This window comes from Oncorhynchus gorbuscha, linkage group LG03 (assembly GCF_021184085.1).
Source record: "Oncorhynchus gorbuscha isolate QuinsamMale2020 ecotype Even-year linkage group LG03, OgorEven_v1.0, whole genome shotgun sequence".
Lineage (NCBI taxonomy): Eukaryota > Metazoa > Chordata > Actinopteri > Salmoniformes > Salmonidae > Oncorhynchus > Oncorhynchus gorbuscha.
In genome coordinates this window covers 93,530,432-93,591,379 of record NC_060175.1, presented here as the reverse complement: position 1 = coordinate 93,591,379, position 60,948 = coordinate 93,530,432, and the positions used below count along the sequence as shown (strand labels likewise).

At 46.3% G+C, this 60,948-nt stretch overlaps 2 protein-coding genes across 3 annotated transcripts; both read right to left on the bottom strand.

The window, feature by feature from the left end:
- Window positions 1–1,279: 1,279 nt before the first annotated feature.
- LOC124032261 (molybdate-anion transporter-like) lies at window positions 1,280–11,452 on the bottom strand. Of its 2 annotated transcripts, none has more exons than XM_046344521.1 (3): window positions 11,315–11,452; window positions 4,812–5,203; window positions 1,280–3,321 (listed from the first exon to the last, which is right to left on the bottom strand). In XM_046344521.1, exons 2-3 carry the CDS (start codon window positions 5,121–5,123, stop codon window positions 2,182–2,184), a joined length of 1,452 nt encoding a protein of 483 aa, XP_046200477.1. In that variant the 5' UTR covers window positions 5,124–5,203; window positions 11,315–11,452; the 3' UTR covers window positions 1,280–2,181. The 2 variants fall into 2 exon arrangements, with proteins under 2 accessions (XP_046200477.1, XP_046200478.1); XM_046344522.1 differs by lacking the exon at window positions 11,315–11,452 and adding an exon at window positions 11,195–11,301.
- Window positions 11,453–24,951: 13,499 nt separating this feature from the next.
- LOC124032259 (nuclear receptor subfamily 1 group D member 1-like) lies at window positions 24,952–53,884 on the bottom strand. Its single transcript, XM_046344517.1, has 8 exons — window positions 53,199–53,884; window positions 36,729–37,040; window positions 36,435–36,523; window positions 36,168–36,312; window positions 27,461–28,056; window positions 27,042–27,227; window positions 26,656–26,866; window positions 24,952–26,425 (listed from the first exon to the last, which is right to left on the bottom strand). The coding sequence occupies exons 1-8, from the start codon at window positions 53,212–53,214 to the stop codon at window positions 26,226–26,228; spliced, it is 1,755 nt and encodes a 584-aa protein (XP_046200473.1). The 5' UTR covers window positions 53,215–53,884; the 3' UTR covers window positions 24,952–26,225.
- Between the last annotated feature and the right edge of the window lie 7,064 nt (window positions 53,885–60,948).

Genomic DNA, 60,948 nt, shown 5'->3' with positions numbered 1-60,948 from the left:
CGCTAGTGATGGAAGCCTTGTTCTACCCTGGCTGAGAGGTACACCCTGAACAACGCTAGTGATGGAAGCCTTGTTCTGCCCTGGCTGAGAGGTACACCCTGAACAACGCTAGTGATGGAAGCCTTGTTCTGCCCTGGCTGAGAGGTACACCCTGAACAACGCTAGTGATGGAAGCCTTGTTCTGCCCTGGCTGAGAGGTACACCCTGAACAACGCTAGTGATGGAAGCCTTGTTCTGCCCTGGCTGAGAGGTACACCCTGAACAACGCTAGTGATGGAAGCCTTGTTCTGCCCTGGCTGAGAGGTACACCCTGAACAACGCTAGTGATGGAAGCCTTGTTCTGCCCTGGCTGAGAGGTACACCCTGAACAACGCTAGTGATGGAAGCCTTGTTCTGCCCTGGCTGAGAGGTACACCCTGAACAACGCTAGTGATGGAAGCCTTGTTCTACCCTGGCTGAGAGGTACACCCTGAACAACGCTAGTGATGGAAGCCTTGTTCTGCCCTGGCTGAGAGGTACACCCTGAACAACGCTAGTGATGGAAGCCTTGTTCTGCCCTGGCTGAGAGGTACACCCTGAACAACGCTAGTGATGGAAGCCTTGTTCTGCCCTGGCTGAGAGGTACACCCTGAACAACGCTAGTGATGGAAGCCTTGTTCTGCCCTGGCTGAGAGGTACACCCTGAACAACGCTAGTGATGGAAGCCTTGTTCTGCCCTGGCTGAGAGGTACACCCTGAACAACGCTAGTGATGGAAGCCTTGTTCTGCCCTGGCTGAGAGGTACACCCTGAACAACGCTAGTGATGGAAGCCTTGTTCTGCCCTGGCTGAGAGGTACACCCTGAACAACGCTAGTGATGGAAGCCTTGTTCTGCCCTGGCTGAGAGGTACACCCTGAACAACGCTAGTGATGGAAGCCTTGTTCTGCCCTGGCTGAGAGGTACACCCTGAACAACGCTAGTGATGGAAGCCTTGTTCTGCCCTGGCTGAGAGGTACACCCTGAACAACGCTAGTGATGGAAGCCTTGTTCTGCCCTGGCTGAGAGGTACACCCTGAACAACGCTAGTGATGGAAGCCTTGTTCTGCCCTGGCTGATGGAGGTACACCCTGAACAACGCTAGTGATGGAAGCCTTGTTCTGCCCTGGCTGAGAGGTACACCCTGAACAACGCTAGTGATGGAAGCCTTGTTCTGCCCTGGCTGAGAGGTACACCCTGAACAACGCTAGTGATGGAAGCCTTGTTCTGCCCTGGCTGTACACCCTGGCTAGTGATGGAAGCCTTGTTCTGCCCTGGCTGAGAGGTACACCCTGAACAACGCTAGTGATGGAAGCCTTGTTCTGCCCTGGCTGAGAGGTACACCCTGAACAACGCTAGTGATGGAAGCCTTGTTCTGCCCTGGCTGAGAGGTACACCCTGAACAACGCTAGTGATGGAAGCCTTGTTCTGCCCTGGCTGAGAGGTACACCCTGAACAACGCTAGTGATGGAAGCCTTGTTCTGCCCTGGCTGAGAGGTACACCCTGAACAACGCTAGTGATGGAAGCCTTGTTCTGCCCTGGCTGAGAGGTACACCCTGAACAACGCTAGTGATGGAAGCCTTGTTCTGCCCTGGCTGAGAGGTACACCCTGAACAATGCAGTTGATAAACCCTACAACGTGGTCAGGCTGAGATATAAATAACATCCTGGAGCTACCAACTGTTGCAACATTAATACACAAGCAAGTGTGTCACAGTGTGTGTGTGTTTGTGTGTGTGTGTGTTTAAAGAAATAAGTAAGTTGCACAACTGAATGCATTCAACCAAAGTGTATCTTCTGCATTTAACCCAACCCCTTGAGAAGATGCAGACCGCCACATAGTAAATCCAAATAAAAACACATTTTCTTCATATACTCAACAATCTAACAAGATATTTGCTAGTCTTAACAAAATTAAAACAAATAAATATCAGGAAATCTTGCAACAAAGAATATATACCTTACCAACACCAGACTATTTTAAATCATTGTCTTATATTTGCAACTCCTATGTTGATTAAGATTCAGTTTTCAGTCATACAAAAGTTGTTTAGTTCCCAAACAAGTCTTAATTGCTGTAAACAAAGCAGTAAGTGTATTCCTAGTCCTCCTCCTCCATGGCATTGCCCAATGTTGGGACAGTTCAGTTTTCTGAATCCAAATGTCAATTATCTCCCTCTCCTTTGGGCCCATCCAGTCTGAGATCCACATCGTTCCTTCCCAGTGTAAAGAGACTGACCACAGCCAAGAGTGCAGCTAGCATCAAAACAGCACAACCACCAAACATATGCCTGGTTCCACTACCGCCCTCGCCCCCTCCGGTCCCCGACACCTCCCTGTGGAGCGCCAGTAGCCCCAGACAGGCCAGAAGGTGCAGAGGCAGCCTGAACCAGACCAGCACCCCAGCCCTCTTCTCCTCTGGGATCACCCTCCCATGGAGGAAGCTGACAGCAGGGAAGTAGAGGCCACTGGCCAGCTCCAGCAGCAGGAAGGCCAGCAGGGACTCGCGGGATCTGGGCTGGCCCGGTGCAGTGGAGAAGATGAGCATGAAGGAGGAGAAAAAGGCAAGCAGCATGGAGAAGCAGAGCAGGTGCCCAGGCTGAAGGCGGTAGCGGGTGGAGGTGGCCAGGCGGTAGAGCAGGGACCCCGCCATACTGGCTGCCATCATACAGGAGAAGACCATGCCCAGCGGAGGGCCATAGGGGTCCAGGACAGGGGTCCACAGGAAGATGAATATATAGAGGACACTCTCAAATAGAGCCTGGACTCCTCCTAGAAGTATCACCCGTCTGTCTGATAAGAGACAGCGGAGCCCTTCCTGACAGCCGCGCCAGAACCGGGCCCGTGCAGAAGCCCGGGCCAGAGGTGCTGAACTAGAAGGACCGAGCAAGGGCTTCTTGTTGTCCCCTTCCAGGCTTCCATCCTTCTCCTCCAGGCCCCAATCAGTCAGCACCACCCAGCCACAGGCCCCAAGGCAGGGCACGGCCAGGAGGAAGGGCGCCACAGGCCCCAAGTGGAGCCACTCAGCCAACATGTTAGCCACCAGCCCAGCCCCCATCGCTAGCCCGTGGTTCCAGCTAGCAGCCTTGGTGAAGGTACTGGGGATCCATTCTTTAGGGAAGTCGTGGACGTCAACATGTCGGTGCACGTACCAGGCATGGAAGGCTGTGGAGAGCAAAGAGGTGGACAGGCCTCCTAGCACGCGACCCAGGATCAGGACAAAGTAGTCACGGGACAGCTTGGTGAGGCAACAGGCTGAGTAGGCCACGCAGAAGAGCAGGCAGGTCCGTCTCCGCCCCAGGACCTGAATTAATTAATACACATTTTAAATAAATAGTTACCTCAGTCGTAGCAGTTCAACAACATATACATTGTAAAAAGTCTAACGCAGTATTTCCCAATCCTGGTCCTGGGGACCCAAAGGGGTTCACATTATGGTTTTTGCCCTCATCATCATCATGGTTTCTGCTCATCAAGTCTTTGATTATTTGAATCAGGTGTGTTAGTGCCAGGGCAAAAACAATACTGCGTACCCAGGACCAGGACCAGGAAACAATGGACTTATTTTTATTGGCTCTCTGATCATCGGTTCTCGGACTAACAGGCTCTGAGACAGCTTCTACCCCCAGGCCATCAAACTGCTGAACGGCTAACGCTAGCTGTCTACCTGCTCAGACATGCATCTTAAAGACTATTTACATGGACTCTCCACACAGTCAACCCTGACACACAAGCGCACAAACAGTCAACCCTGACACACAAGCGCACAAACAGTCAACCCTGACACACAAGCGCACAAACAGTCAACCCTGTTCAACCTTCCCAAGTTCTCTACGTCACCCCCCTCCTCCGTTCTCTCCACTGGCTTCCCCACACAAGCGCACAAACAGTCAACCCTGACACACAAGCGCACAAACAGTCAACCCTGACACACAAGCGCACAAACAGTCAACCCTGACACACAAGCGCACAAACAGTCAACCCTGACACACAAGCGCACAAACAGTCAACCCTGACACACAAGCGCACAAACAGTCAACCCTGACACACAAGCGCACAAACAGTCAACCCTGACACACAAGCGCACAAACAGTCAACCCTGACACACAAGCGCACAAACAGTCAACCCTGACACACAAGCGCACAAACAGTCAACCCTGACACACAAGCGCACAAACAGTCAACCCTGACACACAAGCGCACAAACAGTCAACCCTGACACACAAGCGCACAAACAGTCAACCCTGACACACAAGCGCACAAACAGTCAACCCTGACACACAAGCGCACAAACAGTCAACCCTGACACACAAGCGCACAAACAGTCAACCCTGACACACAAGCGCACAAACAGTCAACCCTGACACACAAGCTCTCACAGACAACCCTGACACACAAGCACACAAACAGTCAACCCTGACACACAAGCACACACAGTCAACCCTGACACACAAGCACACACAGTCAACTCTGCTGTTCTATTTATATACTATTTTACTCAATTGCCCACCCAAGACACCATTGACTTCATATTTCTAAAGTCACACTTGACATAGCACATTCATAATTTATACTGTATCAGTTTTATTACTAAAATGCATACCACTTTCTTCTACTACTTGTTATTTTTTTAAATTTAAATTTGTATTATATTGATACTGCACTGTTGAGGGAGCTTGCAAGTAGGCATTACAATGCATCATTTATACCTGCAGTAAACGGTGTACTTGATGAATAAACTTATTAGATCATTTTAATTTTATTTATTTACATTGTGGTCCTGGTTATTGTTACCTGAGGAAGCCAGCTAGCCACAGGGGCAAACAGCACACAGGAGGCCAGGCCAACGACATACAGGATGGCTATCTGGGACTCCAGGAAGCTGTAATGGCGGTAGAGCTTGTAGAGGTATGGCCCCTGCAGCCAGTCAGCCGACAAGGCTAAGAGGTAGCCTCGGAGGAACACGGTCTGGAACCTACGGAAGGCAGGGTTGGTGCCCATGGCAGAGGGGGTGGGTTGAGGTGGGGTGAGGCGACGTGCCGTTAGCTCCAGTCCGACACATAGCACTAGTAGGACCACCATGGCCAGGTAGGCTGTCACCAACATGATGGGTTTGTCCAAGTGTGACTGTTAGGGGCGGGGAGGTCTCTTCACTCTTGTCTTATCCGTTGTGGCTCAGTCAAAGGCTGTGGAGACAGAGACTCTATTACTAACGGCACCATAAAGACAGTTATTGTGAATATCTACCAGCATAAATAACTTAAAGCCAAGTTCTGTAAACGTGGCGTCCATACTAGCTATCTAAAGAAGATGTTTGTTTAGGGTTGTCATCTCATCTGGATACTGCTGCATGAGAGGACTACAAATCAAATCAAAGTTTATTGGTCGTGTACACAGATTTCCAGGTGTTATGCCACCATTAGGTCATGTCGGAAACTCGGGACCTCGGAGTTCAAATGAATGTAAGTTATTTGCGTAGAGCTTCCCATTGGTTGATTCTGATACCACTCTCCCGCCAAGGTTAGCAAGTCAGAGATGTCAGAGTTTCCGACATGACGTGAACGAGGCAGCAAAATACTTCCCTGGTTTGAGAGTTTCAAAGGCTTCAAATTAAACTAAAGATCTGGCAGGTAGCAACCTTCTTCAATGTACATTTTGTAAGTTTGCTTCCAAAAGATAGCTAAACAGCTAGCATAAGCTTGGCAGATAACATTAGTAGCTCTGGTCCAGGCCAATATGTCCGGATGATTTTCTTCAACAGCCTGCATCTTTCCATTCATCCCACGGAGGAATTTGTTACTAGAGTGCTGACTAAAAGCCGATTTATGCTTGTTCCGCAAAATATGGTCCAGAGGCTCCTTACGGAGGGTGTGACAATTGCGGAGCCAGGGGCACACTCGGATAGCCAGGAGCACACCACAACATCATTTACAAATGAAGCATGCGTGTTTAGTGAGTACACCAAATCAGAAGCAGTAGGGATAACCAGGGATGTTCTCTGTTTAGTGAATCCACCAAATCAGAGGCAGTAGGGATGACCAGGGATGTTCTCTGTTTAGTGAGTCCACCAGACCAGAGGCAGTGACCAGGGAGGGATGACCAGAGGCAGTAGGGATGACCAGGGATGTTCTCTGTTTAGTGAGTCCACCAGACCCAGTAGGGATGACCAGGGATGTTCTCTGTTTAGTGAGTCCACCAGACCAGAGGCAGTAGGGATAACCAGGGATGTTCTCTGTTTAGTGAATCCACCAAATCAGAGGCAGTAGGGATGACCAGGGATGTTCTCTGTTTAGTGAGTCCACCAGACCAGAGGCAGTAGGGATGACCAGGGATGTTCTCTGTTTAGTGAATCCACCAAATCAGAGGCAGTAGGGATGACCAGGGATGTTCTCTGTTTAGTGAATCCACCAAATCAGAGGCAGTAGGGATAACCAGGGATGTTCTCTGTTTAGTGAGTCCACCAGACCAGAGGCAGTAGGGATGACCAGGGATGTTCTCTGTTTAGTGAGTCCACCAAATCAGAGGCAGTAGGGATGACCAGGGATGTTCTCTGTTTAGTGAGTCCACCAGACCAGAGGCAGTAGGGATGACCAGGGATGTTCTCTGTTTAGTGAATCCACCAAATCAGAGGCAGTAGGGATGACCAGGGATGTTCTCTGTTTAGTGAGTCCACCAGACCAGAGGCAGTAGGGATGACCAGGGATGTTCTCTGTTTAGTGAGTCCACCAGACCAGAGGCAGTAGGGATGACCAGGGATGTTCTCTGTTTAGTGAGTCCACCAGACCAGAGGCAGTAGGGATGACCAGGGATGTTCTCTTGAGAAGTGTGAATATTGGACACTTTTCCTGTCTTGCTAAGAATTCACAATGTAACGAGTACTTTTGGGTGTCACGAAAAAGTTGAGTAAAAAGTACATTATTTTCTTTAGGAATGTAAAAGTAAAAGTTCTGAAAAATATAAATAATTAAGTACAGATACTACTTAAGTAGTACGTTAAAGTATTTTTTACTGAAGTACTTGACACCAATGGCCCTGAATCACTATGACAGCGCCCTGAAGTGCAAGAAGTTTGAACGGTCTGACTTCTGCGGCGACCGCGTCGCTGTAAATTCTAGATGTTGGATTGACCATGAAATCGGCTAGAACATTTCTCTGTCTGTGCAAACTGTTGTTTCTCCAAAATGAAAAAAATAATAGAGTTGAGCGTTGGATCTGCACCACGAGATGCAGCAATGAATGTCTATTCCATTCTGGATGCATCCACGTGCATTTAGCATCTGACGGATGTGTGAACTACAGCTATTCTGGCGACATACAGAGAAAAGTTAGTCAGCACTCCAGCAACATCTTTACTTTGGTGAGAAACAAAAGTATATTGAAGTCTGTTAACTAAACAAAATGGTGGAGAAAAAAGGTGAATAGGGTTCGTCAACTTGTAGTCTTAAAACCCCCAAATGAGTTACCTCTGGTTCGTCATCAGTATGAAGTGCTGAGTGATTAATAACAAAAAACAACAACTCAATGTTGGTTAAACAACTAATTGACCGACATCAGTTCAAGTACTCCATTTAGTTTTTTTTTTGTGTGTGAGCCCAACGTGCCATTTCTCTAGAGAGAAATCTAATAATTGACAGAAATCAAGTCAATAACTATGTGGGACTCTGGGCTGAAGGGAGTTGTAAGTTTCATTAAGCAAATATTCAACCTAGTTCAGCACAGAAACGTAGTAATTAACTACAATGACCATAATCCATTGCACCTGTTTTTCCAGGCTCAGACTGAGATGGATGGTGAGATACACACAGACCACATAAGATAGACATGTTCACAACGACAAGAGAGAGGGATAGAGACTGTTCGTGAATGTAGATTTAGATTATTCTTATTTTGTCAGACATCTTTGCAGCATGCTTGGGCAGGCAAGCCTAGCTAAATAGAATGACTAAAGGCAGTACAGTATGGAAAACACAGAACGTTGTCTGGCTTCTACTGCCTGAGCAGAGATGATGACTTTAAGGAATTCTAAATAATAAAGTCATCAAATAAAACTAAGTAAGATACACATCTGAAATATGATTATTTCGGTACAGTATGAAGCACGGCTCATCATAATGTCTGGAACGGCATCAAACCATGTGTTTGATACCATTCCACTGATTCTGCTGCAGCCATTACCACAAGCCCATCCTCCCCAATTAAGGTACCACCTACCTCCTGTGGTTTGAAGATAAGCTAAAACTGCTTCTCCAATATGGTGACGTTGGCTAGCTAAGCTCATGTGTAGAAACACGTCGTCTCACGCTGAACTGCGCATGTGCAGGCGGTCAAATCAAAGACACTCCTTCAATATAGTTATTTTTGACGAAAATGAAAACATGTCAGTTTGTCACCTTCACGAGTTTGGAGTAACTGACTCATTGTCATCGAACAATGAGTCAGATCGATATCTGTCTCCAAGAACACTAAGGTAACATGTCTAAATCACTACCCCGTAGCACTCACATCTGTAGCCATGAAGTGCTTTGAAAGGCTGGTCATGGCTCAAATCAACACCATGATCCCAGAAACCCTAGACCCACTCCAATTTGCATACCGCCCCAACAGATGATGCAATCATTATTGCACTCCACAATGTCCTTTCCCACCTGGACAAAAGGAACACCTATGTCAGAATGCTATTCATTGACCACAGCTCATCGTTCAACATCATAGCGCACTCAAAGCTCATCACTAAGCTTAGGACCCTGGGACTAAACACCCCCCTCTGCAACTGGATCCTGGACTTCATGACGGGCCGCCCCCAGGTGGTACGGGTAGGTAATAACACATCCGCCACGCTGATCCTCAACACAGGGGCCCCTCAGGGGTGCGTGCTCAGTCCCCTCCTGCACTCCCTGTTCACTCATGACTGCACAGCCAGGCACAACTCCAACACCATCATTAAGTTTGCCGATGACAACAGTGGTAGTCCTTACCGACCAAGACGAGACAGCCTATAGGGAGGAGGTCAGAGATCTGGCCGTGTGGTGCCAGGACAACAACCTCTCCCTCAACATGATCACTGACAAAAGAGATGAGTGTGGACTACAGGAAAAAGAGGACCGAGCACACCCCCATTCTCATCGACGAGGCTGCAGTGGAGCAGGTTGAGAGCTTCAAGTTCCTTGATGTCCACATCACCAACAAACTAACATGGTCCAAGCACACCAAGACAGTCATGAAGAGGGAAATACAAAGGAGACTGAAAATATTTAGCATGGGTCCTCTGATCCTCAAACGGTTCTACAGCTGCACCATCGAGAGCATCCTGACTGGTTGCATCACTGCCTGGTATGGCAACTGCTATGCCTCCGACCACAAGGCACTACAGAGAGTAGTGCGAACAGCCCAGTACATCACTCGGGCCAAGCTTCCTGCCATCCAGGACCTCTATACTAGGCGGTGTCAGAGGAAGGCCCCAAAAAATTGCCAAAGACTCTAGCCACCCTAGTCATAAACCGTTCTCTCTGCTATCGCACGGCAAGTGGTATAGGAGCGCCAAGTCTAGGTCCAAGAGGCTTCTAAACAGCTTCTACCCCAAAGCCATAAGACTGAACACCTAATCAAATGGCTACCCAGACTATTTGCATGCCCCCCTCCCTTTACACCACTGCTACTCTGTTGTTATCATCTATGCAAAGTCACTTTAAGAACTATCTACATGTACATATTACCTCAACTAACCGGTGCCCCCCGCACATTGACACTGTACCAGTACCCTGGTTGCCCCCCTTGTCCTGCCCACTATGACTCATTTGTGGTGCAAGACTCCAGGATGTTTGGATTCGACTCCAAATCCGACTCCTGTGATTGGAGTCGACTCCCAAAACACACAAACGGATGCGCACAAACATACACACCATCTCATTATTGCAATCCTATTAGGAAGACTACATTTGCATTCTAGAGGACTGATATGAGCATGAGGCTGCCCATTTTGTTTGAATATATAAGGTGATGTGTAGAAACTGGAATATTTCCGCTGTGTGCAGCCTTGGCGGATCCCATGTCATGCGGCACACACTATTCTGATAAACCTATTCTTTGCCATGTTACAGCCCTATTGGACGGATATTACTACTAGGCATTGGCTTTCTAACTATTTTCCAAGCATGTGCGTTATTCCAGAGGCCAATTCACACAGGATTAATATTTACAAACTGCCTCCCTGTAATTATTATTATTATTTCAAATGGACTCTTATGACGGGAGCCTGGAGGCGTTTATTGTAGACCTGCAGATATTTCGTTAATTTCAACGTCATGTCCACACGATAATACGCTACACTGATAACTCGTGCTTGGCTGCCAAATGTATAGGTCTCCCCATAATATGTAAATGTATAAAGTGTTATCATAAACATGATTTTAGCGATCCATCCATGATAGACGTTATTCCCAATAACAATGTACCACATCCTGCTGATTTGAGCTACTGAACCGTATTTCCACTTGACTGTGTTTACGGATGAGAAAGTGAACTTGCCATTTCCAAAATGTTTAGCGGGGATGCTATTTTGCGATCTACTGCCTAGGTAGGACAGGGCTCTTACAACCCTGTTCGTAGAGAGCTACCATCATGTAGGGTTTCACTTCAAAACGAATCGAGCGCATCTGATCTAATAATTAGCTGGTTTATAAACTTAATCGGGGTAGTTACAACTGGCGTTGGAGGAGAAGCCTACATGAAAGAACAGGGTTGGAGAGCCTTGACCTAGGACATCGATAGCTAGACATGGTTTCATTAAATAAGATCATTTAGCCAAATGCATCAGTTGAATTGGGCCTATGTTTGGCTAACTTCAATTCACCTGTTCCCCTTCGCTGGCACTATTAAGAATAGCTTAGCCATACTCATTTATAGCCTAATATATAGCCTTACTTGAATATACTTTTGGTGAATTTAGAAGTCATTGATTGATAGATGACCAAGATACAGACTATGAGCACGGTTCTGACTTTCTCTCTGCCTGCTCCAATCCTCTTTCTCTCTGCCTGTTCCCCTTTCTCTTCTCCATGAAAAACGCTAGTGTGTCTTTGGTCTATTGCGTGTAGAATATCTCAGCCTTTTCATTGATAACCCCTACTTTAGTGAATTTGCGCGAGACATTACAAAGCCAGTAAATTGCGATAGCCTACCGTACATCTTTTGATAACCGATGCACGGTTCTGCCAGGTGGCAGACAGGCCAGGCTGTGCCCCTCCCACCTCTCTCCCTTTCTTTGCTGTGAAAGATTCGACAGTTTGTGATATGCTTACCATCTTGTTTGATACATACTCCATGACACTTTAAAATTAATGTAGGGGTTAAAAGTTATTTAACTACGAGTAAGAAGAGGAGATAGCTCCGACAAACCGTGTCCTACAACGTCCTAATTTCACCACCTATTTCCGGGTTCTGATTTCAGTTTCACCACTTGGGGGCAGCCTTTCTTTTTCTATCCCGATTGTGCATGACCCATCTCTGCACTTGCAGTTGAGTCGTCATTAGTTACCCCAGTCACAAAGTCGTAAACCTTTAAACAATTTATCTTCTTAAAATGTGATATTTAAACCTAATCTTAACCACACTACTAACCTTATGGCTAACCCCCTATCCTTAAATTAAGTGTTAAAAGCACATTTCTTTTCATGAATTTTCACGAGCAATTTTGACTTTATGGCTTTGGTAACTACTGGAAACCTTGCAGTTTCCCAATATTGGATTTAAGGAGCCTAACGTTACACCTTCCAAGGACTTTCTTATATGTTCTGTTTAAAGGGTGAATTGTCTCTGGAAGCCAAAACAGCCAAATACTCCATCTAAACGTGAATCGATTATCAATTGCAGTACAGTTATAAAAACATAAATCCCTTTACTTTCATATCAAATCACAATCTTTTCACGAATGCAAAATACAATTTTACTGGACACTGTTTTAACTGGTTTTACCACAGTTGCAGCCAATGGTATTTTTCAGTGACATCAAGTTTGTGGCATCTGTCAGTGTTCAGAGAAGCAGATAGCTAATTTGCATAGGCAGTCTACTCTGCAGTCTGTTTTCCGTGAACAAGCTCTGTAGTAACATGGACATATGGCTGTGTGGGAACCCTATAAAGTTGTGTATCAATTAAATCAATTATTTATTGCTGTTATGAAATATAAGGTCCTTATGCATAACTGCGGAAAGTGGGGGTGCTGTAGCACCCCCTGAAAAATCAGATTGCAAAAAATATATAGGTGTAACACTGGGCATTTATTCGTATTAGCAGACCGATATAGACTTCTCTAGCAGAGGCCATTTTTTTGCAGCATCTCTGCTTTTGCTAAAAAAGGTAGTAGTATAATTAAGAAAAGTATCTTGCAGGATTCAATAGTTGGAATTGTAAGAGTTGTTGTCCCTGTCTCTTTCTCTGTGATCAGCATTCTAAATGGAATCCAGAAAGAACCAAACCCTGTCTCTTTCTCTGTGATCAGCATTCTAATGGAATCCAGAAAGAACCAAACCCTGTCCCTTTCTCTGTGATGACATTCTAATGGAATCCAGAAAGAACCAAACCCTGTCTCTTTCTCTGTGATGTCATTATAATGGAATCCAGATAGAACCAATCCCTGTCTCTTTCTCTGTGATCAGCATTCTAATGGAATCCAGAAAGAACCAAACCCTGTCTTTTTCTCTGTGATGTCATTATAATGGAATCCAGAAAGAACCAAACCCTGTCTCTTTCTCTGTGATGTCATTCTAATGGAATCCAGAAAGAACCAAACCCTGTCTCTTTCTCTGTGATGTCATTCTAATGGAATCCAGAAAGAACCAAACCCTGTCTCTTTCTCTGTGATGTCATTCTAATGGAATCCAGAAAGAACCAAACCCTGTCTCTTTCTCTGTGATGTCATTCTAATGGAATCCAGAAAGAACCAAACCCTGTCTTTTTCTCTGTGATCATCATTCTAATGGAATCCAGAAAGAACCAAACCCTGTCTCTTTCTCTGTGATGTCATTCTAATGGAATCCAGAAAGAACCAAACCCTGTCTTTTTCTCTGTGATCATCATTCTAATGGAATCCAGAAAGAACCAAACCCTGTCTCTTTCTCTGTGATGTCATTCTAATGGAATCCAGAAAGAACCAAACCCTGTCTTTTTCTCTGTGATGTCATTCTAATGGAATCCAGATAGAACCAAACCCTGTCTCTTTCTCTGTGATGTCATTCTAATGGAATCCAGATAGAACCAAACCCTGTCACTTTCTCTGTGATGTCATTCTAATGGAATCCAGAAAGAACCAAACCCTGTCTCTTTATCTGTGATCATCATTCTAATGACATCCAGAAAGAACCAAACCCTGTCTATTTCTCTGTGATCATCATTCTAATGGAATCCAGAAAGAACCAAACCCTGTCTATTTCTCTGTGATCATCATTCTAATGGAATCCAGAAAGAACCAAACCCTGTCTCTTTCTCTGTGATGTCATTCTAATGGAATCCAGAAAGAACCTAACCCTGTCTCTTTCTCTGTGATGTCATTCTAATGGAATCCAGAAAGAACCAAACCCTGTCTCTTTCTCTGTGATGTCATTCTAATGGAATCCAGAAAGAACCAAACCCTGTCTTTTTCTCTGTGATCATCATTCTAATGGAATCCAGAAAGAACCAAACCCTGTCTCTTTCTCTGTGATCAGCATTCTAAATGGAATCCAGAAAGAACCAAACCCTGTCTCTTTCTCTGTGATCAGCATTCTAATGGAATCCAGAAAGAACCAAACCCTGTCCCTTTCTCTGTGATGACATTCTAATAGAATCCAGAAAGAACCAAACCCTGTCTCTTTCTCTGTGATGTCATTATAATGGAATCCAGATAGAACCAATCCCTGTCTCTTTCTCTGTGATCAGCGTTCTAATGGAATCCAGAAAGAACCAAACCCTGTCTCCTTCTCTGTGATGTCATTATAATGGAATCCAGATAGAACCAAACCCTGTCTCTTTCTCTGTGATGTCATTCTAATGGAATCCAGATAGAACCAAACCCTGTCCCTTTCTCTGTGATGTCATTCTAATGGAATCCAGAAAGAACCAAACCCTGTCTCTTTATCTGTGATCATCATTCTAATGACATCCAGAAAGAACCAAACCCTGTCTATTTCTCTGTGATCATCATTCTAATGGAATCCAGAAAGAACCAAACCCTGTCTCTTTCTCTGTGATGTCATTCTAATGGAATCCAGAAAGAACCAAACCCTGTCTTTTTCTCTGTGATGTCATTCTAATGGAATCCAGATAGAACCAAACCCTGTCTCTTTCTCTGTGATGTCATTCTAATTGAATCCAGAAAGAACCAAACCCTGTCTCTTTATCTGTGATCATCATTCTAATGACATCCAGAAAGAACCAAACCCTGTCTATTTCTCTGTGATCATCATTCTAATGGAATCCAGAAAGAACCAAACCCTGTCTATTTCTCTGTGATCATCATTCTAATGGAATCCAGAAAGAACCAAACCATGTCTCTTTCTCTGTGATGTCATTCTAATGGAATCCAGAAAGAACCTAACCCCGTCTCTTTCTCTGTGATCATCATTCTAATGGCATCCAGAAAGAACCAAACCCTGTCTCTTTCTCTGTGATGTCATTCTAATGGAATCCAGAAAGAACCAAACCCTGTCTCTTTCTCTGTGATGTCATTCTAATGGAATCCAGAAAGAACCAAACCCTGTCTTTTTCTCTGTGATCATCATTCTAATGGAATCCAGAAAGAACCAAACCCTGTCTCTTTCTCTGTGATGTCATTCTAATGGAATCCAGAAAGAACCAAACCCTGTCTTTTTCTCTGTGATCATCATTCTAATGGAATCCAGAAAGAACCAAACCCTGTCTCTTTCTCTGTGATGTCATTCTAATGGAATCCAGAAAGAACCAAACCCTGTCTTTTTCTCTGTGATGTCATTCTAATGGAATCCAGATAGAACCAAACCCTGTCTCTTTCTCTGTGATGTCATTCTAATGGAATCCAGATAGAACCAAACCCTGTCACTTTCTCTGTGATGTCATTCTAATGGAATCCAGAAAGAACCAAACCCTGTCTCTTTATCTGTGATCATCATTCTAATGACATCCAGAAAGAACCAAACCCTGTCTCTTTATCTGTGATCATCATTCTAATGACATCCAGAAAGAACCAAACCCTGTCTATTTCTCTGTGATCATCATTCTAATGGAATCCAGAAAGAACCAAACCCTGTCTATTTCTCTGTGATCATCATTCTAATGGAATCCAGAAAGAACCAAACCCTGTCTCTTTCTCTGTGATGTCATTCTAATGGAATCCAGAAAGAACCTAACCCTGTCTCTTTCTCTGTGATCATCATTCTAATGGCATCCAGAAAGAACCAAACCCTGTCTCTTTCTCTGTGATGTCATTCTAATGGAATCCAGAAAGAACCAAACCCTGTCTCTTTCTCTGTGATGTCATTCTAATGGAATCCAGAAAGAACCAAACCCTGTCTTTTTCTCTGTGATCATCATTCTAATGGAATCCAGAAAGAACCAAACCCTGTCTCTTTCTCTGTGATCATCATTCTAATGGCATCCAGAAAGAACCAAACCCTGTCTATTTCTCTGTGATCATCATTCTAATGGAATCCAGAAAGAACCAAACCCTGTCTATTTCTCTGTGATCATCATTCTAATGGAATCCAGATAGAACCAAACCCTGTCTCTTTCTCTGTGATGTCATTCTAATGGAATCCAGAAAGAACCAAACCCTGTCTCTTTATCTGTGATCATCATTCTAATGACATCCAGAAAGAACCAAACCCTGTCTATTTCTCTGTGATCATCATTCTAATGGAATCCAGAAAGAACCAAACCCTGTCTATTTCTCTGTGATCATCATTCTAATGGAATCCAGAAAGAACCAAACCCTGTCTCTTTCTCTGTGATGTCATTCTAATGGAATCCAGAAAGAACCAAACCCTGTCTCTTTCTCTGTGATCATCATTCTAATGGCATCCAGAAAGAACCAAACCCTGTCTCTTTATCTGTGATCATCATTCTAATGACATCCAGAAAGAACCAAACCCTGTCTATTTCTCTGTGATCATCATTCTAATGGAATCCAGAAAGAACCAAACCCTGTCTATTTCTCTGTGATCATCATTCTACTGGAATCCAGAAAGAACCAAACCCTGTCTTTTTCTCTGTGATGTCATTCTAATGGAATCCAGAAAGAACCAAACCCTGTCTCTTTCTCTGTGATCATCATTCTAATGGGATCCAGAAAGAACCAAACCCTGTCTCTTTCTCTGTGATGTCATTCTAATGGAATCCAGAAAGAACCAAACCCTGTCTCTTTCTCTGTGATGTCATTCTAATGGAATCCAGAAAGAACCAAACCCTGTCTTTTTCTCTGTGATCATCATTCTAATGGAATCCAGAAAGAACCAAACCCTGTCTCTTTCTCTGTGATCATCATTCTAATGGCATCCAGAAAGAACCAAACCCTGTCTATTTCTCTGTGATGTCATTCTAATGGAATCCAGAAAGAACCAAACCCTGTCTTTTTTCTCTGTGATGTCATTCTAATGGAATCCAGATAGAACCAAACCCTGTCTCTTTCTCTGTGATGTCATTCTAATGGAATCCAGATATAACCAAACCCTGTCTCTTTCTCTGTGATGTCATTCTAATGGAATCCAGAAAGAACCAAACCCTGTCTCTTTATCTGTGATCATCATTCTAATGACATCCAGAAAGAACCAAACCCTGTCTATTTCTCTGTGATCATCATTCTAATGGAATCCAGAAAGAACCAAACCCTGTCTATTTCTCTGTGATCATCATTCTAATGGAATCCAGAAAGAACCAAACCCTGTCTCTTTCTCTGTGATGTCATTCTAATGGAATCCAGAAAGTGTCATGTTTTGTCATTGATTATCATGTCTTGTCCCTGTGCTTCCCCTTCTATTCGTTTCCCTCTGCTGGTCTTATTAGGTTCTTTCCCTCTTTCTATCCCTCTCTCTCCCCCTCCCTCTCTCACTCTCTCGCTCTCTCTTCTCTCTATCGTTCCGTTCCTGCTCCCAGCTGTTCCTATTCCCCTAATCAATCATTTAGTCTTCCCACACCTGTTCCCGATCCTTTTCCCTGATTAGAGTCCCTATTTCTCTCCTTGTTTTCCGTTCCTGCCCTGTCGGATCCTTGTCTATTATTCACCGTGCTGTGTCTATGTATTGCCCTGTCGTGTCGTGTTTCCCTCAGATGCTGCGTGGTGAGCAGGTGTCTGAGTCTGCTACGTTCAAGTGCCTTCCCGAGGCAACCTGCAGTTCTTGATCAAGTCTCCAGTCTGTTCTCGTCATTACGAGTAGTATTATGCCTTTTGTTTGTAAAGTAACTTTACTGGATTAAAAACTCTGTTTTCGCCAAGTCGCTTTTGGGTCCTCATTCACCTGCATAACAGAAGGATCCGACCAAGGAATGGACCCAGCGACTACAGATGCTCGTAACACTGCCGTCGAGATCCAAGGAGCCATGCTCGGCAGACACGAGCAGGAATTGTCTGCTGCTCGCCATGCCGTGGAGAACCTGGCCGCTCAGGTTTCCGACCTCTCTGGACAGTTCCAGAGTCTTCGTCTCGTGCCACCTGTGACTTCCTGGCCTGCCGAGCCTCCGGAACCTAGGGTTAATAACCCACCTTGCTACTCCGGGCAGCCCACGGAGTGCCGCTCCTTTCTCACCCAGTGTGATATTGTGTTCTCTCTCCAACCCAACACATACTCTAGCGAGAGAGCTCGGGTTGCTTACGTCATTTCACTCCTTACTGGCCGGGCTCGAGAGTGGGGCACAGCTATCTGGGAGGCAAGGGCTGATTGTTCTAACAATTACCAGAACTTTAAAGAGGAGATGATTCGGGTTTTTGACCGTTCAGTTTTTGGTGGGGAGGCTTCTAGGGCCCTGGCTTCCCTATGCCAAGGTGATCGATCCATAACGGATTACTCTATAGAGTTTCGCACTCTTGCTGCCTCTAGTGACTGGAACGAGCCGGCGCTGCTCGCTCGTTTTCTGGAGGGACTCCACGCAGTGGTCAAAGATGAGATTCTCTCTCGGGAGGTTCCTTCCAGTGTGGATTCTTTGATTGCTCTCGCCATCCGCATAGAACGACGGGTAGATCTTCGTCACCAAGCTCGTGGAAGAGAGCTCGCGTCAACGGTGTTTCCCTGCTCCGCATCGCAACCATCTCCCTCCTCTGGCTCAGAGACTGAGCCCATGCAGCTGGGAGGTATTCGCATCTCGACCAAGGAGAGGGAACGGAGGATCACCAACCGCCTGTGCCTCTATTGCGGATTTGATGGACATTTTGTCAATTCATGTCCAGTAAAAGGCCAGAGCTCATCAGTAAGCGGAGGGCTACTGGTGAGCGCTACTACTCAGGTCTCTTCATCTAGATCCTGTACTACTATGTCCATCTACGCTGGACCGGTTCGGGTGCTACATGCAGTGCCTTGATTGACTCTGGGGCTGAGGGTTGTTTCATGGACGAAGCATGGGCTCGGAAACATGACATTCCTTTCAGACAGTTAGACAAGCCTACGCCCATGTTTGCCTTAGATGGTAGTCATCTTCCTAGTATCAGATTTGAGACACTACCTTTAACTCTCACAGTATCTGGTAACCACAGTGAGACTATTTCTTTTTTGATTTTTCGTTCACCTTTTACACCTGTTGTTTTGGGTCATCCCTGGCTAGTATGTCATAATCCTTCTATTAATTGGTCTAGTAATTCTATCCTATCCTGGAACGTTTCTTGTCATGTGAAGTGTTTAATGTCTGCCATCCCTCCCATTTCTTCTGTCCCCACTTCTCAGGAGGAACCTGGCGATTTGACAGGAGTGCCGGAGGAATATCATGATCTGCGCACGGTCTTCAGTCGGTCCCGAGCCAACTCCCTTCCTCCTCACCGGTCGTATGATTGTAGTATTGATCTCCTTCCGGGGACCACTCCTCCTCGGGGTAGACTATACTCTCTGTCGGCTCCCGAACGTTAGGCTCTCGAGGATTATTTATCTGTGTCTCTTGACGCCGGTACCATAGTGCCTTCTTCCTCTCCGGCCGGGCGGGGTTCTTTTTGTTAAGAAGAAGGACGGTACTCTGCGCCCCTGCGTGGATTATCGAGGGCTGAATGACATAACGGTTAAGAATCGTTATCCGCTTCCCCTTATGTCATCAGCCTTCGAGATTCTGCAGGGAGCCAGGTGCTTTACTAAGTTGGACCTTCGTAACGCTTACCATCTCGTGCGCATCAGAGAGGGGGACGAGTGGAAAACGGCGTTTAACACTCCGTTAGGGCATTTTGAGTACCGGGTTCTGCCGTTTGGTCTCGCCAATGCGCCAGCTGTTTTTCAGGCATTAGTTAATGATGTTCTGAGAGACATGCTGAACATCTTTGTTTTTGTCTATCTTGACGATATCCTGATTTTTTCACCGTCACTCGAGATTCATGTTCAGCACGTTCGACGTGTTCTACAGCGCCTTTTAGAGAATTGTCTCTACGTAAAGGCTGAGAAGTGCTCTTTTCATGTCTCCTCCGTTACTTTTCTCGGTTCCGTTATTTCCGCTGAAGGCATTCAGATGGATTCCGCTAAGGTCCAAGCTGTCAGTGATTGGCCCGTTCCAAGGTCACGTGTCGAGTTGCAGCGCTTTTTAGGTTTCGCTAATTTCTATCGGCGTTTCATTCGTAATTTCGGTCAAGTTGCTGCCCCTCTCACAGCTCTTACTTCTGTCAAGACGTGTTTTAAGTGGTCCGGTTCCGCCCAGGGAGCTTTTGATCTTCTAAAAGAACGTTTTACGTCCGCTCCTATCCTCGTTACTCCTGACGTCACTAGACAATTCATTGTCGAGGTTGACGCTTCAGAGGTAGGCGTGGGAGCCATTCTATCCCAGCGCTTCCAGTCTGACGATAAGGTTCATCCTTGCGCTTATTTTTCTCATCGCCTGTCGCCATCTGAGCGCAACTATGATGTGGGTAACCGTGAACTGCTCGCCATCCGCTTAGCCCTAGGCGAATGGCGACAGTGGTTGGAGGGGGCGACCGTTCCTTTTGTCGTTTGGACAGACCATAAGAACCTTGAGTACATCCGTTCTGCCAAACGACTTAATGCCCGTCAAGCTCGTTGGGCGTTGTTTTTCGCTCGTTTCGAGTTTGTGATTTCTTACCGTCCGGGTAGCAAAAACACCAAGCCTGATGCCTTATCCCGTCTGTTTAGTTCTTCTGTGGCTTCTACTGATCCCGAGGGATTCTTCCTTATGGGCGTGTTGTCGGGTTGACAGTCTGGGGAATTGAAAGACAGGTTAAGCAAGCACTCACGCACACTGCGTCGCCGCGCGCTTGTCCTAGTAACCTCCTTTTCGTTCCTGTTTCCACTCGTCTGGCTGTTCTTCAGTGGGCTCACTCTGCCAAGTTAGCTGGTCATCCCGGTGTTCGAGGCACTCTTGCGTCTATTCGCCAGCGCTTTTGGTGGCCGACTCAGGAGCGTGACACGCGCCGTTTCGTGGCTGCTTGTTCGGACTGCGCGCAGACTAAGTCGGGTAACTCTCCTCCTGCCGGTCGTCTCAGACCGCTCCCCATTCCTTCTCGACCATGGTCTCACATCGCCCTAGACTTCATTACCGGTCTGCCTTTGTCTGCGGGGAAGACTGTGATTCTTACGGTTGTCGATAGGTTCTCTAAGGCGGCACATTTCATTCCCCTCGCTAAACTTCCTTCCGCTAAGGAGACGGCACAAATCATTATCGAGAATGTGTTCAGAATTCATGGCCTCCCGTTAGACGCCGTTTCAGACAGAGGCCCGCAATTCACGTCACAGTTTTGGAGGGAGTTCTGTCGTTTGATTGGTGCGTCCGTCAGTCTCTCTTCCGGGTTTCATCCCCAGTCTAACGGTCAAGCAGAGAGGGCCAATCAGACGATTGGTCGCATACTACGCAGCCTTTCTTTCAGAAACCCTGCGTCTTGGGCAGAACAGCTCCCCTGGGCAGAATACGCTCACAACTCGCTTCCTTCGTCTGCTACCGGGTTATCTCCGTTTCAGAGTAGTCTGGGTTACCAGCCTCCTCTGTTCTCATCCCAGCTTGCCGAGTCCAGCGTTCCCTCCGCTCAAGCGTTTGTCCAACGTTGTGAGCGCACCTGGAGGAGGGTGAGGTCTGCACTTTGCCGTTACAGGGCACAGACTGTGAGAGCCGCCAATAAACGCAGGATTAAGAGTCCAAGGTATTGTTGCGGCCAGAGAGTGTGGCTTTCCACTCGCAACCTTCCTCTTACGACAGCTTCTCGTAAGTTGACTCCGCGGTTCATTGGTCCGTTCCGTGTCTCCCAGGTCGTCAATCCTGTCGCTGTGCGACTGCTTCTTCCGCGACATCTTCGTCGCGTCCATCCTGTCTTCCATGTCTCCTGTGTCAAGCCCTTTCTTCGCACCCCCGTTCGTCTTCCCTCCCCCCTCCCGTCCTTGTCGAGAGCGCACCTATTTACAAGGTACGTAAGATCATGGACATGCGTTCTCGGGGACGGGGTCACCAATACTTAGTGGATTGGGAGGGTTACGGTCCTGAGGAGAGGAGTTGGGTTCCGTCTCGGGACGTGCTGGACCGTTCACTTATTGATGATTTCCTCCGTTGCCGCCAGGATTCCTCCTCGAGTGCGCCAGAGGCGCTCGGTGAGTGGGGGTACTGTCATGTTTTGTCATTGATTATCATGTCTTGTCCCTGTGCTTCCCCTTCTATTCGTTTCCCTCTGCTGGTCTTATTAGGTTCTTTCCCTCTTTCTATCCCTCTCTCTCCCCCTCCCTCTCTCACTCTCTCGCTCTCTCTTCTCTCTATCGTTCCGTTCCTGCTCCCAGCTGTTCCTATTCCCCTAATCAATCATTTAGTCTTCCCACACCTGTTCCCGATCCTTTTCCCTGATTAGAGTCCCTATTTCTCTCCTTGTTTTCCGTTCCTGCCCTGTCGGATCCTTGTCTATTATTCACCGTGCTGTGTCTATGTATTGCCCTGTCGTGTCGTGTTTCCCTCAGATGCTGCGTGGTGAGCAGGTGTCTGAGTCTGCTACGTTCAAGTGCCTTACCGAGGCAACCTGCAGTTCTTGATCAAGTCTCCAGTCTGTTCTCGTCATTACGAGTAGTATTATGCCTTTTGTTTGTAAAGTAACTTTACTGGATTAAAAACTCTGTTTTCGCCAAGTCGCTTTTGGGTCCTCATTCACCTGCATAACAGAAAGAACCTAACCCTGTCTCTTTCTCTGTGATCATCATTCTAATGGCATCCAGAAAGAACCAAACCCTGTCTCTTTCTCTGTCATGTCATTCTAATGGAATCCAGAAAGAACCAAACCCTGTCTCTTTCTCTGTGATGTCATTCTAATGGAATCCAGAAAGAACCAAACCCTGTCTTTTTCTCTGTGATCATCATTCTAATGGAATCCAGAAAGAACCAAACCCTGTCTCTTTCTCTGTGATCATCATTCTAATGGCATCCAGAAAGAAACAAACCCTGTCTATTTCTCTGTGATCATCATTCTAATGGAATCCAGAAAGAACCAAACCCTGTCTCTTTCTCTGTGATGTCATTCTAATGGAATCCAGAAAGAACCAAACCCTGTCTCTTTCTCTGTGATGTCATTCTAATGGAATCCAGAAAGAACCAAACCCTGTCTCTTTCTCTGTGATCATCATTCTAATGGCATCCAGAAAGAACCAAACCCTGTCTCTTTCTCTGTGATGTCATTCTAATGGAATCCAGAAAGAACCAAACCCTGTCTCTTTCTCTGTGATGTCATTCTAATGGAATCCAGAAAGAACCAAACCCTGTCTTTTTCTCTGTGATCATCATTCTAATGGAATCCAGAAAGAACCAAACCCTGTCTCTTTCTCTGTGATCATCATTCTAATGGCATCCAGAAAGAACCAAACCCTGTCCTCAAACATTTACATCAAAAGGTGCAAAGTTATGGGCAAAGACACAAAACAACCACATCAAATTAAATATTGTTCTTGATCAAATAACATAGAAAACAACCACTTTTCATGCAGCATTAATTGACCATCCTTACAAACCACTTAATGTACATTACTGTACTGTACATAGGCTGGTAATCTAGGTTTATACCTGTAGACTTTCTATCACCATGAAGAAAAACAATGACCACTACAGTAATTGAGTACATTGAGACATCAAGTGGTTTGTGATGATGTGATGTGATGATGTGCTGTGGTAAAGCATGGTGCTTGCAATGCTAAGGTTGTGGGTTTGATTCCCACGGGGGACCAGTACAAAAAAGTATGAAAATGTAAGAGTGTCTACTTAATTGGAAAAGCAATGAATAGACTATTTACATTTTCACATAGAAATAACTTGCATTTTCAAAGTACTTGAAGAAACTGGTAAACATACACTACCATTCTAAAGTTTGGGGTCACTTAGAAATATCCTTGTTTTTTAAAGAAAAGCAAATTTATTGTCCATTAAAAAAACATAAAATTGATGAGAAATACAGTGTAGACATTGTTAATGTTGTTAATGTTGTAAATTACTATTGTAGCTGTAAACGGCTCATTTTTAATGGAATATCTACATAGGCGCACAGAGGCCCATTATCAGCAACCATCACTCCTGTTAGCTAATCCAAGTTTATACTTTTAAAAGGCTAATTGATCATTAGAAAAACCTTTTGCAATTATGTTAGCACAGGTGAAAACAGTTGTTCGGATTAAAGAAGCAATAAGACATCAGCCGTTGTGGGTTCGATTACAGGCTCAAAATGGACAGAAACAAAGAACTTCCTGCTGAAACTCATCAGTCTATTCTTGTTCATGTGAGAAATTGCCAAGTAACTGAAGATCTCGTACAATGCTGTGTACTACTCCCTTCACAGAACAGTGCAAACTGGCTCTAACCAGACTAGAAAGAGGAGTGGGAGGCCCCAGTGCACAACTGAGCAAGAGGACAAGTACATTAGAGTGTCTAGTTTGAGGAACAGACGCCTAACAAGTCCTCAACTTTAAATAGTACCCTCAAAACACCAGTCTCAACATCAACAGTGAAGAGGCAACTCCGGGATGCTGGCCTTCTAGGCAGAGTTGCAAGGAAATAGCCATATTTCAGACTGACCAATAAAAAGAAAAGTTTAAGGTGGGCAAAATAACAGACACCGGACAGAGGAACTCTGCCTAGAAGGCCAGTATCCAGAGTCGCCTCTTCACTGTTGACATTGAGACTGGTGTTTGCAGGTCCTATTTAATGAAGCTGTCAGTTGAGGACTTGTGAGGCATTTTTTATGTCCGCAAACAAATCACAGCACCCCTACCCCCAAACTACTTCTCGCGGCTATGTCCTTATGCTTCCAAAACCGTACTGCAAGTGATGCATGTTCATTTTCAGACTGATTTTCGCGGCTCTTAACAAAACTCCCCCCTACAGAAGAGGCCTTCCTTCAATGACTCTTATGTGTAATATAATGGAACTGAGTCAAGACCAGGAGGTACACTTGCAGAACATCCAGAATATATATTTTTGCATAATAATCTATTCAGAAATGATTATGCCATGATGATTCATGCATAACATTATTGTTTATTCCAAAAATCTGAAATGCATGCACGTATGTATAATTGTAACCTACTACTGAGAATCAGTTTGTCTCTCTTTAACAATTTGAAAGGCAGTAAGTGGTATAGGCACTAGTCGGTGTTATTTAGGACTTGATTTTTACTGCAGTATTTTCATGGATTAAGTACTAAATTGGGTCAGTGTGTTGTACGGCATTAGTGAAGCAGAATTTTTGTGGAAACCTGCATATCATGGAATGTAAGGCTTTTAGATGTGTTATGTGAGATTGTTCTGGGACACCAAAGAAGAAACACAAGGTGGAATTCAATAGGTACTAATAGGATCACTTCATCTTTATATCATTTCTGCGGAAGAACAAGAAGAAACAACATTTACAAACAATAGATGTGCTCAGATCTGGAGCAATCAGGTAAGATCCTTATTCACCCGAGTCTCTTTTTCAGTTTGTATGACAAACCTTGGGGATGGGGATAGGGGAGAATGTGCATGTTGTGGAGTGAGGAGAGCTGGTGAATTCAGGGATTCTGCTGGTTTGATTCAATATGCGATCTGATCTGACACCTTTGTGAGTTATGAAAATGCATGCACTCACTATTCTACTCTGGATAAGTGTCTGCTAATGGCACATCCCTCTCACCAATACAATACAGAGCCCTCTCCAACATGACTTTCTCCAGTGCATAGCCCACTTCTTCATTGCCAACCCCCACCCTTTAGAGAGTCAATAACATTTCTATAGGCTCTAATCCATAAACTTGTCTTATGTGCTGTGATTTTGCCCAGCAGTTCCACCATATATTGTTATTATTTGAATAAGACAATGTATTATTTACAACAACAAAATCATCGGAACAAAATGGAGTACAAAACCCAACAAGCTTGGAGACACAGTGCTGTCTCTGTCTCCATTAAACCTGATGCAGATGTAACAATACACAGAAAATAGCATTTCTATATGAAATCCAAGGCTGTTGAATATATAGACTTAATTGCATATTTAAACCCCAGACATGTTTGTAAGTGAAATGGGAGTCATATAATCTGAAGTGTAAAGTTGATCTATGTATTATTATATATACAGGATCTCTTTCTCTTATTCACACATTTAAACCCCCACACATTCAGTCACCAATAATGGTCCCTGACACATCATTGTCCACAAACAACATCTTCTCTGATTCTCTCTCAACTGTGGTTTGGCGATGGTCAGTAGATTAGGAATGAGTTAAACAAGTAAGTGAACAAACAGTCTTTTGGTCTCTGGGTAAACAGCAATACACATGAATCTGTCCAGGAGGGTAACGGTGAGCGTAAAACACTACGTTCTGACAGACCATCTTTCAACAAGTGGAGATCTTCCAGGTTATTTGTGTGTGTGTGTGTGTGTGTATAAGTGTGCATGAAAACAGGATGATGATCAAAATCTGTTCAATATTGTATTTTTTCAAACATGCTTCTTGAATATATATTTTTTGATTTGCCCAAGTCATCATTGTTCTTCTCATGGAAAGTCTCTGGAAAGTCCTGCCCTAGAAAGTGGTGGTGGGCAAGTTGTGATTGTCTGTGTGTGTGTGTTCAGGGCTGTTCAGGGGTCAATGCGGAAGGCCAGCAGCTTGTCTGAGTGCAGGTTGTTGAGGGTGTGCAGGTCGGGCAGGCGCAGGAGCAGTTTGGAGAATATGGCTGCGCTCTCTTCAGGACGACGGCGGTGGATGAGAGAACGCATGGCGCGGATCAACCCTTCCTGGAGCTGTTCCACTGCACCCATGTCAGCGATGCCTGAACGCTCTGACAAGACGAGAGGAGACAGGGTGAGAGTTTGTTTGAGAAACACCAATATCTATTTATGGATGTTGGCACAGCTTTGTGGTTGGTTAGTTTACCGTTATGCTGATGATTAAATTAAAAAATATATTCTAAAAAAACGACACCATTCAAGTTACAAATGTAAGCCTATCTCCATACTGGTCAAGGTGCAAATGCAATACTATAAGGAATTAAACAGCTGATTGTCTCACCTGCAGAGACCAGCACGACGGCCATGAACAGAGCTATCTCTTCAGGCTCCAGCCTTAGAGTTCCCAGCTTCTCACTGAAGTCAAACATGGAGTTGAGCAGCGCCCCCATGCCCAGCGCCCGCAGGGAGGACAGAGGGTACGTCTGGCCGTTTAGGAAAGTCACCGTCCTCTCCTCAGGGTTGAACAGGGTGCAGTACCTCACCATCAACACCTGACCGAGACATAAGACACAATGGAAGGTTAGCCAACATGGAGTGGGATTAAATGTATTGGGAGAGAAAATGAAGAGGTATTTTTAACTTAATTTCAGCTGCAGTTACAAACATCTGATTTAGGGCCGGTTTCCCAGATAAAGCCTAGTCCTGGACTAACCAAGCAGTTATTACCTGGAAGGTGCCTGATTTGAGCAGCATGACCTGGTCGTGCTGGCTGAGCTCCTGGAAGCCAGGGATGCTCTTAGCAAACTCCACCACTTCCCTCACTGCTGGGGTGAAACACTGGGAGAAAGACTCCCATACCTGCTGGCCGGAACGACTGGCCGCAGAGACAGGACACGCATTGAGAGGACAAGCCTGAGAGAGTTAAGAGAGGGTTAGATAGAGAGGGAAAGTTGGTAAAGTTATCTACGTCACTTGCTTTGGCAATGTTAACATATGTTTCCCATGCCAATAAAGCCCCTTGAATTGAATTTAATTTAATTGAGCGTTAGATACAGATAGATTATAATCACACTATACTATTTGTTTTGCAGCTTAACAAAAGTCAAGTTTAAGACCAACTTTATAACAACTCTCCATTTACTCACAAGCACTTTGGTGCCCGCTGCTAACTTCCATGGACAGGAAGTCTGAGTGTGGGTCTCTTGGGTCTCTTCCTTAATGGAGAAACAGTTGTGATTGGTCGAGCTGCCCCGTTGAGGCGTGTCAATATTGGACTGTCCATGATTCTGATTGGATGTCGCAGGGTAACTGTAGCAATAGTTGTCCACAGAAGGGAATGTATGGTGGTTGTCATTGGTTACTGAGCAGCAAGGGGCGGGGCCTGCAGGACAGGACTGATACCCTTGGGTAGAGCCGGAGTGGGGGGAGCCATGGGAGGTCTCCTGAGATGTGTAACTCTTGAAGGGGCAGGATGTTGGGAAGTTGTTATTGTTGTTATTGATGTTGATGCCCAACTTGGCTGCCCTGCCCTGGCTGCTGGCAAAGATGTCCTGATAGGACCGTGAGATGGCTCTGATTGCCTCTTTAGAGGGAACCTCTGCTGGGCTGGGAGGGGCTTCGGAGATAGGGGAGGAGTCTACGTCCATGGTGGTGTTAGACTCGTTCAGGCTGTTCATGTAGCTTTGCATCTCCTCCAGAAGCCTCTGCTTCTCCCTCTTAGGGATACGGCCAAAACGCACAGCTGAGGAAGACAAACAGAAGGAAATGGACTTGGACTAATGTGTTTAAATGGTCTGTACAGAAACCAAAATATTCACACATATCCTTGAATACTAAAATGTGTTAATTGTATCTGGCTGTCTCTTCAATATGGATGGATCTGAGCAGATTGTGTTAGTCTTGTAATGGACCCCACAACTCCATCTCCTCCTCCCGATCCCCTCTCCTCCTCCCTACTCCCTCTCTTCCTCCCTACCCTCCTCCCTATCCCCTCTCCTCTTCCCTATCCTCTCTCCTCCTTCATACCCCCTCTCCTCCCTATTCCCCTCCTCCTCTCCTCCTCCCTATTCCCTCTCCTCCTCTCTCCTCCCTACTCCCCTCCTTCCTATCCCCTCTCCTCCTCCCTATCCCCTCTCCTCCTCCCTACTCCCTCTCTTCCTCCCTACCCTCCTCCCTACTCTCTCTCCTCCTCCCTACCTTCCTCCCTACCCTCCTCCCTATCCCCTCTCCTCCTCCCTACTCTCTCTCCTCCTCCCTACCCTCCTCCATATCCCCTCTCCTCCTCCCTACTCTCTTTCCTCCTCCCTATCCCCTCTCCTCCTCCCTACTCCCTACCCTCCTCCCTATCCCCTCTCCGCCTCCCTACTCTCTCTCCTCCTCCCTATCCCCTCTCCTCCTCCCTACTCTCTCTCCTCCTCCCTACCCTCCTCCCTATCCCCTCTCCTCCTCCCTACTCTCTCTCCTCCTCCCTACTCCCTCTCCTCCTCCCTACCCTCCTCCCTATCCCCTCTCCTCCTCCCTACTCCCTCTCCTCCTCCCTCTCCTCCTCCCTACCCCCCTCCCTATCCCCTATCCCCTCTCCTCCTCCCTACTCCCTCTCTCCTCCTCCCTACCCTCCCCCTACTCCCTCTCCTCCTCCCTACCCTCCTCCCTATCACCTCTCCTCCTCCCTACCCTCTCTCCTCCTCCCTACTCCCTCTCCTCCTCCCTACCCTCCTCCCTATCCCCTCCTCCTCCCTACTCTCTCCTCCTCCCTATCCTCCTCCCTACTCCCTCTCCTCCTCCCTACCTTCCTCCTATCCCCTCTCCTCCTCCCTACCCTCTCTCCTCCTCCCTACTCCCTCTCCTCCTCCCTACCCTCCTCCCTATCCCCTCTCCTCCTCCCTACTCTCTCTCCTCCTCCCTATCCCCTCTCCTCCTCCCTACTCCCTCTCCCCCTCCTTACCCTCCTCCCTATCCCCTCTCCTCCTTCATACGCCCTCTCCTCCCTACCCCCTCTCCTCCACCCTATCCCCTCTCCTTCTCCGTACCCCCTCTTCTCCTTATTCCCCTCTCTAAAAATATCCATCTGCTGGAGATGTAATTGACAGACCCCCTCTCTCTCCTCCTCTCCTTCTCTCTCTCCGTCTCTCCTTCCTTCCCTCCCTCCCTCTCTGCTCTGTAAGTAGGGCAGTGGGTCACTGCTACTGTGGCGGACAGAGAAAAAGAGAGATAGGCTCTCCGCACGCAGGAAGGAGAGGTTGCAGAGAATGAGGGATGGAGGAAGGAGATGTTACAGTGAAGGAGGGGGTAAGTGACAGTGAAGAGGAGGAGTGAAGTAGAGGATTACAGAGAGAAAGTGGTGAGTGAGGAGAGTGAGACGCCACAAGGCGGAGTGTGAGATAAGTAGTAGACTTCAGACGGCAGTCCTGCCTCATGAGAGTTCTCCAACCAAGCCAGCACAATGCATGAGGCAAATTGTAAATAATGTATAAGAATGATTAATAAAAGTGCAATAATGAACGTATGTTGTAGAAACAATCTAACTTATAGTGCCTGAGGGTAAAATAAGATACTGCACTAAGCTATGAGATTGGAGGAGTTATTTGTGTGTTGCTTTAGTTACAGATGTGAACATCTGTGGTAAAGATCCAATGCAGCCTTTTTTATCTCAATATCAAATCATTTCTGGGGAACAATTAAGTACCTTACTGTGATTGTTTTCAATTAAAATTGAAAAAATAAAATAATAATTGCTTATAGGGGTGCTTTGCTGCCTGAAGGACTGGTGCACTTCACAAAATAGATGGCATCATGAGGGAGGAAACGTATGCGGATATATTGAAGCAACATCTCAAGACATCAGTTAAAGCTGGGTCGGAAATGGTTCTTCCAAATGGACAATGACTGGAACAGAACTGGAAAAGCATGTGCGAGCAAGGTGGCCGACAAACCTGATTCAGTTACACCAGCTCTGTCAGGAGGAATGGGCCAAAATTCACCCAACTTATTGTGGGAAGCTTGTGGAAGGCTACCGGACACGTTTGACCCAAGTTAAACAATTTAAAGGCAATACTACCAAATACTAACTGAGTGTATGTAAACTTCTGACCCACTGGGAATGTGATGAAAGAAATAAAAGCTGAAATAAATCATTCTCTCTACTATTATTCTGACATTTCACATTCTTAAAATAAAGTGGTGATCCTAACTGACCTAAGACAGGGAATTTTTACTCTGATTAAAAGTCAGGAGTTTTATGAAAAACGTATTTTCAATGTATTTGGCTAAATTGTATGTAAACTTCCGACTTCAAATGTATATAATAAACACAGGTTATTCATGTTTTTTACTGCACTGGGCCTTTAATATATCTGACATCATTACATGATCGGTTGGGTCTCTGCACTGTCCCTAAAGATCATCGACCTAGATCGAGCTAAAGGGCTATACACAGTGGCATGAGGTTAGAGGAGATCTGCTATGTTAGTTTATATGGATTTACTATTATATGGCAAGAACTGATTCTGTAGCGTCTAGTCATTACAGTATGGACTGTATCTTTAAGAAGACTAACTGGTTTCAAGGAGGGAAAGTATGCCACTACTGTGCCAACTGACTGAAATATTTGCCTTGCCTATACGGAATCATAAGACAGAATCACACATCATCAGGCTCCTGAGAATTTAGGGCGTATTCTTTCATGTGGACTGCAGGCAGTTGACTGAGGTTTTCCTGTTTTCGCAACAGTTGCAGCAGAAGGAAAGAGGTTTCTAGGTTGCGGTTCTTGACAATTGCGAGAACATATTTTTTAATAGGGTCAATATGAGTGTTTGTTCCCTTAAAAAAAACTCTACACTACCCTCGTTTCTTGTACTCAACCTTTGAGCAACCAAACTGTCGACCGCATGCATAAATCACGCTTGGTTCTCTCATAGATTAAGCAATATAGAGAACTAGAGATAACTACAACAATACTGACAGGAAGAAGAGTAGGAGACAGGCAAACTATTCGAACGAAGTCACGAGGAACCACTATTTTTGCTATGCTTTTTTTAGATAAACCGAAACGTATTCTCGTAATCTGCTATGATGGGGCAATTTATCAATATTTTGCTTATTAAGACTAAAACCGTAGGATACGATTGATTAATTGCGTGTCAAGGACAGGCTGTTTTGTTCCTGCCTCTCAAGCTTAATTGTTTGCTGTATCCCTAATTAATTCCACAAGATGTTATAAGGGCAAACAGTACACAAGGTAATCAAGTTGCCCCTGTTCCAATTTCCCAAAATAATCCCTGTTTGCTGCAGTTTTCTGGATGACAGAAAGCTTTTGGGACTTCACGGCTCCTGTTCTCATAAATCACTGTCAGAGAGGAGAGTGGGATGGAGGAAGAGGAGCGTCTGCTAAATGACTTAAATGTAAATGTAAATGAGAGTGGGATGGGGGTGAGGAGAGTGGGATGGAGGAGAGGAGAGTGGTATGGGGGTGAGGAGAGTGGGGTGGAGGAGAGGAGAGTGGGATGGAGGAGAGGAGAGTGGGATGGGGGTGAGGAGAGTGGGATGGGGGTGAGGAGAGTGGGATGGGGGTGAGGAGATGAGGAGAGTGGGATGGGGGTGAGGAGAGTGGGATGGGGGTGAGGAGAGTGGGATGGGGGTGAGGAGAGTGGGATGGGGGTGAGGAGAGTGGGATGGAGGAGAGGAGAGTGGGATGGGGGTGAGGAGAGTGGGATGGAGGAGAGGAGAGTGGGATGGAGGAGAGGAGAGTGGGATGGGGGTGAGGAGAGTGGGATGGGGGTGAGGAGAGTGGGATGGGGGTGAGGAGAGTGGGATGGAGGAGAGGAGAGTGGGATGGGGGTGAGGAGAGTGGGATGGGGGTGAGGAGATTGGGATGGGGGTGAGGAGAGTGGGATGGGGGTGAGGAGAGTGGGATGGGGGTGAGGAGAGTGGGATGGGGGTGAGGAGAGTGGGATGGGGGTGAGGAGAGTGGGATGGAGGTGAGGAGAGTGGGATGAGGGAGAGGAGAGTGGGATGGGGGTGAGGAGAGTGGGATGGGGGTGAGGAGAGTGGGATGGGGTGAGGAGAGTGGAATGGGGGTGAGGAGAGTGGGATGGGGGTGAGGAGAGTGGGATGGAGGAGAGGAGAGTGGGATGGAGGAGAGGAGAGTGGGATGGGGGAGAGGAGAGTGGGATGGAGGAGAGGAGAGTGGGATGGAGGAGAGGAGAGTGGGATGGGGTGAGGAGAGTGGGATGGGGGTGAGGAGAGTGGAATGGGGGTGAGGAGAGTGGGATGGGGGTGAGGAGAGTGGGATGGGGGTGAGGAGAGTGGGATGGGGGTGAGGAGAGTGGGATGGGGGTGAGGAGAGTGGGATGGAGGAGAGGAGAGTGGGATGGGGGTGAGGAGAGTGGGATGGAGGAGAGGAGAGTGGGATGGAGGAGAGGAGAGTGGGATGGGGGTGAGGAGAGTGGGATGGGGGTGAGGAGAGTGGGATGGGGGTGAGGAGAGTGGGATGGGGGTGAGGAGAGTGGGATGGGGGTGAGGAGAGTGGGATGGAGGAGAGGAGAGTGGGATGGAGGAGAGGAGAGTGGGATGGGGGTGAGGAGAGTGGGATGGAGGAGAGGAGAGTGGGATGGAGGAGAGGAGAGTGGGATGGAGGAGAGGAGAGTGGGATGGAGGAGAGGAGAGTGGGATTGGGGTGAGGAGAGTGGGATGGAGGAGAGGAGAGTGGGATGGAGGAGAGGAGAGTGGGATGGGGGTGAGGAGAGTGGGATGGGGGTGAGGAGAGTGGGATGGAGGAGAGGAGAGTGGGATGGAGGAGAGGAGAGTGGGATGGGGGAGAGGAGAGTGGGATGGGGGTGAGGAGAGTGGGATGGAGGAAGGGCACAGGATGAAAGTGGGATGGAGGAGACGGGAGGTGTGATGTAGGCAGAGGAGAGTGGGATGGGGGTGAGGAGAGTGGGATGGAGGAGAGGAGAGTGGGATGGAGGAGAGGAGAGTGGGATGGAGGAGAGGAGAGTGGGATGGAGGAGAGGAGAGTGGGATGGGGGTGAGGAGAGTGGGATGGAGGAGAGGAGAGTGGGATGGAGGAGAGGAGAGTGGGATGGGGGTGAGGAGAGTGGGATGGAGGAGAGGAGAGTGGGATGGAGGAGAGGAGAGTGGGATGGGGGAGAGGAGAGTGGGATGGGGGTGAGGAGAGTGGGATGGAGGAAGAGCACAGGATGAAAGTGGGATGGAGGAGATGGGAGGTGTGATGTAGGCAGAGGAAAGTGGGATGGAGGCAGAGGAGAGTGGGATGGGGGTGAGGAGAGTGGGATGGGGGTGAGGAGAGTGGGATGGGGGTGAGGAGAGTGGGATGGAGGAAGAGCACAGGATGAAAGTGGGATGGAGGAGACGGGAGGTGTGATGTAGGCAGAGGAGAGTGGGATGGAGGCAGAGGAGAGTGTGATGGAGCGAGGGGAGAGTGTGATGGGGGAAGAGGAGAGTGTAATGGGAGGAGAGGAGAGTGGGATGCGGGAGAGTGGGATGGAAGGAGGGGAGAGTGGGATGGAGGGAGAGGACAGTGGGATGGGAGGAGAGGAGAGTGGGATGCGGGAGAGTGGGATGGAGGGAGGGGAGAGTGGGATGGAGGGAGAGGAGAGTGGGATGAGGGAGAGGAGAGTGGGATGGAGGAGAGTGGGATGGAGGGAGAGGAGAGTGGGATGGAGGGAGAGGAGAGTGGGATAGAGGCAGAGGAGAGTGGGATGGGGAGAGGAGAGTGGGATGGAGGGAGAGGACAGTGGGATGGAGGGAGAGGAGTGTGGGATGGGATGGTGGAGAGTGAGATGGAGGAGAGGAGAGTGGGATGGAGGGAGAGGAGAGTGTGATGGAGGAGAGGAGAGTGTGATGTAGGCAGAGGAGAGTGTGATGGAGGAGAGGAGAGTGTGATGGAGCGAGGGGAGAGTGTGTTGGGGAAGAGGAGAGTGTAATGGGAGGAGAGGAGAGTGGGATGGTAGGAGAGGAGAGTGGGATGCGGGAGAGTGGGATGGAGGGAGGGGAGAGTGGGATGGAGGGAGAGGAGAGTGTGATGTAGGAGAGGAGAGTGTGATGTAGGCAGAGGAGAGTGTGATGGAGGAGAGGAGAGTGTGATGTAGGCAGAGGAGAGTGTGATGGAGCGAGGGGAGAGTGTGATGGGGAAGAGGAGAGTGTAATGGGTGGAGAGGAGAGTGGGAAGCGGGAGAGTGGGATGGAGGGAGGGGAGAGTGGGATGGAGGGAGAGGAGAGTGGGATGAGGGAGAGGAGAGTGGGATGGAGGAGAGGAGAGTGGGATGCGGGAGAGTGGGATGGAGGGAGAGGAGTGTGGGATGGGATGGGATGGGATGGTGGAGAGTGGGATGGAGGAGAGGAGAGTGGGATGGAGGGAGAGGAGAGTGGGATGGAGGGAGAGGAGAGTGGGATGGAGGAGAGGAGAGTGGGATGGAGGGAGAGGAGAGTGGGATGGAGGCAGAGGAGAGTGGGATGGAGGGAGAGGAGTGTGGGATGGGATGGTGGAGAGTGGGATGGAGGAGAGGAGAGTGGGATGAGGGAGAGGAGAGTGGGATGGAGGGAGAGGAGAGTGGGATGGAGGAGAGGAGAGTGGGATGGAGGGAGAGGAGAGTGGGATGGGGAGAGGAGAGTGGGATGGAGGGAGAGGACAGTGGGATGGAGGAGAGGAGAGTGGGATGGAGGGAGAGGAGAGTGGGATGGAGGGAGAGGAGAGTGGGATGGACAGTGAGGAGAGTGGGATGGAGGAGAGGAGAGTGGGATGGAGGGAGAGGAGAGTGGGATGGAGGGAGAGGAGAGTGGGATAGAGGCAGAGGAGAGTGGGATGGGGAGATGAGAGTGGGATGGAGGGAGAGGACAGTGGGATGGAGGAGAGGAGAGTGGGATGGAGGGAGAGGAGAGTGGGATGGAGGGAGAGGAGAGTGGGTTTGAGGAGAGGAGAGTGGGATGGGGAGAGGAGAGTGGGATGGAGGGAGGAAGAGGAAAGTGGGATGGAGGGAGAGGAGAGTGGGATGGAGGAGAGGAGAGTGGGATGGGATGGGAGAGGAGAGTGGGATGGAAGGAGGGAGAGTAGAGTGGGATGGAGGGAGGGAGAGGAGAGTGGGATGGAGGAGAGGAGAGTGGGATGGAGGGATAGAGGGAGTGAGTGGAGAGTGGCATGGAGGGAGGGAGGGAGGGAGGGAGGGGGAGGGAGGGAGGGAGGGAGGGAGGGAGGGAGGGAGGGAGAGGAGAGTGGGATGGAGGAGAGGAGAGTGGGATGGAGGAGAGGAGAGTGGGATGGGGAGAGGAGAGTGGGATAGAGGGAGGGAGAGGAGAGTGGGATGGAGGAAGAGCACAGGAGGAGAGATCATGGAACATGGAGGAGAGGAACATGGAGAGGAGCAGGGACAAGAGAGAGAGAGGAGGAATCTGAACAAGAAAAAGACAGACTGACTTTGAAACCTTTGAATGTGCAAGAGGCTGTGTGGATATAGGGTATTTTCCTAAGTCTGCCCTTCAACAGTAGGCCAGTGCAATGTCTCAGGTGAAAGATGTATTTTTTTATTTTACCTTTATTTAACTAGGCAAGTCAGTTAAGAACAAATTCCTATTTACTATGACGGCCTAGGAACAGTGGGTTAACTGCCTTGTTCAGGCGCAGAACGACAGAATTTTACCTTGTCAACTCTGGGATTCGATCTAGCAACCTTTCGTTTACTGGCCCAACACTCTAATCACTAGACTACCTGCCGATAAAAAGATAAGGTGCAGTGCTGATGGAACTTGTAACTGACAAACACTCATTCGATGGCCTCAAAAGACTCTCTGCCCCATTTTGAGCCTGCACTACCATTAAGATTTCACTATAACTCTTACCATCTCTGGACATGCCAACGAAGAGGCATTTCTTGAAGCGACAGTGTTGGCAACGGTTGCGGTTCATTCTCATGATGAGGCAGTTCTCATTTTTCACACACATCTTGTAGTTGATATTCTGCTGGATGCTGCGACGGAAGAAACCCTAGACAGGAAATACAAGCAGATGTACAGTTAGTTTGCATCCTGGTTGGTTTTTATGGTAATATAGACGGTGTAATGTAATCATATCATATACAGTTTATGTTTATTTGTCAGGGTCTTTACCTTGCAACCCTCACAGGCGTGCACTCCGTAGTGGAACCCAGATGCAATGTCTCCACACACTTTGCACAGAAGCACCATCCCACCAGCCTCTGTAGACATAGCAAGAGAGAGGCACCGATAATCAGAAATGTGATCAGATCAGTGAGCCTACGAGGGTGAATACCAACCAATTGTACAAGCAACAAAAGATGTGTACAGTCAACTAAAAGATGCAGGGGACATGGGTCATGGATAAGGTGGATATCCAGGTTCAGGAAGTAAAGAGGGAAAATAACACATTGGTAAACAACTCACTGGTGAAAGTTCCTGTGAATCCACATGGTCTTGTCCCAGCGCTGGGGTGTTGGTAGGTGTCCTGGTGGGTGGATGTTGATGTAGCTACCTTGTAGACTTCTGGGAACTGGAACACCAGTTTGGAAGATGGGGGGGTACATCTTCCTCCCCTCTGGCCCTTCAGGGACCCCAGGTGCCCGAGCTCTGTGAAGGTGATCTCCTCTGGGGAGGAGGGCTGGGAGTGGGAGGAGGGGGGAGACTCGGTCTGGTACCCACTGGACGGGCTGCCTGGGCTGGCACTGCCAGAGGAGCCTGCATACAGAATAACACCACCTGTTCACAAAACAGAGACAGCGCAGGGAGTTAGTCAGGTAGCTGACACAAAATAGCTGATAAGTTTGCTCTGAAAAGGAGTTTAAAGTATCAAAGTGCATGCTGTAGTTTAGGATGCCATTTTCAACAAGCAAAAACCTTCATTTGAAAGGGCTGTACTGAATTCATTTTGGCGTCAAAAAATATACAATTTATACAAGTGCATAACATGTTTTGGAACAGCAAGTTTTATGTCATGTTGCACATCCCTCTGACCCTGCAAAGGAGGTCAGCTCTGAGAATGTGCTGCAAGCATCCTGCCTCATCATATGATATGAATTTAATTAGGTATAATTGTGCATTCAAGCACATGCAGGGAGTGGAGCAAGGTAAACCATGTGGGAAACACAGCGCATTGCTTCTGTGCCAACCAAATTCCAGTGGCCAATATTGATCACATAGAAACACTGGATTACAGTTCCAACAACAGGTTGGATGATCTGATTAGATATCCTGTGGGTAGTGGACACGTTTAGATGTAGTTCACAGCACCCAGATTGTGCCAACGCCTGACCTGACTGGCATGGTTCCAAAGTGTGTGTGTGTGTATCCGGGCTTCTCAGTTAAATGCCATCACCCCATTGCATTGCTCTGTGAGGCTTACCTAATTGGGCAGCAGGTGAATATGGGCATCTAGGTTAAACCAGCAGTAGCCTCACTCAATATTATGCAATCAGTTGAACTATCTTGTGTTATTTAGATTTGGATGTATATATGACCGAATACAAACAGTGCAGCTATTCCCTCCGCAAGGCTATCAAACAAGCTAAGCGTCAGTACAGAGACAAAGTAGAATCTCAATTCAACGGCTCAGACACAAGAGGCATGTGGCAGGGTCTACAGTCAATCACGGACTACAAGAAGAAATCCAGCCCAGTCACGGACCAGGATGTCTTGCTCCCAGGCAGACTAAATAACTTTTTTGCCCGCTTTGAGTACAATACAGTGCCACTGACACGGCCTGCAACGAAAACATGCGGACTCTCCACTGCAGCCGAGGTGAGTAGTAAGACATTTAAACGTGTTAACCCTCGCAAGGCTGCAGGCCCAGACGGCATCCCCAGCCGCGCCCTCAGAGCATGCGCAGACCAGCTGGCCGATGTGTTTACGGACATATTCAATCAATCCCTATACCAGTCTGCTGTTCCCACATGCTTCAAGAGGGCCACCATTGTTCCTGTTCCCAAGAAAGCTAAGGTAACTGAGCTAAACGACTACCGCCCCGTAGCACTCACTTCCGTCATCATGAAGTGCTTTGAGAGACTAGTCAAGGACCATATCACCTCCACCCTACCTGACACCCTAGACCCACTCCAATTTGCTTACCGCCCAAATAGGTCCACAGACGATGCAATCTCAACCACACTGCACACTGCCCTAACCCACCTGGACAAGAGGAATACCTATGTGAGAATGCTGTTCATCGACTACAGCTCGGCATTCAACACCATAGTACCCTCCAAGCTCGTCATCAAGCTCGAGACCCTGGGTCTCGACCCCGCCCTGTGCAACTGGGTACTGGACTTCCTGACGGGCCGCCCCCAGGTGGTGAGGGTAGGCAACAACATCTCCTCCCCGCTGATCCTCAACACGGGAGCCCCACAAGGGTGCGTTCTGAGCCCTCTCCTGTACTCCCTGTTCACCCACGACTGCGTGGCCACGCACGCCTCCAACTCAATCATCAAGTTTGCGGACGACACAACAGTGGTAGGCTTGATTACCAACAACGACGAGACGGCCTACAGGGAGGAGGTGAGGGCCCTCGGAGTGTGGTGTCAGGAAAATAACCTCACACTCAACGTCAACAAAACTAAGGAGATGATTGTGGACTTCAGGAAACAGCAGAGGGAACACCCCTATCCACATCGATGGAACAGTAGTGGAGAGGGTAGCTAGTTTTAAGTTCCTCGGCATACACATCACAGACAAACTGAATTGGTCCACTCACACTGACAGCGTCGTGAAGAAGGCGCAGCAGCGCCTATTCAACCTCAGGAGGCTGAAGAAATTCGGCTTGTCACCAAAAGCACTCACAAACTTCTACAGATGCACAATCGAGAGCATCCTGGCGGGCTGTATCACCGCCTGGTACGGCAACTGCTCCGCCCTCAACCGTAAGGCTCTCCAGAGGGTAGTGAGGACTGCACAACGCATCACCGGGGGCAAACTACCTGCCCTCCAGGACACCTACACCACCCGTTGTTACAGGAAGGCCATAAAGATCATCAAGGACATCAACCACCCGAACCACTGCCTGTTCACCCCGCTATCATCCAGAAGGCGAGGTCAGTACAGGTGCATCAAAGCTGGGACCGAGAGACTGAAAAACAGCTTCTATCTCAAGGCCATCAGACTGTTAAACAGCCACCACTAACATTGAGTGGCTGCTGCCAACACACTGTCATTGACACTGACCCAACTCCAGCCATTTTAATAATGGGAATTGATGGGAAATGATGTAAATATATCACTAGCCACTTTAAACAATGCTACCTTATATAATGTTACTTACCCTACATTATTCATCTCATATGCATACGTATATACTGTACTCTACATCATCGACTGCATCCTTATGTAACACATGTATCACTAGCCACTTTAACTATGCCACTTTGTTTACATACTCATCTCATATGTATATACTGTACTCGATACCATCTACTGTATCTTGCCTATGCTGCTCTGTACCATCACTCATTCATATATCTTTATGTACATATTATTTATCCCCTTACACTGTGTATAAGACAGTAGTTTTGGAATTGTTAGTTAGATTACTTGTTGGTTATTACTGCATTGTCGGAACTAGAAGCACAAGCATTTCGCTACACTCGCATTAACATCTGCTAACCATGTGTATGTGACAAATAAAATTGGATTTGATTTATATGGATTACATCTGATTTTGTTTACTTCTGCTTGGTTTGATAAGATAAATCAAGAATGCATGTACTGTATCTCTCCCTCTAAGACCATTACATATCAAGGTCAAACAGGGGCACTAGCTGTAGGTTAACTGAGCCATGTAATCATCGAGTCAAGTTGGATGACATTCTCAATGAAGAAAAGAGAGAGAGCCACCATTCAAAACCGCCTCCAAGTTGCAGGCAGATGGCAGGAGTAAAAAATGCTGCGGCATGGTGCTCAGATATCCCACATTACTGCACCAGTGACCTTAACCTTCATATTGACATCATGCAAACATCCACAAATTGTACACAGTATTTAGCCTACCCGAATATGTCATGCAGGTGAATGAGGACCCAAAAGCGACTTGGCGAAAACAGAGTATTTAATCCAGAATAAACTTTACAAAACAAAAAGCATAATACTACACGTAAAGACGAGAACAGACTGGAGACTTGATCGAGAACTGCAGGTTGCCTCGGGAAGGCACTTGAACCTAGCAGACTCAGACACCTGCTCACCACGCAGCATCTGAGGGAAACACGACACGACAGGGCAAAACATTGACACAGCACGGTGAATATAGATGAGGATCCGACAGGGCAGGTACGGGAAACAAGGAGAGAAATAGGGACTCTAATCAGGGAAAAGGATCGGGAACAGGTGTGGGAAGACTAAATGATGATTAGGGGAATAGGAACAGCTGGGAGCAGGAACGGAACGATAGAGAGAAGAGAGAGCGAGAGAGTGAGAGAGGGAGGGGGAGAGAGAGGGATAGAAAGAGGGAAAGAACCTAATAAGACCAGCAGAGGGAAACTAATAGAATGGGAAGCACAGGGACAAGACATGATAATTAATGACAAAACATGACAGTACCCCCCCACTCACCGAGCGCCTCCTGGCGCACTCGAGGAGGAATCCTGGCGGCAACGGAGGAAATCATCAATGAGTGAACGGTCCAGCACGTCCCGAGACGGAACCCAACTCCTCTCCTCAGGACCGTAACCCTCCCAATCCACTAAGTATTGGTGACCCCGTCCCCGAGAACGCATGTCCATGATCTTATGTACCTTGTAAATAGGTGTGCTCTCGACAAGGACGGGAGGGGGAGGGAAGACGAACGGGGGTGCGAAGAAAGGGCTTAACACAGGAGACATGGAAGACAGGATGGACGCGACGAAGATGTCGCGGAAGAAGCAGTCGCACAGCGACAGGATTGACGACCTGGGAGACACGGAACGGACCAATGAACCGCGGAGTCAACTTACGAGAAGCTGTCGTAAGAGGAAGGTTGCGAGTGGAAAGCCACACTCTCTGGCCGCAACAATACCTTGGACTCTTAATCCTGCGTTTATTGGCGGCTCTCACAGTCTTCCCCGCAGACAAAGGCAGACCGGTAATGAAGTCTAGGGCGATGTGAGACCATGGTCGAGAAGGAATGGGGAGCGGTCTGAGACGACCGGCAGGAGGAGAGTTACCCGACTTAGTCTGTGCGCAGTCCGAACAAGCAGCCACGAAACGGCGCGTGTCACGCTCCTGAGTCGGCCACCAAAAGCGCTGGCGAATAGACGCAAGAGTGCCTCGAACACCGGGATGACCAGCTAACTTGGCAGAGTGAGCCCACTGAAGAACAGCCAGACGAGTGGAAACAGGAACGAAAAGGAGGTTATTAGGACAAGCGCGCGGCGACGCAGTGTGCGTGAGTGCTTGCTTAACCTGTCTTTCAATTCCCCAGACTGTCAACCCGACAACACGCCCATAAGGAAGAATCCCCTCGGGATCAGTAGAAGCCACAGAAGAACTAAACAGACGGGATAAGGCATCAGGCTTGGTGTTCTTGCTACCCGGACGGTAAGAAATCACAAACTCGAAACGAGCGAAAAACAACGCCCAACGAGCTTGACGGGCATTAAGTCGTTTGGCAGAACGGATGTACTCAAGGTTCTTATGGTCTGTCCAAACGACAAAAGGAACGGTCGCCCCCTCCAACCACTGTCGCCATTCGCCTAGGGCTAAGCGGATGGCGAGCAGTTCACGGTTACCCACATCATAGTTGCGCTCAGATGGCGACAGGCGATGAGAAAAATAAGCGCAAGGATGAACCTTATCGTCAGACTGGAAGCGCTGGGATAGAATGGCTCCCACGCCTACCTCTGAAGCGTCAACCTCGACAATGAATTGTCTAGTGACGTCAGGAGTAACGAGGATAGGAGCGGACGTAAAACGTTCTTTTAGAAGATCAAAAGCTCCCTGGGCGGAACCGGACCACTTAAAACACGTCTTGACAGAAGTAAGAGCTGTGAGAGGGGCAGCAACTTGACCGAAATTACGAATGAAACGCCGATAGAAATTAGCAAAACCTAAAAAGCGCTGCAACTCGACACGTGACCTTGGAACGGGCCAATCACTGACAGCTTGGACCTTAGCGGAATCCATCTGAATGCCTTCAGCGGAAATAACGGAACCGAGAAAAGTAACGGAGGAGACATGAAAAGAGCACTTCTCAGCCTTTACGTAGAGACAATTCTCTAAAAGGCGCTGTAGAACACGTCGAACGTGCTGAACATGAATCTCGAGTGACGGTGAAAAAATCAGGATCTCGTCAAGATAGACAAAAACAAAGATGTTCAGCATGTCTCTCAGAACATCATTAACTAATGCCTGAAAAACAGCTGGCGCATTGGCGAGACCAAACGGCAGAACCCGGTACTCAAAATGCCCTAACGGAGTGTTAAACGCCGTTTTCCACTCGTCCCCCTCTCTGATGCGCACGAGATGGTAAGCGTTACGAAGGTCCAACTTAGTAAAGCACCTGGCTCCCTGCAGAATCTCGAAGGCTGATGACATAAGGGGAAGCGGATAACGATTCTTAACCGTTATGTCATTCAGCCCTCGATAATCCACGCAGGGGCGCAGAGTACCGTCCTTCTTCTTAACAAAAAGAACCCCGCCCCGGCCGGAGAGGAAGAAGGCACTATGGTACCGGCGTCAAGAGACACAGATAAATAATCCTCGAGAGCCTTACGTTCGGGAGCCGACAGAGAGTATAGTCTACCCCGAGGAGGAGTGGTCCCCGGAAGGAGATCAATACTACAATCATACGACCGGTGAGGAGGAAGGGAGTTGGCTCGGGACCGACTGAAGACCGTGCGCAGATCATGATATTCCTCCGGCACTCCTGTCAAATCGCCAGGTTCCTCCTGAGAAGTGGGGACAGAAGAAATGGGAGGGATGGCAGACATTAAGCACTTCACATGACAAGATACGTTCCAGGATAGGATAGAATTACAAGACCAATTAATAGAAGGATTATGACATACTAGCCAGGGATGACCCAAAACAACAGGTGTGAAAGGTGAACGAAAAATCAAAAAGAAATAGTCTCACTGTGGTTACCAGATACTGTGAGAGTTAAAGGTAGTGTCTCAAATCTGATACTGGGAAGATGACTACCATCTAAGGCAAACATGGGCGTAGGCTTGTCTAACTGTCTGAAAGGAATGTTATGTTTCCGAACCCATGCTTCGTCCATGAAACAACCCTCAGCCCCAGAGTCAATCAAGGCACTGCATGTAGCACCCGAACCGGTCCAGCGTAGATGGACCGACATAGTAGTACAAGATCTAGATGAAGAGACCTGAGTAGTAGCGCTCACCAGTAGCCCTCCGCTTACTGATGGGCTCTGGCCTCTTACTGGACATGAATTAACAAAATGTCCATCAAATCCGCAATAGAGGCACAGGCGGTTGGTGATCCTCCGTTCCCTCTCCTTAGTCGAGATGCGAATCCCTCCCAGCTGCATGGGCTCAGTCTCAGAGCCAGAGGAGGGAGATGGTTGCGATGCGGAGCAGGGAAACACCGTTGATGCGAGCTCTCTTCCACGAGCCTGGTGACGAAGATCTACCCGTCGTTCTATGCGGATGGCGAGAGCAATCAAAGAGTCCACACTGGAAGGAACCTCCCGAGAGAGAATCTCATCTTTGACCACTGTGTGGAGTCCCTCCAGAAAACGAGCGAGCAGCGCCGGCTCGTTCCAGTCACTAGAGGCAGCAAGAGTACGAAACTCTATAGAGTAATCCGTTATGGATCGATCACCTTGGCATAGGGAAGCCAGGACCCTAGAAGCCTCCCCACCAAAAACTGAACGGTCAAAAACCCGAATCATCTCCTCTTTAAAGTTCTGGTAATTGTTAGAACAATCAGCCCTTGCCTCCCAGATAGCTGTGCCCCACTCTCGGGCCCGGCCAGTAAGGAGTGAAATGACGTAAGCAACCCGAGCTCTCTCTCTAGAGTATGTGTTGGGTTGGAGAGAGAACACAATCTCACACTGGGTGAGAAAGGAGCGGCACTCAGTGGGCTGCCCGGAGTAGCAAGGTGGGTTATTAACCCTAGGTTCTGGAGGCTCGGCAGGCCAGGAAGTAACAGGTGGCACGAGACGAAGACTCTGGAACTGTCCAGAGAGGTCGGAAACCTGAGCGGCCAGGCTCTCCACGGCATGGCGAGCAGCAGACAATTCCTGCTCGTGTCTGCCGAGCATGGCTCCTTGGATCTCGACGGCAGTGTTACGAGCGTCTGTAGTCGCTGGGTCCATTCCTCGGTCGGATCCTTCTGTCATGCAGGTGAATGAGGACCCAAAAGCGACTTGGCGAAAACAGAGTATTTAATCCAGAATAAACTTTACAAAACAAAAAGCATAATACTACACGTAAAGACGAGAACAGACTGGAGACTTGATCGAGAACTGCAGGTTGCCTCGGGAAGGCACTTGAACCTAACAGACTCAGACACCTGCTCACCACGCAGCATCTGAGGGAAACACGACACGACAGGGCAAAACATAGACACAGCACGGTGAATATAGATGAGGATCCGACAGGGCAGGTACGGGAAACAAGGAGAGAAATAGGGACTCTAATCAGGGAAAAGGATCGGGAACAGGTGTGGGAAGACTAAATGATGATTAGGGGAATAGGAACAGCTGGGAGCAGGAACGGAACGATAGAGAGAAGAGAGAGCGAGAGAGTGAGAGAGGGAGGGGGAGAGAGAGGGATAGAAAGAGGGAAAGAACCTAATAAGACCAGCAGAGGGAAACTAATAGAATGGGAAGCACAGGGACAAGACATGATAATTAATGACAAAACATGACAGAATAGCCCATACAAAATATCTAAGGCCAATAAAGTAGATGATGAATAAGTTAATAAAAACATTTTTTATATATAACATTTAAACAAATAAATGACAAAGTTTAGTGTCGGATGCAGAGGTCTGAAAAGCTCCAAGTTTTGTCCTCCAGATAATAACTGACATGGAACCCGTGGAACCCGTGGAACATGCCTTGGCCCAGACCGTTTCCATCACCTGGACTGAAACGTGACTGCAGAGTTAGTACATTAATCACCACTCAACAGCTGGGAGTGGAAGTAGAATATGTAAATAAATATGATGCCAGGTGTACTTTGGCTAACCTTGCAGAAACACCTCCCAATGCTCCATGCATAACTCTATAGTTTCCCATAGCCATAAGCTTTGCGTTATCAATCCATGTCACTGGCCCAGCCTCCAAGGGCAGCAGGTAGCCTAGAGGTTAAGAGCGTTGGACCAATAACCGAAAGGATACGCAAAACACATTTACATTTCACATGTGTATAACACACACTTGTACATGTGTGAAATAGGACAAAAATAGGCGCCCACCAAATTATTAATGTAGTAATCACAACACTTCTCCTATCTATTCAGCATCTCAATGCACATTGGGTGGTAGAGAATAATTTACTTATAGATACACACGAAAACAAAGTCGCCAGCCTACTGTTGGCAATAAGCATAGAATGCATTGGAACCAGTGACAGCTCACTCCATGTGAATTTGTTTTCATGAGGAAAAACAGGAAGTGTCTCCTACCCATATGAAAAAATAGTATAGTATACTATGGTATAAATACTACACTCTTAGAAAAACGGTTTCAAAAAGGTTCTTCGGCTGTCCCCATAGGATAAACCTTTTTGGTTCCAGGTAGAGCCCTTTTTGGTTTAAAGTAGAACCCTTTTGGCTTCCATTGTAACGGTTCTCTTTAGGTGAAGTAGAGTCAGACCAAAATGCGGCGTGGCTATTGCAATCCATGTTTAATGAAACAAAGTAAACACAAATCAAATACAAAAACAATAAACGTACCACGAAAACCGAAACAGCCTAATACTGGTGCAAAGTAACACAGAGACAGTAACATGGACAATCACCCACAAAACCCAACACCAAACAGGCTACCTAAATATGGTTCCCAATCAGAGACAATGACGAACACCTGCCTCTGATCGAGAACCATATCAGGCCAAACATAGATCTAGACAAACTAGACATGTAACATAGAATGCCCACCCAGCTCACACCCTGACCAACCAAAACATAGAGACATACAAAGCAAACTATGGTCAGGGTTTTGACAGTACCCCCCCCCCCCCCCAAGGTGCGGTCTCCGGCCGCAAAACCTGAACCTATAGGGGAGGGTCTGGGTGGGCATCTGTCCGCGGTGGCGGGTCTGGTGCTGGACGTGGCCCCCACTTCACCGTAGTCTTAGTCCCCCACCTTGTCCGCTTCTGTGGCCTCCTCACCATGGCAACTCTTCTCAACGGACAGAGGGGCGGCAGCTCGGGACAGAGGGGCGGCAGCTCAGGACAGAGGGGCGGCAGCTCGGGACAGAGGGGCGGCTGCTCGGGACAGAGGGGCGGCTGCTCGGGACAGAGGGGCTCTGGCGGTCCCTGGCTGACTGGCGGCACTGGCGGCCCCTGGCTGACTGGTGGCTCCTGGCTGACTGGCGGCACTGGCGGCCCCTGGCTGACTGGCGCCTCCTGGCTGACTGGCGTCACTGGCGGCTCCTGGCAGACGGGCGGCACTGGCGGCTCCTGGCAGACGGGCGGCACTGGCGGCTCCTGGTAGACGGGCGGCACTGGCGGCGCTGGGCAGAGGGGCGGCGCTGGGCAGACGGGCGGCACTGGCGGCGCTGGGCAGATGGGTGGCTCAGGCGGCGCTGGAGAGGAGGAAGGCTCTGGTAGCGCCGGAGAGGCGGGAGACTCCGACAGCGCTGGAGAGGAGGAAGGCTCTGGTAGCGCCGGAGAGGCGGGAGACTCCGGCAGCGCTGGAGAGGAGGAAGCCCCTGTAAGGATGGACCGGAGAGACAGCCTGGTGCGGGGGGCTGCCACCGGAGGGCTGGTGCGTGGAGGTGGTGACGGATAGACCGGGCCGTGCAGGTGCACTGGAGCTCTTGAGCACCGAGCCTGCCAACCTTACCCGGCTGAATGGTCCCGGTCGCCCTGCCAGTGCGGCGAGGTGGAATAGCCCGCACTGGGCTATGCAGGCGAACCGGGGACACCGTGTGCAAGGTTGGTGCCATGTAAGCCGGCCCAAGGAGACGCACTGGAGACCAGATGCGTAGAGCCGGCTTCATGGCACTTGGCTCGATGCCCACTCTAGCCCGGCCGATACGCAGAGCTGGAATGTACCGCACCGGGCTATGCACCCGCACTGGGGACACCGTGCGCTTCACAGCATAACACGGTGCCTGCCTGGTCTCTCTCGTCCCCCGGTAACCACAGGAAGTTGGCTCAGGTCTCCTACCTGGCGTAGCCATACTCCCTGTGAGCCCCCCCCCCGAGAAAGTTTTGGGGCTGACTCTCAGGCTTCCATCCACGACGCCGCGCTGCCTCCTCATACCAGCGCCTCTCCGATTTCCCGCCTCCAGTTCTTACTTGGGGTGGCAATATTCTCCTGGCTGAGCCCAGGGTCCTTTCTTCCAAGTAGTGCAGCCTCTCCCACTGCTGCTGCTGTTGCTCCTGTTGCTGCTGCATCTGTTGCTTCTTCTGTATGTGAAGGAGAGTCAGACCAAAATGCGGCGTGGCTATTGCGATCCATGTTTAATGAAACAAAGTAAACACGAATCAAATACAAAAACAATAAACGTAACACGAAAACCGAAACAGCCTAATACTGGTGCAAAGTAACACCGAGACAGTAACAAGGACAATCACCCACAAAACCCAACACCAAACAGGCTACCTAAATATGGTTCCCAATCAGAGACAATGACGAACACCTGCCTCTGATTGAGAACCATATCAGGCCAAACATAGAACTAGACAAACTAGACATGTAACATAGAATGCCCACTCAGCTCACACCCTGACCAACCAAAACATAGAAACATACAAAGCAAACTATGGTCAGGGTGTGACAATTGTAGTATTTACTGTAGTGTTGCGTCCATGACTATAGTATACTGTAGTATTAACAGTTTACTATAGTATAAATACTGTAGGAAAAAAATGAGTAATTACGTAGTGTTTTTGCGGACATTAGTATACTACTCATTCAAGGGTTTTTCTTGATTTTTTATATTTTCTACATTGTAGAATAATAGTTTAGACATCAACACTATTAAATAGCACATATGGAATCATGTAGTAACCCATTAAACAAATCAAAATATATTGTAGATTTTATATTCTTCAAAGTAGCCATCCTTTGCCTTGATGACAGCTTTGCACACTCTTGGCATTCTCTCAACCAGGTTCATGAGGAATGCTTTTCCAACAGTCTTGAAGGAGTTCCCACATAATGCTGATTACTTGATTGTTGGCTGCTTTTCCTTCACTCTGCGGTCTAACTCATCTCAAAACCATCTCAATTGGTTTGAGGTCGGGTGATTGTGGAGGCCAGGTCATCTGACGCAGCACTACTATCACTCTCCTTCTTGGTCAAATAGCCCTTACACAGCCTGGAGGTGTGTTGGGTCATTGTCCTGTAGAAAAACAAATGATAGTCCCACTAAGCGCAAACCAGATGGGATGGCGTATCGCTGCAGAATGCTGTGGTAGCCATGCTGGTTAACCTCTTCAACGTATGGGGGTGCTATGTCATTATTGGATAAAAAAAAACGTGCCTGTTTTAAGCGCAATATTTTGTCACGAAAACATGCTTGACTATGCATATAATTGGCAGCTTTGGAAAGAAAACACTCTGACGTTTTCAAAACTGCAAAGATATTATCTGTGCGTGCCCCAGAACTGATGCTACAGGCGAAACCAAGATGAAACTTCAAACAGGAAATGAGCAGGATTTTTGACGCTCTGTTTTTCATTGTCTCCTTATATGGCTGTGAAAGCGCCACGAATTAGCCTGCCCTTTCTATCGTTTCTCCAAGTTGTCTGCAGCATTGTGACGTATTTGTAGGCATATCATTGGAAGATTCGCCATAAGAGACTACATTTACCAGGGGTCCGCCCGGTGTCCTTTGTTGAAATTGTTGCGTAATCTCCAAGCTGCTCGCATTCATCCATGTGATTGAGACAGAGAGGAGACTTCCAGGAATGATATATCATGAAGAGATATGTGAAAAACACCTTGAGGATTGATTCTAAACAACGTTTACCATGTTTCAGTCGATATTATGGAGTTAATGTGGAAGAAAGTTTGGCGTTTGGATGAATGAATTTTCGTTTTTTTTTGGTAGCCAAACATGATGCAGAAAACGGACCGATTTCTCCTGCACAAATAATCTTTCATGAAAAACTGAACATTTGCTATCTAACTGAGAGTCTCCTCATTGAAAACATCCGAAGTTCTTCAAAGGTAAATTATTTTATTTGAATGGTTTTTCTGGTTTTTGTGAAAATATTGCCTGCTGAATGCTAACGCTAAATGCTAACGCTAAATGCTAACGCTAAATGCTAACCCTAGCTATCAATACTGTTACACAAATGCTTGTTTTGCTATATTTGTGAAAACCTGAGATGACAGTGTTGTTAACAAAAGGCTAAGCTTGATAGCTAGCATATTGATTTAATTTAATTTGCGATTTTCAGGAATAGTTAACGTTGTGTTATGCTAATGAGCTTGCTGATAGATTTACACAATCCTGGATACATTTATTTTTCTTAGCAAAACGTGACGCACAAAATGGAGCGATTTCTCCTAAACAAATAATCTTTCAGGAAAAACTGAACATTTGCTATCTAACTGAGAGTCTCCTCATTGAAAACATCAGAAGTTATTCAGAAGTAAATGATTTTATTTGAATGGTTTTCTGGTTTTTGTGAAAATGTTGCCTGCTGAATGCTAACGCTAAATGCTATGCTAACGCTAAATGCTGTTACAGAAATGATTGTTTTGCTATGGTTGAGAAGCAATTTTTTGAAAATCTGAGCTGACAGTGTTGTTAACAAAAGGCTAAGCTTGAGAGCTAGCATATTTATTTCATTTCATTTGCGATTTTCATGAATAGTTAACGTTGCGTTATGGTAATGAGCTTGAGGCTGTATTCACAATCCCGGATCCGGGATGGCTCGACGCAAGAAGTTAAGTGTGCCTTGAATTTGAAATAAATCAAGGTAGGAACCACAAATGTGGAGATCATCCGTTCACCTACTCTGCATCTCACAAAGACATGGCGGTTGGAACCAAATCTCTCAAATTTAGACTCATCAGACCAAAAGACAGATTTCCACCGGTCTAATGTCCATTGTTCGTGTTTCTTGGTCGACCAGAAAGGCCTGATTCACTCAGTCTCCTCTGAACAGTTGATGTTGAGATGTGTCTGTTACTTGAACTCTGAGGTGCAGTTAACTCTATTGATTTTTTTGTTGTTGTTGAATTTGACCCCTTTTTCTCCCCAATTTCATGGTATCCAATTGTTGTAGTAGCTACTATCTTGTCTCATCACTACAACTCCCGTACGGGCTCGGGAGAGACGAAGGTTGAAAGTCATGCGTCCTCCGATACACAACCCAACCAGCCGTACTGCTTCTTAACACAGCACACATCCAACCCGGAAGCCAGCCGCACCAATGTGTCGGAGGGTACACCGTGCACCTGGCAACCTTGGTTAGCGCACACTACGCCCGGCCCGCCACAGGAGTCGCTGGTGCGCAATGAGACAAGGACATCCCTACCGACCAAGCCCTCCCTAACCCGGACGACGCTAGGCCAATTATGCATCGCCCCACGGACCTCCCGGTCGCGGCGGGTTACAACAGAGCCTGGGCGCAAACCCAGGGACTCTGATAGCACAGCTGGCGCTGCAGTACAGCGCCCTTAACCACTGCGCCACCGGGGAGGCCAACTCTATTGAACTTATCCTCTGCAGCAGAGGTAACTCTGGGTCTTCCTTTCCTGTGGAAGTCCTCATGAGAGCCAGTTTCATCATAGCGCTTGGTGGGTTTTGCAACTGCACTTGAAGAAACGTTCAAAGTTATTTCCAGATTGACTGACCTTCATTTCTTAAAGTAATGATGGACTGTCGTTTCTCTTTGCTTATTTGAGCTGTGCTTGCCATAATATGGACTCTCTCTTTTACCAAATAGGGTATACCACCCCTACCATGTCACAACCCAACTGATAGCCTCAAATGCATTAAGAAGGAAATCAATTCCACAAATGTACTTTTAACAAGGCACATCTGTTAATTGAAATGCATTCCATGTCACTACCCCATGAAGCTAGTTGAGAAAAGGCCAAGATTGTGCAAAGCTATCATCAAGGCAAAGGGCGGCTACTTTGAAGAATCTCAAATCTCAAATATATTTTAGATTTGTTTAGCACTTTTTTGGTTACTACATGATTCCATAGTTTTGATGTCTTCACTATTATTCTACAATGTGGAACAAAGTAAAAATGAAAGAAAAAATGAAACCCCTTCAATGAGTAGGTGTGTCCAAACTTTAGACTGGTACTGTATATATACTTGGCATGTAGGTTTCACACTTTAGGGTAGTACAAACTAGGTATGGGGAGGAAAATGGGCAGGGTATATGCAAATAAATACTGTAGTATAATATACTATAGTAATTACTGTCGTGTTTTTGCCGACATTACTGTAGTATTTACTGTAGTGTTTTTGCTGACATTACTGTAGTATTAACTGTAGTGTTTTTGCCGACATTACTGTAGTATTTACTGTAGTGTTTTTGCCGACATTACTGTAGTATTTACTGTAGTGTTTTTGATGACATTACTGTAGTATTAACTGTAGTGTTTTTGATGACATTACTGTAGTATTTACTGTAGTGTTTTTGATGACATTACTGTAGTATTTACTGTAGCGTTTTTGCCGACATTACTGTAGTATTTACTGTAGTGTTTTTGATGACATTACTGTAGTATTTACTGTAGTGTTTTTGCTGACATTACTGTAGTATTTACTGTAGTGTTTTTGATGAAATTACTGTAGTATTTACTGTAGTGTTTTTGCTGACATTACTGTAGTATTTACTGTAGTGTTTTGCCGACATTACTGTAGTATTTACTGTAGTGTTTTTGATGACATTACTGTAGTATTTACTGTAGTGTTTTTGATGACATTACTGTAGTAAGTAATACACATGATCGAGGGATGCTACAGTGTGTACAATTCTACAATATACTACAGTTTACTACAGAATTCTATATGAATTATTGTTGCATTCTATAGTAAACTGTAGTCATTTTTTTACGTGGGAAATTGGTGAACTTCAAGCACTGTCACATATCATCATCAATCTTTTTAGCAGTTTTTGATGTGCACCTTTGTATGCTTGAAAGAAAACATACACTTGTTGGATATTACACCTGTTTCAGAACTTATATCAATCAGTATTCATTGTATTTTCCAAGTGCAGCATGGGAGGATAAAGCACAAAAAGCATGATGGTCCTGTTATAACGTTGAATTGTTCTCATCTGGGCCGTCATTGAAAATACGAATTTGTTCTTAACTGACTTGTCTAGTAAAATAAAGGTAAAATAAATAAATAAAAATATATTTAATCTCCATGTCGCAACTTTCTAAACATATAGAATTGGACATACAGTACTAGCCTTATAAAATGGTTTAAAATCGTATTAAGTCGACCCCTTTCTAACATGCCGATGAAGTGACGCCTTCAATGTAAAACCTCATCATGCAGGACGTTTGGGAACATACTTTACACACAAATACGCACGACTGCAAAGAGAAACAAACACAATAAAACGTGGTAAATACTCTTTAAATTATTTTAAAAATCATCACCATACTCAACTCAAAATGTATAACTCCAATACCAAATTCAATATTGAGCTACAAAAAATAGTATTGCTATGCGACTGATATATAACATGTATGCAATAACAAAATATAATTTGAAAATCAGCAATAAACGGAAATAACAAAACATATCATCGCAATCATAGCACTTACCACCGGGACTGTCCATGTTTATTGATGTGTCTTGTTTGCTGTGATGAATGAAGCTCGACTTGTCAATATACAGCTGCTTCTGAATGTCAATTTGCAGGATCAATACTAAACTACAGACAGGTGATAGTCGAGAACTACCTGTGCGTAAAATACCTGACCCATGGAACGAGCGCACAGTCGAAGACAATAGTATTGATCTGTCAACGACTGAACACTCTGTAGTATACTGTAAGCACGGTTATGTCCAGCTGTATTCTATGCAGAACAGTTATGTCCAACTGTCTCAGGTGTGCAGGATATATTATTATTGCATGCTACCTGGATCCGTTCTGCACTGTGCTTGTGAGTTGCTTGGTTCGGCGGAAGGGAGTGTCGCGAGCAGAGAACAAGTGATTCTAATTTTTAAAATCCCAATAATTTACAGCTTCATCAGCATCTCCGAGGGTGAACTGAACTGTAAACGAGATCAAACAATACACGCACTCACTTCCACATCAATCACGTTTTCAGGTGACTTTAAAAAATGTGACTCGATTCTGCGTCCTCACTCAACTTCTGTTGTGTCTGGATGTATATCTCATCTCACTATATGTCCCATTTGAACTCTCCTTTCACCCTTTACTCTATAATGCGTTCTCATTGGCGGGTATCTAGAGCTGAGGGGAGATTTGATACGCTTATGTGACGGTGCAACGCGTTTAGTAAAGCCACGGTGCATGTGCGCTCTGCATGTGCCTGGGCGTGCGCCGCCCTACTGACATACTGTACATTTTATACATACCATAATGCCGAGCGTGCGATAACGAGAAGTGGGCGGATGAGGCACATGCACAATGGGCGGCGCACACCGTGACTGGTCCGGAAGTTTTTAGTAGCGGACTGCCGCTTGAAGTTGATGGCCGACATTCAGACCATGTGTCTTAGGCACAAATACACAAACAAGTGACACATGTTGTCCTAAATGTGAGTGTTTGTGTTTGTGGAGGAAATGTAGGCTGTCTCTTCAGCATACAGTATTTTACTGTGGCAGGATTATTCACGTCCCCTCAGTAACATTCAATTGCAGTTCATTATTTTGTCACTAGAGAGCGCCACAACGCCAGGAAACCCATCTTTGTAGCCTCAATTCTCCACACATTCATTTTTCTGAAGTGTTTGGATGAGTTCAAGAGGATCACTTTTGTCAAGCCTTCCAAAGTGTGTTGCATTATGAGGATCAACATTGTCTTACTTGTGCCTACATGACAACTGCATGACTTTATACAAAAACAATGTGATCAAAGATCATGAAGTTTTGACTGCAAGTTTCTGCCGTTTGCATTGCAGCTGCATTGTGGGAACCTCTATTGTCAGGGTTTTTCTTTATCTTTACCATTTTCTACATTGTAGAAAAGTAGTGAAGACTTCAAAACTATGAAATGACACATGGAATTATGTAGTAACCACAAAAGTGTTAAACAAATCAAAAAATATTTTATATTTGAGTAGCTTCAAAGTAGCCACCCTTTGCCTTGATGACAGGTCATTTGTACATTGATAGACTTCAATGTACATGTTACATCTGCACCTGCCACGCCCACTAGTGCTCATCCTGTGTCTCCTTGACCTGCTGCCACTCCTCCAGTGCTCTCCCTCTCTCTCTCTCTCTCTCTCTCTCTCTCTCTCTCTCTCTCTCTCTCTCTCTCTCTCTCTCTCTCTCTCTCTCTCTCTCTCTCTCTCTCTCTCTCTCTCTGTGTGTCTGTGTGTGTGTGTGTGTGATTTGTGGGCAGAGACAAGTGTGCTGGAGTCAGAGCTGGAGTCAGAGCAGATCCCCACCAGCTGCAACCTGTTCCATAATCAAGACCTCTACATATACTCAGTCCTGCCTCTTCTCTCTGCCAGATCGTAATCTCTGCTTAGTCAGTCCATGTTTCTAGCCGTTTGTTCCTGTTTAGATCCTGTTTTCCCTTGCCTGACGCAGTTTTCCTCTCCACTACAGTTCTGCCCGCTCTGACTCTGGTCCCTGTCTCCAGTCCGACTTCTTGTCAGTCCTGCTACTCTGTCCTGGATTCCCCACTCTACGCTCCCTTGGATTCCCCTCCGGACCTGCTTACCCTGTCCCAACACCTCTCGCTCCAGCCTCAGCCTCGCACCTGGTTTTCGGCAATCCGCCTGAGCTTCCCCTGGCCTGCACTCAGTCCCCCCACCCCCCGTGTTTCAATAAATACCTTGGTTACCTCATCCCAGTCTCCCCGTCTGAGTCTGCTCTTGGCTTCCCCTGTTCCGCTCCACTTGACAGTACAAATGATTGTGATATTTTCGTCTCTCACCAATTTAATTGATTGGACAATATACACACATATATTAACAGTTTGTGAGTGTGAAATATGGGGGTTGGAGCCATGTGTATTTCATTACTAATAAAAACTTTTATAAACAATGGCAATCCTGCCTTGTTGCGTTGAACCTTGCTGTTGGAAAACCACATTGGTGTCCGACTTGGCTGTTGCAGATGCACCTCCCCCGACTTCATTCCTCAACTTTCATCTGCAGTGGATTGCTTCAGCCTTACCACTCAAACGAGCCCCCTCTCTTCGGGACAATGGTCGAGATGGCCCATTGCGCAGATAACTGATTGGATGCGTTGACATTTATACAGGCAGCCCAATTCTTCACAAATGTTTCACAAATTTGTATTTTTTGCTAATCAGATCAATTCTAAAAAGATCTGATGTGAAAAGATCTGATGTGAATAGTCAAAAGACCAATTAGTGGGGGAAAAAAGATCAGAATTGAGCTGCATGTGTAAACGCAGCCTCTGAGTTCTTTCAATGAATTTGTAGTGATTTGTACTATTAGGATTGAGCAGTAGGTTACCATGATATTACACCTAGGTCTATTAGGATTGAGCAGTAGGTTACCATGATATTACACCTAGGTCTATTAGGATTGAGCAGTAGGTTACCATGATATTACACCTAGGTCTATTAGGATTGAGCAGTAGGTTACCATGATATTACACCTAGGTCTATTAGGATTGAGCAGTAGGTTACCATGATATTACACCTAGGTCTATTAGGATTGTAGTTACCATGATAGGTTACCATGATATTACACCTAGGTCTATTAGGATTGAGCAGTAGGTTACCATGATATTACACCTAGGTCTATTAGGATTGAGCAGTAGGTTACCATGATATTACACCTAGGTCTATTAGGTCTATTATTGAGCAGTAGGTTACCATGATATTACACCTAGGTCTATTAGGATTGAGCAGTAGGTTACCATGATATTACACCTAGGTCTATTAGGATTGAGCAGTAGGTTACCATGATATTACACCTAGGTCTATTAGGATTGAGCAGTAGGTTACCATGATATTACACCTAGGTCTATTAGGATTGAGCAGTAGGTTACCATGATATTACACCTAGGTCTATTAGGATTGAGCAGTAGGTTACCATGATATTACACCTAGGTCTATTAGGATTGAGCAGTAGGTTACCATGATATTACACCTAGGTCTATTAGGATTGAGCAGTAGGTTACCATGATATTACACCTAGGTCTATTAGGATTGAGCAGTAGGTTACCATGATATTACACCTAGGTCTATTAGGATTGAGCAGTAGGTTACCATGATATTACACCTAGGTCTATTAGGATTGAGCAGTAGGTTACCATGATATTACACCTAGGTCTATTAGGATTGAGCAGTAGGTTACCATGATATTAGGTCTATTAGGATTGAGCAGTAGGTTACCATGATATTACACCTAGGTCTATTAGGATTGAGCAGTAGGTTACCATGATATTACACCTAGGTCTATTAGGATTGAGCAGTAGGTTACCATGATATTACACCTAGGTCTATTAGGATTGAGCAGTAGGTTACCATGATATTACACCTAGGTCTATTAGGATTTGATGCAGTAGGTTACCATGATATTACACCTAGGTCTATTAGGATTGAGCAGTAGGTTACCATGATATTACACCAAGGTCTATTAGGATTGAGCAGTAGGTTACCATGATATTACACCTAGGTCTATTAGGATTGAGCAGTAGGTTACCATGATATTACACCTAGGTCTATTAGGATTGAGCAGTAGGTTACCATGATATTACACCTAGGTCTATTAGGATTGAGCAGTAGGTTACCATGATATTTAGGTTACCATGATATTACACCTAGGTCTATTAGGATTGAGCAGTAGGTTACCATGATATTACACCTAGGTCTATTAGGATTGAGCAGTAGGTTACCATGATATTACACCTAGGTCTATTAGGATTGAGCAGTAGGTTACCATGATATTACACCTAGGTCTATTAGGATTGAGCAGTAGGTTACCATGATATTACACCTAGGTCTATTAGGATTGAGCAGTAGGTTACCATGATATTACACCTAGGTCTATTAGGATTGAGCAGTAGGTCTATTAGGATTGAGCAGTAGGTTACCATGATATTACACCAAGGTCTATTAGGATTGAGCAGTAGGTTACCATGATATTACACCTAGGTCTATTGAGCAGAGGTTTGATATTACACCTAGGTCTATTAGGATTGAGCAGTAGGTTACCATGATATTACACCTAGGTCTATTAGGATTGAGCAGTAGGTTACCATGATATTACACCTAGGTCTATTAGGATTGAGCAGTAGGTTACCATGATATTACACCTAGGTCTATTAGGATTGAGCAGTAGGTTACCATGATATTACACCTAGGTCTATTAGGATTGAGCAGTAGGTTACCATGATATTACACCTAGGTCTATTAGGATTGAGCAGTAGGTTACCATGATATTACACCTAGGTCTATTAGGATTGAGCAGTAGGTTACCATGATATTACACCTAGGTCTATTAGGATTGAGCAGTAGGTTACCATGATATTACACCTAGGTCTATTAGGATTGAGCAGTAGGTTACCATGATATTACACCTAGGTCTATTAGGATTGAGCAGTAGGTTACCATGATATTACACCTAGATATTACACCTAGGTACCATGATATTACACCTAGGTCTATTAGGATTGAGCAGTAGGTTACCATGATATTACACCTAGGTCTATTAGGATTGAGCAGTAGGTTACCATGATATTACACCTAGGTCTATTAGGATTGAGCAGTAGGTTACCATGATATTACACCTAGGTCTATTAGGATTGAGCAGTAGGTTACCATGATATTACACCTAGGTCTATTAGGATTGAGCAGTAGGTTACCATGATATTACACCTAGGTCTATTAGGATTGAGCAGTAGGTTACCATGATATTACCTAGGTCTATTAGGATTGAGCAGTAGGTTACCATGATATTACACCTAGGTCTATTAGGATTGAGCAGTAGGTTACCATGATATTACACCAAGGTCTATTAGGATTGAGCAGTAGGTTACCATGATATTACACCTAGGTCTATTAGGATTGAGCAGTAGGTTACCATGATATTACACCTAGGTCTATTAGGATTAGGGTTACCATGAGGTCTATTAGATTGAGCAGTAGGTTACCATGATATTACACCAAGGTCTATTAGGATTGAGCAGTAGGTTACCATGATATTACACCTAGGTCTATTAGGATTGAGCAGTAGGTTACCATGATATTACACCTAGGTCTATTAGGATTGAGCAGTAGGTTACCATGATATTACACCAAGGTCTATTAGGATTGAGCAGTAGGTTACCATGATATTACACCAAGGTCTATTAGGATTGAGCAGTAGGTTACCATGATATTACACCAAGGTCTATTAGGATTGAGCAGTAGGTTACCATGATATTACACCTAGGTCTATTAGGATTGAGCAGTAGGTTACCATGATATTACACCTAGGTCTATTAGGATTGAGCAGTAGGTTACCATGATATTACACCTAGGTCTATTAGGATTGAGCAGTAGGTTACCATGATATTACACCTAGGTCTATTAGGATTGAGCAGTAGGTTACCATGATATTACACCTAGGTCTATTAGGATTGAGCAGTAGGTTACCATGATATTACACCTAGGTCTATTAGGCTTGAGCAGTAGGTTACCATGATATTACACCTAGGTCTATTAGGATTGAGCAGTAGGTTACCATGATATTACACCTAGGTCTATTAGGATTGAGCAGTAGGTTACCATGATATTACACCTAGGTCTATTAGGATTGAGCAGTAGGTTACCATGATATTACAGTAGGTTACCATGATATTAGGTCTATTAGGATTGAGCAGGAGGTTACCATGATATTACACCAAGGTCTATTAGGATTGAGCAGTAGGTTACCATGATATTACACCAAGGTCTATTAGGATTGAGCAGTAGGTTACCATGATATTACACCTAGGTCTATTAGGATTGAGCAGTAGGTTACCATGATATTACACCTAGGTCTATTAGGATTGAGCAGGAGGTTACCATGATATTACACCAAGGTCTATTAGGATTGAGCAGTAGGTTACCATGATATTACACCAAGGTCTATTAGGATTGAGCAGTAGGTTACCATGATATTACACCTAGGTCTATTAGGATTGAGCAGTAGGTTACCATGATATTACACCTAGGTCTATTAGGATTGAGCAGTAGGTTACCATGATATTACACCAAGGTCTATTAGGATTGAGCAGTAGGTTACCATGATATTACACCAAGGTCTATTAGGCTACTTGATGAGGAAGATGTTGCGTAAACACATTGTTCCTTTGTCTTTCTCAAGCAATTTTGCGTTAAGACTTGTTGCAACTGTGTTTATTTTTATCTGAAACTACCTAAACCTGCTTAATCTGCGCTACTATCCTACTTACCGTTTTACCATCCATTTGTAAATTAGGTGTGTAGGCCTACAGGTGTACTAGCAGGAAATATATCACTCTCCTCTCTTATGTAAATTATTCCCTGACAGAATTAATTTGGTGTCAGATTTGAAGTGCATCAAATTATGAAGTGTGTGTTGGCCGACTCATGTACATGTCATGATGAGAACATATTATGGCAGGGCACGCAAATAATTACAGGGTGCTCTCGCTGTTTGGGCACTGAACGGAACAGAACAGAAGTCGCTGCCAACACAGACACCTGCAAAACACCTTGTGCCTCAGGGCTAAAGAGACAGTCATCACTGTCTGTCTCGCTCTCACGCTGTCCCACTGTCCCTCTCTCACGCTGTCCCACTGTCTCTCTCTCACGCTGTCCCACTGTCCCACTGTCTCTCTCTCACGCTGTCCCACTGTCTCTCTCTCACGCTGTCCCACTGTCTCTCTCTCACGTTGTCCCACTGTCTCTCTCTCACGCTGTCCCACTGTCTCTCTCTCACGCTGTCCCACAGAAGCACTTCCGGGTTGGAGCGAGTGGTCGCATCGGCACTTCGCTCCCGCAGGTAGAATAACTTTTTCATTACATTTCATTATATTTCATTATAGCACAACGGTTTGATTTGTCTAATCTTAGCAATTTCTTCTTAGCTAGCTACATAGCCGTCTTTGTATCAAAGATAATTGCGTAATTATCGTATTTCGCCGTCCTAACATAGTCTTCACTAGCCAGCTAGCTAACGTCCACTGATTAGCTGCACTGGAGAAACTATTACACTCAACTGAACGACTTGATTATTGTAGTGTTAGCTAGCTACATAGCTGTCTTTGTATCTTCGTATCCAAGATAATTGTGTAGTTTAGGTTTAGAGTGTGTAGTCTTAGAGTGATTATCTTAATTTACCGAGGTTAGCTAGTCCAGGTTACCGAGGTTAGCTAGCCAGCTATTTGTCGTCC

Coding starts and splice junctions, on each gene's coding strand:
- LOC124032261 (XM_046344521.1), bottom strand. CDS start 5,123: ATGTTGGTGACAGCCTACCTGGCCATGGTGGTCCTACTAGTGCTATGT. Junction 3,322..4,811: donor TGGCTAGCTGGCTTCCTCAG/GTAACAATAACC, acceptor TAATTAATTCAG/GTCCTGGGGCGGAGACGGAC.
- LOC124032259 (XM_046344517.1), bottom strand. Junction 36,313..36,434: donor ACGCCTGTGAGGGTTGCAAG/GTAAAGACCCTG, acceptor TTTCCTGTCTAG/GGTTTCTTCCGTCGCAGCAT. Junction 28,057..36,167: donor CGTTGGCATGTCCAGAGATG/GTAAGAGTTATA, acceptor TGTCTTCCTCAG/CTGTGCGTTTTGGCCGTATC.